At 41.5% G+C, this 72,089-nt stretch overlaps 2 protein-coding genes across 6 annotated transcripts in view; both read right to left on the bottom strand.

Moving 5' to 3' along the window:
• Positions 1-7,111, bottom strand: part of CHD7 (chromodomain helicase DNA binding protein 7) — a 130,755-nt gene extending 123,644 nt beyond the window's left edge. For 3 of the 4 annotated variants that reach the window (XM_017829638.1, XM_017829639.1, XM_017829641.1), the window contains exons 1-2: positions 6,687-7,111; positions 4,535-4,638 (exon numbers count right to left, since the gene is read on the bottom strand). The gene's annotated coding sequence lies outside the window, so the exon portion shown is untranslated. The remainder of the gene's footprint in view (positions 1-4,534; positions 4,639-6,686) is intronic. The other variant, XM_017829640.1, reaches the window with a different exon arrangement.
• A 19,989-nt stretch (positions 7,112-27,100) lies between these two features.
• On the bottom strand, positions 27,101-69,381 carry RAB2A (RAB2A, member RAS oncogene family). Of its 2 annotated transcripts, none has more exons than XM_017829642.1 (8): positions 69,252-69,381; positions 57,538-57,609; positions 54,219-54,286; positions 44,876-44,958; positions 43,433-43,525; positions 39,793-39,904; positions 30,561-30,629; positions 27,101-28,286 (listed from the first exon to the last, which is right to left on the bottom strand). In XM_017829642.1, the coding sequence occupies exons 1-8, from the start codon at positions 69,295-69,297 to the stop codon at positions 28,191-28,193; spliced, it is 639 nt and encodes a 212-aa protein (XP_017685131.1). In that variant the 5' UTR covers positions 69,298-69,381; the 3' UTR covers positions 27,101-28,190. The 2 variants fall into 2 exon arrangements, with proteins under 2 accessions (XP_017685131.1, XP_017685132.1); XM_017829643.1 differs by lacking the exon at positions 69,252-69,381 and adding an exon at positions 57,744-57,776.
• Between the last annotated feature and the right edge of the window lie 2,708 nt (positions 69,382-72,089).

Below are 72,089 nucleotides of genomic sequence, written 5' to 3'. Positions count from 1 at the left end.
CTCCCCACGCACAACTGCTCGGTGCACATAGCAAGAGAAACCATTACAGCTACGTGTCTTAATTGTTAAAAGATGGGATAATGTCATTGTCAAAACCTGAAACGAGAGGCCTTTCCTATTCAAGAGGTCATGAAGAACTTTTGGAAAGCTGTCGGCAGGCTGCAGTAGCCCTCTGCTCTGGTTCTCCACTGCTGACCATCTCCTTGTCAGGACAGCATCCAGTCTAATGCGAGACTTCATCAGGCTTTGGTGCAGCCAGCCAGCCAGCTTTTCCCACATCAACAAAAGCATCCTCCATGCTTTGGGTAGAAAGCAGCATTATTAGGAGTTGAAACGCATGTTTATTTTGTAACATATCCTAATTATCTCGGGCTGGCAAGAAAACACAACTCTGCTAACCAAACAGAGAGCAATATGAATTGGAAAGAAGATGAAAAACTCAACAGGAAAGGCACAATCTAAAGAGGAAAAAAAAAATCTATAGGAAAGCTGGAGGGGGGAGCAGGCAGGAAAGAAAAATAAAAGGTTTAGTTTTTAGAGCAGGACTGGCTTTGCTGCACAAAAGAAATCATATTTTGTACATCTGATGTACACTTCCATAAAATGTTTTAAGAAGTTATGCCTATTTTGTAGACAGCAATCAAAATAAACTGTGGGGTGGTCAATTTCTTTCAAAAATCACAAAGAAAAAATTTTAAAGCCAGCTACCTGTTGAAGTTCTAGCAGTAAACAGAAAGCTCAACTGAATAGCTTAAAAAGTGGCTCAAAGACATTAAAATAAAGTGCTTCCAAAACTAGCCAGCACTGAATTCTCCACATGCCAGCTAATCACAGGCAGGTAAGTTGCTGCGCCGCTCGCCACAATCACCAGCCCATATTTAAATGAGACCTGAACAGAATAACCTCTAGAACCAGGGCCATATATGTTGAATTTAATCTTCCCCTCAGAACCATTAGGAAGACAGCAAACATTTTGGTTGCAATGACTTTTTCCAGACAATTGATTCCCAAAGTTATTTATTCCCCACCATTCCCCTCAAGGCCCTCTCATCACAGTAACTGTCTATGTCAGAGGAAGGTTGGACTCAGCTCCCACAAAAGCCAAGCAAAACCACACCCAAAATAGCTATATAGGTCACTACAAAGCAAAGCAAGCCCTACATCATGCCAGCAAGGGCTTCTGGTTAGTTCCCATATGCCAATAAGCTTTCAAAATAACGTGTTACAAGCTCTACTAATACGGTGTCTTATTTGATAATTAGCATTTTTATTGAATTACAACTTTTAAAAGAAAATGTTTAAATTAAGTTATATCTCTGCTTTCCTTTCCCCCCCCTCTTTTTAAGGAGAATCCATGTAGCGTAACGGCAGCAAAATAACCAGGACGTTTAGAAACTGCTCCTGAGCAGCATCCAGAGAACCCAACTGGCAGCATGAAGATCTTTAGTTTTGGCTTGGCTTCTTCTAGGTGCATGTTTACATCTTTGAAAATGTTGGAAGCTAAGAGCTAATCAGCTTTTGTATACTTAAGAATACCCTTAAGAGCTTTGTTGTCATATTTGGGCTCTTGGAGCATGTTCTTTAGGTCGCAGCCTCCTTTTTATTTTTTGCATCATGCCTTCCAACCAAGGAGTTTTCCAAGGAAGAATTTTAATGTGGAACTACAACGTGGTATTTCCATGACTGCTGATCTTGGGTAAGATACGAAACACTGCAAGTTACAGTTTGATTCTGCAGGCAGAAAAAAATCAGGAGAAAAACTCTTCCATCAGGTTTCAGTATTTTGTCAGAACCCTAATACAAACATGGGATGTTTCTGCATATTGCACCTCACTCCCTCCTCTGAAAGAGTTGTAAAAAATAAATTGTAGTTGGAGTTTCCCTTTGCCTTTTTATCACTGCTACAACGTAGGCAATATTTGAGACTTTCTTCCATTAAAATCTAGTGGTTTGTATTTGTACAAACAAGCTATTCATGGAAACACAAAGTATGAGAAACGATGGATTTGATGTCTGTCTTAATGATGAAGCTAAATTGATGCAGTAAATTAATACAATAACTTTTCTGTTGGAAAAGTGAAATCTAAAGCCTTACCTACACACAAAAGACTCATTTGTCAGAAAGACAGTTTAATTATTTACTAAAATTTGCCATTTTCTCATGTATACAGGGAATATTAAAGTAACATAAAAGTATCACCCATGTTACTTATGGGCATCAGTTAACCAGCTCATAAATCCGAGCAGTTAGTGATTTGTTCACAGCAAATACATAAGGGTTTGGAAGTCAGGATTTAAGGGAACTGGGGGAAGGAAGACAGTCAGATACACACACCTCTTGTCACACGGTTGCCTGTATCCTTGCTAGTCAGACAAATTTCTCTGAATAACACCAGATTCACAAGAGCAAATACTGACCATCAGGTTCTAAAGGCCTTCCCTCTGAAAATTAATGTAAAAATGAGTGGGAAATAAAGGATAGAGGTAAGGTGCAGGATTCAAGGAAACACACATTTATTTCCACCCTCTTTCTTTCTGGTTACTTTTTCCTCCTCCTCCCACCTTTAACAACCTTTACCTATCATGCCATATGCTACAAACAAAATCCCAAACAGCCACCTGTTATAGGATGCCATGAATATGGCAAACCACAGAGCCTCACTGCCACACTTCAGCAGTCTTGGAAAACCTGAGAAGTCCCTATCACTGAGGCCTTTACAGAAAATCACACCTGGGCTGGCTTTGTTTGTTTCTTAAGGTTTTGCTGTATCCTTTTGCTGCAGGTTCTCCTCCAGTGAAGGGCCTAGGCCATGTCCTGCCTGCACAGCTGCACAGCTGCCATCCATGGGGCACAGACCTGCCAGGGCAGCACAGGCCCGCCAACCACAATATCTACCCACCCATGCCAAGCCCGGACCAAGCAGACCATCCCCTTCTTCAGCACACTGCTTGCAGCTTCACCATCAGCCTGTTTCACCTTGACTTGCAAATAACTCATTTTACGTCTTATAAAACTCCTAATATTATTTGAGCGTTAACGGCAAATACGGTGAACATTCATCAAAAGCTTTTCAGTTCAAACCAGCAAATAACTTGTGTGAAAAAAAAGCTACACTCAGGTTAACTGACCCCTCTACATGGATCAGGAAGCCTTTACAGTGTTCTTTTGACCCAAGGCTTCAGGTTTCTACATTAACCATATAAAAAAAAATTTGGTCATAACTCAAATCTCCCACCACTGTACAGTTTTGATTGCAGCAGAGAGTATTCTGCTATACTTCATTTTTACTGATATTCCTTAAAATCTGTTATTTTCCTAAAAGGATGGCGTGATCCTTGCCTATGATCAAAACTTTCCTTCATTACCAAAGAGGCAATAGAATCATTTGGGGTTTCAAATATGAGGTTTTTTCTACTGTTTAAATAACTTAGCCAGGATTTACAAGTAATAACAGAAATATCATTACATTGTTAAATATTTAGTAAGATATTTGGTCAAATACAATTATCCAATTAGTATCAGTGAATCACTAATTCAGTTAAACATGCAATCACAAGCATTTAATGCTCTTCTAAGAGCCTGTGCGACAGCTTTAATAATGATCTTTATAAATTTCTTACTAAAAAAAACAAGTTCAAAAGAGACTGAAAATAAGCAGTTCAGGTTAAAAGAAAGGCAAGACAAGGGGACGTGTCAATCTATGGCATTTTCCAGTGCTTTAGTGGGGAAAATTTTGTTTTGTAAAACTGTTTCAGACTTCAACTTATGTCTCTCAGCAAAAACAATCACTTCTTCCAAGCAGTTGTGGTTTTATCCTAGAGGAAAATAGCACATTATCAAAAGGATCTCCGTGAAACCCTGAGAACATTTACAACACCAAACAAGAAGAAACAAGCAATACTCCTTGCTTTCAGTAGCTGGAGATAGGAAAATATATGGAATGTAATTGTTCTAATCACCTGTTACAAACCTCAGAAACAAATGGTTAATATTCCCCCGGACTGCATCTTATTTTAAAAGGCATTACTAGAATTTTTGCGCTGTTGTTATAAATGCAGCCCTCTTGGAAGGAGCTCTGTCTAACTATCCCCTTACCGGTAAGTTTGTCAGCAACCCGGACGTCTAAAATGTGGTTTATGCTGAGCAATGCAATTTTTTCTTTTTCCTTTTTTTAATGAGGAAACAAAAAAGTATTGGAAACTTTCACGATAGAAACTAGAGAGCTTCTAAGTTCCTCTCTTAGCAGCGCCCAGCAATGGAGAGGAGAGTGTTCTGCAAACGTGCCCCAAGCATCCAGCTACATTTAGCTTTCAGCCTTTTTATTATCATTGTCAATGAATGGGCCCCAGTCAAATTAAAGCTGCCATTTTAGGTTAAAGACTAGAGAGCCTCTGTTGTGCAACAGCGAGACAAAAACACTCCAAGCGACAGATGCAGCACTCTCATTGGAAAACAACGGATTTCAACTTCTACCAGAAAAAAAAAAAAAATTACGGATCATACTTTTTAAATGAATTATATATTGATACTCACACATTACCGCAAACTAACGGGATTTATAATTGGGATAAATCAGCTACCCATGCTGCTAAGGTCATAGTCATTAAGATTTTTTTGCCGTCGTTAGAATGGATGATCTGTGAGGAAATGAACAGAAACATTTTTTGTTCAACTTGCTTGTTTGTATCTCCACTAGTCCCGTATACCACGAGAAAAGAAAAAAGGAAAAGAGGAAAAAAAAGGAAAAAAAAAAAAGGCTAACACATTATCCCGAAAGCCATCTCCCAGGATAAACACAGCCCGCGATCTGCTTTGATGAGAGTAAAAATCGAGACGAACATCGACACAGAAACAAACTTATCGCACCAAGGTTATTCGGATATTCCCGGAGTCAAACACCCGCGGAAGGAACCCCGAGTGGCTGGGGAAATAAAAAAAGGAGGGGGAAAAAAAAAGGGGGAAAAAAAAAAGAAAATAATAAAGCTTCTTGGAAATTAAAAAATCGCCCTTTTCTGTAGTGGGGAGGCACGCTCAGCCCCTTCCCAAACGAAAACAAAGGCAGAAAGTGGGTAAGTGCGGGAGAGTTGCGCGGCGCCGCGCGGCCCCGCAGCGGACAGGGAGCTCCCGGGCATCCATCGCTACTTTCCTTTTGTCCATTGTCTGTTTAAAAAACAACTACTTTAAACCCAGGCGTGAGCGGGGTGTCGGGGGGAGCCGGGGAAACCGGCTCCGTTTCCAGCCCGTGCCCAATGGCCACCCCCTCTCCCGGCACCCCGATCCGCCCCCCCCCGGACACCCACCCGCGAAGGCCGGCACGGGGCGCGCCCGGAGGGGCTCCCCCGGCGTGGGAGCGCGTCCCCTGATTTAGCGCTACCGGGATAAATGAAGGCAACGTAATGATGGCTGCTCATTGCCTGCAGCGCCTTCTCCCTGAGACTCACTAACAACCCTGCCCCCCTCCCCCCGCCACCGCTCTCTCTCACACACACACCCGCGCACACGCACAGGCGCTGCCCGCTCCCCGCCGCCCCGCACGCAGCGCCCGCCGCCGGCCCCGCTCCGCTCCCCCCGCACCCCGCGGACCGAGCGCGGCCGCCCCCCCGCCCCGCGCCCTGACCACTCTGGCCTCAAATCACCTTTTTCCGCTCCCCCTCAAAATGGCCCGGAACGGGGCGGGGGGGAGCGCGGCGAGGGGAGCGCCCCGGCCCCGACCCCATGTGCGCGGTGAGGGCGGCAGCGCCTCCTGCCCGCCCCGGCCCCGCGCCGGCGGAGCGAAGGTGCCCGGCGGGGTGAAGCCCCTATTATGCGACGTCCGCCGGCACCGCTCCGGCTGCCTCGGGTAGCGCTCTCCCTTCCCGTCCCCTCCCTCCTTCCCCCGCTCCCCTTTCTTCTCCGGCCGCCGGGGAGCGCCGGCCGCCCCCTGCCCCCTCCCGCTGCCGCCGGGGCAGGACGATCCCCCCGCCGCGCGCACCGGCGGCCGGAGCGGCACCTCGTGCTCCCGCCTCCCTCCTCCTCCTCCTCCTCCCTCCCCGCCCGCCTTCCTGCCGCCCGCCGCCACCCACCGCCCGGCCTCTGCTGGGGGTGCCCCCGCTGCGGCCCGACCCCGGCGACCCATGTGCCGGCGCGGAGCGAGGAGCGGGGCGGTGCCGGGCCGAGCCGGGCCGGGCCGTGCGCGGCAGGGAAGCGCCCTCACTTTGTTAGCGCTTGTTGTGCCGCCGCGGCCGCCGGGAGCCGTCAGCGTGGTCAGCGGGGGAAGCGCTCCCGCGGCCATCCCGGCCGAAGCTGGGCCCCGCCGCCCCTGCCGCGCAGTTTCGTTCAACTTTTCCCGGATTTTTAGTCACCCTCCAAACTTGCGGAGAGGAGCGGGGGGGAACAAGGGGGAGAAGAAGGGAAGGGGCGCCGGCGCTCTGTTTCCCCAGTGCCCTCCCCTCCCCCGAGGCGAGGCAGGCTGCCGGCCGGCCGCAGCACAACAAAAAGCCATTTACACCCGGGGAAGTGCCCCGCTGAGACACCCCACACACATCCCCCCGCCCTGCCTCGCCCGGAGCACCGCCGGCAGCGAGCACCCCCGCGCCGCTCCGCTCCGCCGGGGACAGAGACCTGCCGCGGGTCCCCTGCTCCATGGCCAGCGTCCGCCCGCCCAGCCTCCCTCCCTCCGCGCCCAGCGAGGTGCGGGGTCACTCACCGAACCGGTGCGTGGCCGTCGGGGACCGGTGTCCCCCGCTCGCTCCCTCGCTGCCCTCCGCCGAAGGGCCGGGGAGGAGGAGGGGACACGCTCCGGAGTTGGTGCCGCCGGCCGGGGGGGGGCGAGGTGGGGTGCGGGTCTCGCACACACACACACGCACACAACACACACGCACGGAGTTGCTCGCTCGCACCGGGGCTGGGCTAAGAGGGGAGGAGGGGGATCCCTGACCGGGGCGGGCGGGCGAAGGAGGGGTGGAAGGGAGGGGAGGGAGAGGAAGGGTCAGCGCGGGTCTCGGGTAGTTTCGGGGTCTCCGCCGGCTCCGCTTCGCTCCTTTGTGTAATTTCACTCGATTCAAGTTTAATCCGATAGTTCCCGAGCGAGCGAGCGCGCCCGCCGGAGCCGAGCCGAGCGCGACACCAGCCAGCCAGGCGGCTGCCGCCCCCTGCGCCCGCCCGCCCCCGCCGCCTCCTTCCCTCCCTCCGCCGCCACAAGGCGCGCCCCCGACACCGCCCCCTCCCCGGGGGCGAGCGCCGCCGCGCGCCCCGCCCCCGCGACGTCACAGCCCCGCCTGGCATAATTTATGCAACGAGGAGAGAAGGGGGGGGAAAGGGGAAAAGAGGGGGGAAAAAAAAAAAAAGAAGAGAAAAAAAATAGGAAACCCCCCCGCCGCCCCGGGTGGAGGAGAGGCGGGGGTCACTAACCTGCCTCCGCCCGGCCCGGCAGCGCCCCGCCAGGTCTCCCGCCCGCCCGCCGAGGCAGCGCTGCCGCGGGGCACGGCGGGGCACGGCGTCTTCCGTGCGCTCCCCCCGCCCCGCTCCGCTCCGCCCGCCGCTCACCGGGGCGAGGGGAGCCGCTCCGCTCCGCTCCGCGGGGTCAGCTCCGCGCCCGCCCGCCCTGGCGCGTCCCGTCCTGGGAAACTCCCAGTGAAGCCAGGGGTGTATGTTGTGTGTGAGGTGTCACTGTGTCACTGCCGCGCTTCAAACTTCCCAACCGCGGCGGCGAAACGAAACCGAGAGGCGCTCCGGGAGGCTGCCCGGCCCCCTGCGGCCCGCCCTGGCCCCGGCCCCTGCCCCCGGCCGGGCAGCGGGCACCGCGCCCCCGCCCGCCCGCGCACTCATCCCGGCCACCGGGGCGGGGCGGGGCCGGGCGGGGGTAGGATTGCCCGAGACCGCGGTTTAGGGTGGACTTTGTCCCGACCGGGTCGGGTTTTCAAAGGGAAGCGGCCATTAAGCGCTGCCCGCCCGCGGCAGCGCTCCCGTCCCGGCGGGGCCGCGCTCCCTCGGCACCGCATCGGCACCGCATCGGCACAGCCGCCGCCGCGTTTGTAAGCGATGCATTCGAATTCTTGATACAAACCGAAACAAACTCATTCTATAAGCAAATGAGATAAATCCCACCTAAAAGTGATTACCAGTAGCGCGCTTAGCGGTCCTCCCCGCATCGCTCTGGAAACTAAATAAGCGTCTTAAAAGTATAAAGAGATTAAAGCGTAAACCCAGTGCAAAGATACTAGGCATTACAGGAATTTTCAGCGAGTCATTTGACGAGATAACTTTTTACCATCGTTGTTTGTGGCAATGCTCCCGAGAAGGGAGACGCTCACCCCCTCCAGCTCCTGCCACTCCTATTAGGGGGCTGTTTGTTGCACTCACATTCGTACCTCTTCCGTGGGAAAGAGAGAAGCTGTCTTCATAGATCTCACACAGCTTTTCCTCTACACTCTTTTAACACACAGTTAGTAAGCTGGGAGCCGGACACGGACAACGTGGATGTCAAAAGCTTTTCTGGCACTTGGGTCATTGGTTCCCTCAGTCCAGGTGTCCGTGTCAATTCCGCAGCCATGGGGGCCACTACAGCTGCAAAAATATTTCAGGCTTCTTCAGAGGAAGTATGACACTCTTCCACATCGTATCATTTGTGTCTGGCCTACTCAATCTCTCTTGGGTTTAGGTGGAAAGCACCTTTTGGGAGAAGGGACGGTTTGTGGTTGGAGAGGCATTGCCTGCTCCAGTGCAGTTGGGCCCGCACAATCACTCAGAAAGGGGCCAGCAGCTGGGGAGGTGTTGCTGTCCCATGCTTTCAACTGAAAAATGTGTTGAAAAGCTGATAGCACGTGATGGTGCAGTAGAATACATTCCCTGTTCTTCACCGAGGTCTTCCGTGAAGTTAAAAATAGCAAGTGGAAATAATATTTAAAAAACCACTTTGAAGCACCACATGCCCCAAGTATACCTTCACCAAATTTGCCCAGTTGATGATTGTTCTATTTTTAATTTGCAAAAAAAAAAGAAAAAAAACAACAAACCTATACAGAGGTATCCTCCTAAGTTACTAAATGTAATCAGTTTCAGTTTTCTCTTGCAGTATGTTGACAGATCAGATAGAAAACAGCCTAGAAACACTTATCCCTAAGTCTGTTTTTCTGCGTGTATCACTTAACTGTACCTCTATTCTGGTAGCCAGGCACCCTGGTGTAGTGTAAACTCACCTGGAACTCCCCTTGCTTTCAAAGATTTAAGTTCTCCAAGATTTAGGGGCAAGAGAAACTCATTCTGAGACCAACTGCCAGCAGCCTCACTGCTCCCTCTAGAACTTGTTTCAGTTTCTTGTTGAGCAGAAATCAGATCGCAAAGCTGCCAAGCATGAGAAGTGTTCAAAGAATATTGTGGTGACAGGGTGAGACAACCAAAGAAATGCAGCATTTCTTTAAGAAAAAGAAGTATATTAGCATGGCAGTAGCAGTGAGGGGGGACATGGGTAGGTACTTAGATAAATGTTTGTCCCAAGGAAAAAAAAATTCCCCAGTCTCTAGTGCATGCCTCTTGCAGATGGCACAGAAACAGCTCCTCAGGTCCCATAGATCACCCTCAGACCATGGCCTGTGAAATCAGCTGGTTTACTACGTGGGTCTTAAAAATGTGCAGGGAGTCTCCCAACGCTTTCAAACATTAGAAGAAACAGCATCTGCAAACAGCACTTTCACAGGATAGGGAGAGTTACGGCTGCTCTCCAACTCCTCAGCAAGAACAGGAAATGGAGAGTAAGGAAAAGTGCTGCAGGGGTTTCACCACTCCAAGGTGGGACACCATCCAGGTGTGGCACAAGTTCACACACATGCACACTCAATGGTAGTACCAGACATGGACAGTATACATCATTGCATAGTGGCTATGGAGGAAAAGTTTTTGAAACTTTAACTTGTGCTTCCGCCAGTCCCCAAAGAGAAAGACGTAACTCCATGAGTTACCATCAAGGCAGCTCCGTAGGAGAGTGAGGAAGCATCAACATGGCAGTCTTCATGATTAACCTTATTGGTAATAGCTTATTAAAATATCCAAGAGATGACAGGGATGAAAATTCACTTGTAGCCAGCCACCCAACCCTTTATGTGCTGGGACGAAGTAATCCATCTGATGTAGGCAGCCATTTGGCTCGCAGATTAGAAAGAATTTGCATTAATGGCTGAGAATTTCAACAGCAGTTGCAGAGCAAGGGTATATGTACCAACAAACCCCCAACGAATTGCTACACTTTACCTAACTAGGTAAACTCTCAAGGTGGGGATAGTTTGTACAAAGCTGAGCCAGTCACTGTGTAAGACAGGCGTAATTGCGTAGAGATAAGTTAATGTACTCCGTAAGAAGTACAGCATTGAGATTACTGTGCAGCATTTAAATCTGTTTTAAAACATCAGTATTACAAAATGCAAATGATTTAGCATCACATGAAAATACAAAGGCAGGTTACTTATTCAGCAGCCTTTGAAGAACTAGCATCTGTTTTAACAGCCAGGTACAGTGAAATGTGATCTTAAGATCCAGACATTGTCACTTCTGCAGGCGGCAGATGACACCTCAGAAGTCGTTAGTCCCCAAACAAGCCATGCACAGGGAAGCCTTCGGGCCACAAGGCACCAGCAGTCTGTGCCTCATTCCTGACAACCCAGTCAAGATATTGAGCTTCTTTGAGAGCTTCTGAGAGCTGTGCACAGGGAGCTCAGAGCAGCCCACCTCGCTGGAGAGCAGCTCTGTTAAGCACATCTGGTTCCTCACCTGCTCAGCACTGTGATGGTCCAAACCACACATCAGTTCCAACAGAAAGTGCTTGTGCTGGTGCCATGCCCTCCAGCTGGCTTCTTCTAAAAGGCTTTTTTGCTCTGGTGAAGGAACTTGAAGCTCCCAAGGAAATTCTGTACAGATGTACCCAAACCTCAACAACAACTTCTCTCACAGCCTTGCTTTTACTTCTGTTTGTGCAAGGAGAGATGTAAAACTGCACTGGGAGCCCGAGCTTGTGCTTGGAGTAGCTGCCCTCTGAGCACTCCAGGCTCAGTATTCAGGATGCCATTTCACGGCTTCAGACAAGCTAAGGCATCGTGTTTTGTCCCATGATTGCTGGGAAGTGGCTTCAAAATCACACGACCCTGACACACACTCATGTTTTATTAATCTCTGAACATTGTTTCAGCCAGATGAAGTGAAAAAGACAAATGGTTTCTTTTTCTTTCACAAGTGAAAGTTTTACTCAAAGTTTCTCAAAATTTACACAGCAATGGAAGCCCACAAGACCGACAGTGTGTAGTGGCCAAAAGGGCACAGATGCTAATGATATGCCACATGCTGAAGGAAAACAATATCTCTTCTTCAGAAGAGATCATTAACCAACCTACAGCACACTGAAATACTGAAAGCACGTGGATTTTGGTAAGTACCAGGAAGCAGCAGACTCATATCAGAAAGAACAACTTTAACGATTTCAGCTGAAGAGCTAAAAGTGTTGGAAATACAAGTGCTACAAGGAGCCACCCTGTGGCACCAGCAAGCTAAGGGAACGGAGGGTGAGCCAGGGTAGACACTTGTGTTGGTTGGTTGGTTTTTGTTTGGAGGTTTTTTTTTGAAACTCAAGGCAGCCAGAGTGACAAAAGCTGGAACTGGCCCAAACAGCCACTTCTGTGGCAGGGAACTCCTTAACTGTGGAACTGAACCAGAAAAGCAGAGGGGCAGCGAGCTCCAGCAGTTCATGTCTAGATTCCACTCGCCTTTGCCAGGCCTTACAGGGGCAAAGCTTTCTGAGGGACATCAGCATTCCCTGTTGCCCCACCTGCAGGAATCCAACAATAACAAGAATTAATACTACTCCCAAAGTTAATTCTTTTATGAGGAAGTGTTCTGATACAACAGCCTCTCTCAGAACAAGGGTAACAACATCTAGCTTTCTCTTGGCTAACTTAAGGACATAACCAAAGACTTTTAGGGGGTAAGAGGTGGAAATGCTGCCTGAAACAGCACACCCTAACTTGTCACTGTGGGTTGTGTGGGTGCACACACAGCTGTAGGCAGCTGCCCCCAACCTGCCTGCACTCTCCCCCTCAAGTGTCCCCAAAATGGAGCCGGGTACTGCCACTTTACCCATGATGATCTTCACAGATGGACATGCCAGCAGCACAGAGGTGATAAACAACTCTCTTTCCCTCCCAAATAGACTCACCACTTAGTTTACTGTTGTATGAGGCAAGATCACTTGGCTTTCCACCTAAATTCTGATTTAACAGGCCAGTGATTGACTGCTCACCTCAGGCCCCTGGTTCCCATTACTACGGGATACAAGACCAGGCAACCCCTTTAATCGGGAACAGTGGTGAGTTCTTATAAAAATGGAGCAATGCTGCAGAACTGACCTACTCCACATCATCACTGCTCCTGAGGATGTTTGCTCTTGGATCATGACATGAACTGACAGCTTCACGGTCGGTTTTGTTTTCAACGTGCACGAGCAGCATTAAGGACTCCCATTTCCATCTTTGACGGCTCAGCAGAACGAGCCTCTTCTTATATGGAGAGACAAAGCTATCGCAGCGCTGACAATTTCTGACCTTTGTCCCTAATAAATGCAAGGCATCATATCTAAGAATGAAGTCACACACCCGCCGAAACTATCAGCTGACATAAAAATACGGCAACTCATCTGCTTAGCAACAGGGGCTGCCACCAACTTCACTTCCTTCTTAAATACAAAGTTCAGTTCACGGGCTCCGCCCTGACTCAGAGCCGCCTGTAAAATTGGATCTGACTTGCCGAGAGGTCACGTCTTCTCGCTGTGAGCAGGACTTTCCACAGCAGCTATATTTCATTGGAACTTCCCAACGCGCAGGCAGGGAAGGCAGGAGGGTGGGAGGGAGACGCCACTGCAGTCACAGAGTTCACCTGCCGAGGAGGCAAGGCACTGACTTTCACGTTCCCATTCAGCTGGCCTTCCAAACAGATTTTTCAGCACAGGTACTGAAAAACTTGTTCCTTCTGTGGACTGGGGAGCAAGAGTGATTTCTCATGTTTATTTCCTGGGCTTGCACATGCAACGACTCAGGTGCAATATTGTTGTATACAGTCAGATATACCTACAGATGTTCTCATTGCTTGTTTTGAAATGGGAGGCAATGTAAAACCCATGGCCAAACACACATTTATATTATGGTTGAAAAATACTTAAAAACTTGCTATTTTTGCTACTTTGCATTTAAAAATTGTTTCTTGAAACTGTCACACCACAAATGCTGTAAGGACTACTTTACATGCGTTCAGTTTTATAACTTTTTAGGTAACTTTTTTTTTTTAATAACCATGTGTTCTTTTAAAAATTCTTTATAAAACTGCAAGTCAACAACAATTAAAAAAAATCCATTTACTTACATAGTTAACTTAAATGCGGTTTCTCTCTGATTCTTTTTCTGTTCTGAAAGAGGATCAACTAATAGGATGATACCGTTTTCTCATTAAACTCAGGTCCATTCCCCTCTCTGCTTGGTAAACTTGCAGGAAGAGGGCTGAGAGGGATCTGAAGAGACCATCTGGTCCCCTCTGGACACACAAAGATGGGATAAAGTAGCCCCAGACAATCCCCAACAGATGTTTGTCTAACCTGTTCTTAGAAACCCTTCATGAAGCAGAGACCCGAACTTCCTAAGCAGCTTGTTCTGGTATTTCACTATAATGATTTAAAAGTTGTTGTGGCATCTCCCCCCACTCTCCTAATATCCAATTTAAATCATCCTGCCGCCCTCCTAACATCCTATCTGAGACATTTTCCCTCTGTACAGATCTGGTTTCTCTCATCTTTCCCCCAGCATTCAAAAACAGTTGATCAAACCTCTTCTAATATTTTACACATTGGAAAATTTATCCGATTTCCTCTAAACATTATATTTCAGGCTAAACATCCTCCCTTCCTTCACCATTTCCTTTTATATTCTACATCTCCTATTCCTTTCTTGCACTGCCCTATACTTTATTTTTCAGCACAGAACACGAAACCAAGGGCAACGTGGCCGTTGGGACCTTACCAGCACTCGGTGGAGTCATCTTTACATTGTTCTGATGACTTACATATGCCACCTATTGATAAATCCTAAGAGAGCATTTCGCAGGAGCATTGCAGTGTCCACTGGTATTTTGTTAGTGATGCTCTACAAACTCCCTCTAACCATCTACCTTGATTTCTCCACAAAACTGATGATTTATTTTTCTTCTGCACTTAGGAAGTTCACTTTGATTTCTGAACTGCTCATCTGTAGTCCTCCCACCTGGCTGTAATTGAGACATTTCATAAACATGCTCTGCATTACGTCAATCCAGATTATTCTTTGTGTTTTCTTACACCGGATTTATAAGGATACTCTATAGTGCCTCACAGAAGAGTAACTGGTGACAGCTCTTCTGTCTCTTTCCCTCTCTGTCTTGTCCTTCCTCTCTTCAGATGGGCATGCATGGAAAATTTGGTTTCAGAAGGATATGGGGACATGCATAAAATCATTGTATGTTTATATAGAGAAAAAAGTAAAATAAATTGTTCCTTCAGACCCAGCCCTGAGAAAACAGTCCCATACATGGTTAGGATGAGGAAACAATTTTGTACATAGTTAAATTTAATGCTCATGGAACACAGTAGCGAAGGTGGCAGCTGTGGTCTTCATTTCACTGGCATAAAACACTTTAAGAGAAGGGCCAAAACTCTGAATACGCATCAATATTCTGTGATGGAAAGAGCATAACTTAGAGGAAAAGGGGAATGCACTCACACTGTAGCCTGCATTGTTGTGGATACTGGGACATTTAAAAAGTGTGAGATACATTCATCAAACATATAAGGACTTAAACTTACTTGCACCATCTTCGCAGTTCCTCACAACCCAGCTGAACCTGTATCCCTTGTGGAGCACTTCACTGCAAGAAAAGAAGCAACTGCCTCGCTAAGTACAGTTTGATCATAGAATCATAGAATAGTTTGGGTTGGAAGGACCCTTTAAAGGACATCTAGTCCAATGGCCCTGCAATGAGCAGGGGTATCTTCAACTCAGTCAAGTTGCTCAGAGCCCTGTCCAAACTGACCTTAGATGTTTACAGGGATTGGACATCTACCACCTCTCAGGACAACCTGTTCCAGTGCTTAACCACTGTATTGGGTTTCTGTGGCCAGGTTTTGGTAGTGGGGGGGCAACAGGCTCCTGTAAGAAGCTGCCAGAAGCTTCCCCCATGTCCTGTAGAGCCAATGCCAGCCAGCTCCAAGACAGACTCGCCGCTGGCCAAGGCTGAGCCAATGAGAATGATAGTAATGTCTCCATGATAACATATTTAAGAAGGAAAATAAGTTGTTGGGCAGATGAAAATTGCAGCCAGAGTGGAGTGAGAACAAGTGAACAGCTCTGCAGACACCAAGGGCAGTAGAGAAGGAAGGGGATGAGGTGCTCCAGGCATTGGAGCTGAGGTTCAGACCGTGGTGCAGACCATGGTGGAGCAGCTGTGCCCCTGCAGCCCATGGAGGACCATGGGGTTTCAGAAATCCACCTGCAGCCTGTGAAGGAGACCCAGGCTAGAGTAGGTGGATGCCCAAAGGAGGCTGTGACCCTGTGGGAGGCCCATGCTGGAGCAGGGTCCTCGCAGGGACCTGCAGCCCATGGACAGAAGAGCCCATGCTGGAGCAGGTTTTCCTGGAAGGACTTCTGGCTCTGTGGGGGACCCACACTGGAGCAGCCTGTGCCTGAAGGACTGCACCCCACGGAAAAGTGACCCATGTGGCAGCAATCTGTGAAGAACTGTTGCCCTTGGGATGTACTCACGCCAGAGAGGTTTGTGAAGGACTGTCTCCTGTGGGAGGAACCCCGCAGTGAGCAGGGGAAGGACTCCCCTTCCTGAGCAGTGGCAGAAACAACCTGTGATGAACAGACCATAACCCCATTCCCTGCGCCACTGAGGGGGAGGAGGTAGAACTTGGAAGGAGGGAGGGGTGGGGGAAAGGTGTTTTTAAGATTTATTTTAGTTATTCTCCCTCTCTGATTCTGTTAGTAATAAATTTAATTAATATCCCCACTCTGAGACAGTGATTGATAAGTGATCTCTCTTGGTCCTTATCTCAACTCATGAATCCTTCATTATATTTTCTCTCATCTGTCCAGTTGCAGAGGGGAGTGAGAGAGAGGCTTTAGCAGGTACCGGGTGTCCAGCCAGGGTCAACCCACTACAACCACCTGCTCTGTAAAAAAACTTCTAATCACCTAAGTATTTACAACAATACACCATTAATTGAACCTTAACAAATATTAAAACCGAGTTTAACAAAATGTACTCTGATAACACCAACTCACAGATAAAGGAACACCTTACTTCATGCTTACATTTCACAGGAGACATATAAGATCTGATTCCATGAGGTGGTGCATACTTGCCACTCATGCCGATGTGATTTGAAAGTAGAGGTGTTCAATAACACTGAGTGCCAAACGTGAAGAAATAAATATAGAGTCACGGGGCAGCGTCCAAAGCACCACCACCACCCAACAAGACCTCATTTTGTATCCTCCATTTTGCACCTTTTCTGCACCTGTCTTATGTAAATATCTAAAATCTGTCTTATCCTTAAAGAGGAACGCCTTGACTCTGCAGCACTGAGGGAAACTCCCTTGAGAACCTGCCAAGAAACTCACCTCTCCTGTGCACAAGACTGTTTATACTTTGGGCATTACAACCAACTTACACAATCATTGTATTTACCTGAACATTCTGGGCAGATGAACAGAACTTGCTTGTTTCAGTTAAGGCAGAAAGACTTTGTGCCTTCATCCTGTGGTTGCCGAGAAGGGAGGGGACATGCACTGCATCTGAAACGCCACAGGTCACACTCCACAGGCTGCACACTTCAGTGGCGCTGCACAGAACGGCACAGCTTTTAAGCAATGGACCAATTGTTTTCTCTCTTAAAAAACACAAGCCAGAACATGCCGTATTTTTCGCACCAAGAGTACAGATTATATCAAGGCTTCCAAGGTGGCAGGCTTTTACCTGAAGCTTGTCTATAACTTAACAGAAAAGCTGTAAAACAGTTGCTAAAACATAAAGACAACTGATGCAGTGCCGGCACTAATAGTCATCTTTGCTGTAGCAGGTTACTAACATGACTTTTGAGTCAGAACACTGCACATGCTGCTAGATTTTTTATTTAGTAAGTAACATACCACACACGATGTCCACCTTGCAATCTGTAGGGAAATAAGAAATGTTGACACGAGAGCTTAAAAGCCCAAACTCGATGGCAGTCACATTGATGCCAACTTCTTGGAACCCAAGTTTAATGATGCATAAAAGCTGCTTGCTTTCTTCAGAGGTAACCTTAAGTTTTTAAGTTACATTTGCTGTTGTACAACCACCAGAAGTAGTACATTATACACAACAAAACTCCTCAGAACATCAATGAATCAACATAAGTAAAGACAGATATTCTAATATATTGGTCAAGTGACTACAACTCTCTTAGTTTTGTAGCTTAGTTTGAAAGGCAGGCAGTTCTCAGGGCCTGGATGAAAGGGAATTGCAGCAGGATGAAGGGAGGAGCAGGAAAAGGCCCACTTCCACCTGCAGTTGCTTTTTATAAGCCTCCCTGCTACTAAACAGGCAATCCCAGTGCTTACAAGGATTGCCCCATGGGAACCTTGCTGACAAAGGCCCAAATACACAGTTTATTCTTGATCCTGAAAAAAACCCAAAATGAGAGCATTCAGAGAAATAAAGAGAGGGATCATCTGTTCAGTTCAACATGCTGGAAGGACGTTTCACTACTCTCCACAGAGATTTAAGGCTAGCCAGGTACAGATTCCCAAATAGATGGAGCAACAGCACTTACCCTAATAAAAGGATCAATGTACCTAGGTCTTGGATTTTTTTTCAAGCAGAAAATATTATTATGCTCAGAAGTTCTCCAAGGCCAAAGACAGCAGCACATCTAACACTATGGTGTCCTAGGTATCTTTTACATGTTTATACAAAGGCACAACAGTATTGTAAGGGTTACCATCAAAGCCAGTAAGTCCTTCAACCCTCCTACAGATCCCTAGAAACAATCTTCTGAAAAACAAAGATACCACTACACACACACACACAACTGAAAAAATTACAGGCAATACGTGTTTTTAAACCCTCACTGATCTTTCCCCTAGTCTAAAAGCCATAAAATCCCAGTAACTTAAACTTCTCTAAGAATTTAAAACCTATAATTCCCTGCAAATCATAAGTTTTACTACGCATTTTTCACCTCCTTTAAAAACGAAAACTTTTAGCAGAAGTGAGACTATTGCTTCACCATGATTAGATATAAGCAAGAGAAAACAAACAAACTGACGCTGGGGCCTAATGCTGTCAGCATTCGTTCCACAGGCGGTGCTTTGCTGGGCACTTCTCAGCATCAGCACACATGGTAGTTTTTGCAAGATCGTGGCCTTGTTTTAGTATAACACAATCAAGATAATTTTTACAAGGTCAGAAAGTTGGAATAAGGGGAAACAAAATCCAGGCCAGTTGTGCCTGGAATCAATTAGGCTTATGTGCTTTTCAGATGCTGCTTGTCTTTCTATTAAATAGTATTTCAACGTATACATTCTATTAGCGCACACCTAAAAGTACACATTCCATACAACGTGTTTCTCCAATTAATTTGAACCCACCTAAACTCGGGATGTCAGGAGGTCAAAAAAAGAGGAGGTGTTCATCTGTGAGTGCTGAAATGGTTTTTCTTTGCATTTATAGTTTAGTTATCTGCCTCCTCAATGACAAACTACTCAGAAGGGCAAAATGTCCAGGCTTGCCTGTGGTGTACTCTCGCTGTCCAAAGAGCAAATTAAAACTGAAGCAGCGGATCAGGTAAATACTGACAGTACCCACTGTCCACTTTTAAGCACATTGTTGAGTTGTAAGATTTAGAGCAAAAAGAAAACGTTATTCCACTTTTTCAAGATGTAACTTTATCATCTAAGCATTACATCTAGTACTGAATCATCTAGAGAAGACTTTAGTTAAGGAAAAGTTGACTTTATAAGGAATTTCTATTTTCTCTAGATGAGGTCAGTCTAATTTATACTGAAATTAAGGCCAGTATCAGTACAGAAGGCATGTGCAGGGGCACACAATCCAGACAGATTCTTGCTGCATTCGCAAGTAAAACAGGTGACAGTAAAAATATTTATCTGTTGCTCATATTGTGAAAAAACATTACAGATATCAAAGTTCGATTGTCTAATCACATAAAGATCAAAATACTTACCTTCATTGCTTTTTTCCTCACCTTCATTTTGACCAATGCAAAAATAAAGTGAAAGAAAGTGTTCTTCCTCCACTGCAGCAACTTTTTAACATAAAAGCTGAAAACGTTTTGGAGATAGCACTGTAAATAATAACGATATGAAGTGAAAGAAGTTAAAACCATCAGTTTTCCTATTTTTTTCTAAGCAGAATAACTATATGGTGTTGTTTACACCCTCAGAGCCGGCTCGGTACCACAACACACGGGTCAGCAACATTCCAGCTGAAGCTGGGCCAGAGGAGGGACTCAGAACGGGCTACGGGCAGATTCTGCAGGGTCAGAGGGGGGCGGCAGGCCGGGATGCCCTTGAAATGACCACAAAACCTCATTCCCTGGTCGCAGGCAATGATTTTCCTGCTGCAGTCACCCCTCCCACAGCGGTTCGGCTCCACACGCGGGCGGCGAGGGGAGGACGCGGCCGCCTGCAAGGGCAGAGGTCGAGCAGGCAAACGCATCCCGGAGGGAAGCCTGGAGTGGGCTGGAGGAGGGGCCTGGCATCCGCACGGCCATTGTGCTTCCCGGGAACAGGATTCCGCGCACTTCGGGCTCCGCGCCCCGTCCCGTGGGGCGGGGCGGGCTCCCCCCGCCTGCCCAGCGCTCCCGCTCCGGGACGGCATCGCTCCTTTGAACGCTCCAGCGGCTCCGAGCTCTGGGCCACGGCGGGGCAGGACCACCGCCTCCCCTCTCTCCCGAGGAGTTCCGCTCGCACAACCTCGCACCCGTCCCCTCCTGCCGCCGTTCCGTGTCCCCACGGACACTCCCAGGAGCCCCGGGCAGATTCGCGCCGGGCGCGGCGGGGCAGCGCCTCAGGCGCCCGGCCGGGATGGGGAGGGGGCCCCGAGTGCGCACCCTCGCAGGGCCGCCGGGAAGAGCGAGTAGCTGGTGCCGGGCGCCTCCCGGGGCGGCGGGGAGAGCCCCGGAGGAATGGCGGGACCGACCCTGCCACCGCTGCCTGCGCCCCTTCCCCCCGCGGGTCGGAGGTTGCCGTGGCGACGAGCCAACACCATCCCTCGGGACGGAGCTGCGAGCCACCGGCACGGAACGATCCCCACCCGCCTCCCAGGGGGAACCCCCTCCCGCCCCCGCCCCCCGACGTCAGCTCGGACGGGCTTTCCTGTCCCCGGCGGCGCCCGCCCGTGGGAGCCGCCGTGTGTGGTGCCCACAGCCATCTCCGCCTCCCCCGTGCAGGCAAAGCTGCACCCGGTTAAGCTGAGCCCCCTGTAGACGTATTTATTTCGGTTTAATAGGTGTTTATGGTATGTTAGCTTGGACCTGTTCCTAATCAATCCGAGCTTCATCAAAATAACGCAGATTTATACCGGCTCCGGTGCCAACCGAGCAGGTGTTACCTCCCACCTGTGGCTAAAGCGGCGGTGGGCACCCGGTCAGGCCTCTTGGCTGGCGGGAGGGTGATGGCTCTGCCCGGACTGACCGCTGCCACAGTGCCCAGAGCCAAAGCACGCGAAGCACAGCAGCCTTCCCCGGCTGAATAGAGAAAGAGGAAGTTACAGCACATGGATTTCGGGGTAGACTTTTTTTCATTTTCTGTCCTGGCTCATGCTAGGAGCACATGGTCGTCGCAACAAGCACAAGCGCTGGGAGGAAGAATTACCTCATGGAATTGCAAGCACTTTCCAAGTAAAGGTGGAGGCTGAAGCAAACAGGAGATCCAGCCGATAGTGGGTAATAAGCCCGGGGAGTATCTCATTGCTGCTTTGCTTACCTCAGAGACGCTTCAGTCCTTGTGGAGCAGGAAGAGGAGCCTCTCTAACACGCTGGCTCCCAGCATCCAGATAATGATTCGTCTCCTCCTTCCTGCAGCAAGCAAGCTTACCCCTTGGCTCACAAAGAAATAGTTTCAGTAGCAGCTTTTCCTCTAATGGATCCTCTTCATGTTTGGTGGGCAACAACAACCCAACAACTTTAGAACTTCAGAGTTCATCTGACATAGAAGGAAAACTGCTTTTTGCCTTGCATAGCAAGGCAAATGAATTAAACTGGAAGGCCAGGATGGAATGAAGTAATGCACACCTTCAAAACAAAGACCAAACCAAACAAAACCCCACCATTTGGAAGGTGCTTGGCCAAAATAATTACTAACTGGCAACTGCATTTTTCGTCTGTGATTGAAGCCTTTACTGCTGGTGGATGGATGATCCAGGAGAGGGGATTTAGCAGAATTAAAGAGGTGGGTCTCTGACCAGCTATGTATGTTAAGTTTATATAACAGCATTGCTATAAGCAAACCACTTCATCCAAAGGCCAAGTGTTTTTTGGGTTTTTTACCAGTGATAGTTAATACAGGTCTTCCAGAAGAACTGAGTACTATAAATATGCCGCAGCTTTTCTTGAATCATTTGCCCTAAACAGACATCAACCTCCAAACTCCAAGCAGGAAAGAAAATGGTGAAAAAAGAGGTACAGAAGATAGGAAGAAACACAGAAGAAACAAGACACGGAGCTCTGAAAACTGGAAATAGAATTTGACTTTGACAGGAATCCAGAGAAAATGATGAAGTATTTAACTGATGATGCAGTGGTGGTCAGTCCTGGACGTAAGGATGCCCTTTTCTCTGGAGTTACAGGGCTTTATAGAAAAACATCCCAAACAGGATTATAACATTGCACACGAGTTCACAAGCCTAATTTCTGCTTCACAGCAGTAACTGTGGGACACACCACAAGTGCTTTTGTTTCTGTGCAGGAATGTTTCACTTCTGAAATGAGAGTTGAACAGCACAGGGCAAGGAGGATCAGCAGAGCCCATCTGCTGGATTTCTGTGCACCCCTGATGGCTGACAGACCTTCACCAGTTAGCTCAGGTCAGTCAGTCACGTTTGCTTAGAAGTGGCTGGATTGACTCTCAAGGGCACCAGACACACAGATTCTTTTGTGGTCTGATATTCTCCATGTTAAATACTTTAGACATGAACCTAACCAACAACCCTCCAGTAAGGTCCAGTCATTTTCAGGAATTAAAATGTGATTAAAAACCCCCAGAATAATCTGCTTCCAAATACATTCAAAACAAAGCTTTGCTGTATTTGTATAAAACAACCGCAGACAGGTGTTGTACATTGATTCAGTTATTTTTTTTTGAGCCGGCACTGACAAGTAAATTTGCCCCATGTCCTCTGCTGTTGTTTCTGTACTCATCTCTCCTCCTAAAAGCCATGCATATGACTCATACAAGTTATGGACACTGCCTCAGCTCCCATCTTAGCGCTACAAATGTGCACCTGGCGGAGTGTCCAAACCTAAAAGTTCCTTCCTCACAGGTGGCCCAGTACTATGGTCCTCCAGCAGCAACACCAGCCCAGGCAGAGGTCTCAGTGCTCAGGTGCTGGGCAATGCCTTTTAAACTGACAGCTTCTCCTGGGAGACAGAAGCAACCCCATGGGTTTTTGTCTTCCCAAGTAAACTTATTATTTAACTGTCTTGTAAGCCACATTCTTTCAGACATTTCCTGCGTCTGAAAATATTTTCCCATGCCATAATCAGAACACACACTGTTTACTTGACTGCTTTAACCCAGACAATGTTAAATTGGCAATTGTTAGAGTGGTACCTCTGTCTCTTTTGAGTTGTCCTTGCACTTAAGGATATTCCTGCCTCCCAGTATTTTATGTCTAAATCTAGGAAAGTAAACAATCAGTTTCCAGTTAGTTTGATACATGGAACTGTGCTTAGCTTAAGAAAGGCTAATTAGATCCTGCTGTAATTTACAGCAAGTGTACCATAGACCCAAACCATCAACAAGAGTCTGCCCAATATAAACATTTATATCTCTGACTCTGTAATGAAGGAATTTTAAAAATCATAACTATGCTGTGGGGGTAAAAAACCCCCAACAAACACTGATGCATTGATTTATCTACATTCGTGCTGCTATGGACAATTTTACAAGAACTGTAATTTGGGACAGGAATTCAAATGCATGTGCAGACTTCTAAAAAAGCTTTGAAGTAGGTTTTCCCTACACCTTATTTCACCTCTATGTCACAGAGCATGGGATGCAGCAGTTAAATTCCATGTCTGCGTATCAGATACATGTTACAGTTTAGTTATCAAATCAAATACTTATCACCACGATATGGAGATTTGCAACCGAACAAGTTTTTAAAACTTATTTTTAAGTGACCAGTATAACTGACGGTATAGAATAGCCATTTCTTTACTCAGCCTTCCCATAACAACAGTGTGTTTTTTTAGGCTGGGGTATAACAGACTATGGAGTACGCTGGTTTTGCCTTCTCCAGCTTGGATTGCCTGCGGTAACATTGCTACAGCAACAATCTCTTTCCTCAAGCCAACGCTAAAGCAGGAACACTTCCCCCTCACCCCCTCTCCTCCAGCTGCTAAGCAAAGAATAAACTTTTAGCTTTGCCCCTCCTTTATTGGAAGGGGAATAGGGTAATATGCTGTAATTGGTTTTCCATGTTTGCCAAGAGTCTGTTTCCTCTTATCATCCACAATATTTAACATAAGTCTTGTAATAGTTCCAAAAATAATAAAATCTGTCCCAAGAATAAAAATGATAGATCCACAACATGCTGCTTTTTTTGTCATGGTCTTGGTTTCGTAACATTCTGTTAGTAGTTTTTATTGCCTAATGTTGTGGTTTCTTTCATATGCAGCAGACCCAGTAAAGACATTTCATCAGCTACTTACACAGCAGCAGCCTGGAGTATTTACAAATGGAGATTTCAGTAGTGTATTACAATAAATCACCACTGCATACTGTTAAAAGTTACATTGCAGCAATGTGGCAGAAAAAAACCCAGAGATTCCAGGGGGCGGAACATTAAGTATATACAAATCATAGGTATGATGTCAGCAAACAAATTTATTAAGATATCCAAATAAAACCTGTTAGTCTTCCTGTCTCCCCTATCTCCTCCCATGCAATAGTAGAAGAGTACTAGGCAAATTATATCACCCCACACATGCAAAACAGCACACACAGTATGTGCAACCCATGCAATACTTCCTTCATGATTTTATATCATGCAGATAGCATATCCCTCTCTCCCTCTGCCCCACCCTTCCATCCCTAAAATAAATGCCCTGTACTGGGCAAATACATAAGCGTAGGAATTACAGATGTGAAGCAGGTAAAGATGTAGAGCAGCACTTTGCTCACAGGACTCAGTTTGAATGAAAGAATATGAAAACAGAAAAGACAAAAAGGAGATAATACAAAAGAGAGACTTGATTTAGAAGGAAAAAAAAAAGACAAAACCAACCAACTAAAAAACCTAAGAAACTTGTAGGACAATCAGTAGTATCAAAAGAACAGTTCATCAAGAGGAACCACTACCTCAGCATCTACAAAAGCAATACCCTACAGGTAGCAACTTTGAGAAAAATGTAGGCACATTGGGGTGCTCTCATTAGGAAAGACTGCTTTAAAAAAAAGAGAAAAAAAATCTTCAATGCCTGAAATTGTCTTCTGATATTTCTAAGTTAGTTTTTTATTCAGATTCAGTTTAACTGTAACTTTGAGTCTAATAAGAGGTTTTCCTTTCTTCCTAAAAACAGATTTAGTGCTCTAACAGTCACAGGTAAACTCTTAAGGCAGAAATAACTTTCCCAATTTAAATGTATGCCATTTAGCCTAAAACCAATGTGTACTCTTCTAACCCCCCCAATATATAAATACTGCAGCTGAAGGCTCTTCAACGAGCTGCCACCATGAACTGTGTCACAAAAAGCATAACATAGCAGAAAGGATACAACCCTGGAGCAGGGAACAAAGCACTCACTGCCTGCTAAGGGCTTCAGTCACTCTTGTTATTTTAGCTTATCAGCAAGTGTTTTTGCAGTCATTTTACCTTAACTCACTGCTGAGTCTGATCTCACATAAGTCAGAATGACCGAAGCCAACAGAAAAACACAGGTGTGTAAGATCAAGGGGGATTGTCAGTCTTTCTTAAATGACTGCCAAAACTCCCGGAGCTTCTCGTTTTAGTAGGAGAGACAAGTCTTAAGTCATGCTTAGAGGACTTATCACTCCAAATTTACTAACTCCAAAGTTAACTATGGCTTGTACCATATGCTAACTGGGAATAAGGGAAACTGCACCTTGGTACGATTTTTTGGTATCGATACTTTTCCATTACATGTAACAGCTGTACAAGTTGCTGGGGAAAAATTAAATGTTTTAGTTCTTTGGTTGTGAAAATGCAACCAATAAAAGCAACTTGAATTCACAAAAAATCTCAACAAGTTATCAGTCACTCATGTTCAAGTAAAACTGAAACCTGTGAAAGAATAACCTTGTTAAAGCACATGTTCTAGAAGTAAACCATCCTGCTAGGTTCTGTGCTATATAATTTTCAAATTCTAATAGGATAAAATAACATCAGGGCTTCTCAAAAAAACCCCAACAAAACAACAAAACCAACCCCACAAAAATACAGAGATCTGTAACTGGCAACAAAAGGATTATGTGCGCACAAAGTTTGTGACAAAAAGCCAGCCACAGTGCATGGAAACTTCAGTTTTGTTCTAGCTCCTCTTTGAAAGTACCAGATTCTTAACATAATGTACAGTGTAAGACTGACATGTGAGCCAGGACCAACCAGCAGGATCAGCAATCAGTTGCATACGTGACATCAGGAAGTCACAGCATTCCCCCTGCCCCTCACCCCCCAGAAAGCAGCCCTGACGGCTCTTTACTGTAGCACCTCTAGATTCCTGGGCAGTTTTATACCTCTTCAATGCTTTCAGAAAATGAGAGGCTGTCAGAAGTTTCAGTTTTGTAAATCATCACCACTTAAAACAGTGTGCATTTTTGTTCTTCTTGGGATAGGGTACAAATCCCCCCTCAGCTCCCTTAATGGGCAGTTTTTATGGCTAAGAGAAATTTATTCCCAGTTGTAATGGAGCTGATGCTGCTACAGAAGAGCACACTTTTTTCACATATTGTCTCAAGCAACTAAGTTCTACAATGTTGCCAGTTGCAAAAAAACTTCAGATAGTTAATTCAAGCAAGTACTCTAGTTTGTGCACTCCTTGTGAACAGTAAGTTACTACATGCCAGTTTTCCCTTGGCATCTACGGAGTCCAATCCTATGGTTTTACTGTTCAGTCCTTTTTTTTTTCCGTCATGCAACACAATTTTCAAACTTCAGCTGAAACAATAAGTGTGCTTTATAAATGCAAACTTCATATAATAAACAGTTAACAGTTGAAAGTATCTAAATTGAGTAACCTCTTAATAAATAGTTGAAAACAATTATATTGCATTGCTGATAATGTTCCTTAGTGTGTAGAAAAGAACTGTAAGTTCAGCAACTAACATAAATCCATACTGATTGCCCTTGCCCGTAGATACCAACAAAAGGTTCCACACATTTTTTCAAATTTTATTTAATCTCAGAACCACTGCTTTGTTACACCTGTCAGGCTGAAGTTATTCACTTTGGATGTAAAGTTCTGACAATCAGAACGGGTAACATGAGGATCCCAGTCCTCCCATTTTGTGCTGTGGTCAGTATTGGTCCAGTAAGACAAAGTTTTGCAGTCACTGCCCCCCACTCTCTTTTTCCCCCCCCAGTACACGAAGCATGGCCTAGCATTAGTGTCACTCTTTTATCTGCAATTATTGAGATAGGATGAGATGGAAACTCAGTTGTCTGCACAGTTGTAGGAAAAGTGACATGAACACTGTATTTTAACAAATAAACGCTTAAACACAGGATTTTGTTTTGCACTGTTGCAACCCTTTCACTTGAGGCAAAACCTGCCCTCCCCAACCACCACCATAATAAGTACCAAAACATTTCTAGTTTTGATTTTCATCAAGATTTCCAAACTGGCAGATTTTATTTTCACACCCTCTTCACAATAGACAAGATGCTTACCATATATTTAGGATTACAAGTTGTCACTAAAAGAAAACTTTACACAACCACTATACATTTAGGTTGAAAAACTGTCCTTGCATGAAAAATATACTTAGAAATCAAGTGGTAAACAAGAAAAAACCATTGAGAAAAGATTAATGTTTTTATAATGTGCCATTTTAAATTTATCAACTCCTCCTCTACTTGTCATTCATACTCTGTTTTTACCTATAGTATTTGTTAAGGCAAACAGCTAATCCATTTCTGAAGAGGTGCTGTGGAAATTGTGGACAAACAGCAAACATTTGGCATTAAAATAGATAGCACGCATGTAGCCTCTAGTAATATACATTAAGCATCTCTCTTGGACTTCAGGATAATGATGGGGAGCATGAACATGCTAACAATGTCAAAAAGGCTTAAAATTTAGCTTCCAAGCAATTTCTATTAATGCTTCTGTAGTTTTCAAGCTCTAAGTAGTATAGAATTTATGCAAATGCATTAAAGAATTCTAGCTTGGCAAGTACACCCAAGCAGGTTATTAAACTATATATACAGAAAGTGATAAATACAGAATTAAAAGAGTCCTTCCGCTTCTCTTCATAGCCTTGAAAATTGACAAAAAACTTGAGGACAGCTCTACAATATTAAACATTAGGTAACCGCAGGAGCTGGGAAACCTAACTACACAAACTGATTAAAATACTCAGATGACTTTGTAGTGTTTAATACAATTCAGTTCGTAGTCAAGGGCACAAGACAACATTTAACAAAAATAATCACATCAATTGACCTAGAAATCAAATGTAAATAGATATGAATACAATCTCCAAAATCTGTCTTTAAGTGAACATTAACCATTTATTCAAAGTTATACAAGAATTTGAAGGATAAAGTCTTCTGCAACAGGAAACCAACTTACAAGTTTCATGTCTCAGTTGAATTGAAGTGGAGGCGAGCGGGGCGGGGGGAGGGAAGGGTGAACAAACAAGTTAGTAGGCCCCATCCAGGCAGCTAGAAAGTAAAAACAGGCTCAACAGCAGCCTCCTCCAGCTTGTTGTCCTCCCTGATTGCCTGCAAGTGTTGCATTAGTAGCAGCATGTTGAGGGCCAATTTTTATGCCATTTGCCTGAAATGAAGTTGAATACACAGTGTAAATATTTTAAAAGACTAATATACTTGAAAAGCTGCTTTTTCTATTTAGAATATAGCAAGTTCTCCTAAGGCATGCAATAAATATGGCAAAGTTTGTAATTTTTTAGTAACGTGTCCTTAGTGATTAAATATAATTTAAAAGAAGATGCCTTCCTTCCTTCTCATTTAAATTTTATCTCCATGTTACACTCTGTAGCTTAAACTCCTAACAAAAAAAACCTCACAAAGCAAGAATTGTATTTGAATACTACTTGGCATAAGGCTTTAAAAATACATAGCATTTGTTAAGAATGTATAACCTCTCCCCTCTTGCCAAAACCTCCACTAGTTTAATAGTTTAATATAAAACTTTTCCTCTCTAGACAGCATTTCTTTCTGTGTTGAATCAGCTGTAGAGGCTAAGGGCATACGAGTGTTCTGTGTCATCAATAATTTCTGTGATCCCAAAAGACATGGCTACTTGCCAAGAACCCACACACAGCGTAGCTCTTTCATTCATCAAAATCACACTTATATCTTAACCCTCACTCCCTCAAGTGGATTTTACCTAAAAATACAGCACTTTGAGAAAAGTAATACAGTAGCTTCAGAAATTAAGCTCTTAAGGAAACTCTGCGTCACAGCAAATCTCAGATTTATAGTGCTTGGCAGTTGTTCTGCAGCAGTGGTAGCCTTCGGGTTTCTGGCACTCGCTCAGTATTGACAGCAGCTGATGTGGTTTCTTTTCGCTCTTTGACTCCTCTTTAATAAAAAGCATGCCCTATGGCTCATTGGTTTTGCCCCCTCTGGGCTGATAGCAACTTCTTGAGGAATCAAGGAGCCAGACTTGGCATAAAGCCAAATAAGTAGCACGGACTGTTGGCTCTTGACAGCATATTGCAATCAAAGCTCCATAAGGCACAGTAAAGCAGTCAGCTACTATATGAGACTCAACAGATACAGCGAGCATGCTTGTTCAGAAACTGATTGCTCTCCAATTTATACTGCACTACCAACTGCATTTTCTTCAGGAAAAACATGAAAGAAAATTTTAAACTTTTCATCAGTGAACGGAGTTTAAGAAATGTTTCCCCGAAACACCACATACACACACACTTTCCAGTCAGAATTAGTGTCTCTGAAGGATTATTATTCAAGTCTTATTTAGCTACAAGTTTCCTAATGCAATACTTTGCATACTACTGAAGTTTCTCATTTTTTCCTCTCTGAAGTCATCAGCAATATTTTTAATAGTCTAAGTTTTCTCATGTTGAAATATATTAAGCAGAAAGAGGTGAAGTTATTTAATGGAGTCCTGCCCATTCCCTCACCACTCTAAGCAACTCTGCAAAGACTGTAATGTTTAAGAGAAGCCTCAGACTGACAGTCCCGGACACCCCCACTCACAGAACAGAAACAGAACACAGTGGTGGTGCAGACTTCCATGTGTGGTTTCCCTGAGCACCTCAGCAACGATACTGAGGGACATGCAAGTTAAAATACCAACCTGGACATCAGGAAAGACCGACCACATTGTCAAATTTAAACTTTATGTGGTGCGACTTTTTATGTGAATGATAACAGAGAGCTTATATGATTTTAACATTTCTATACAACACTAAGATGTCTATTTACCACCACTGAATTTGAATCTGCTTTTTCTATGGCCAAGAACCTCTCCCCAAACTGCTCAAGATTTTCCACAGCACAATAATTTCAAAATTCGAGAGAGACATTACAGGTCTTTCTAAGCTCTGGCATTACAAAAGTGCTCCCTCCTCCACATCTCTACCCCCACTCAAAACAAGCAAAGCGACAGGCCCCAATAATTTGTAATTTCAGTAATGTGCATAGGCAAAATGGCTAATCTTTTATTCCCTACAGTATTCAGCCACCTAAACCAGGAACATTTCAAAAGTCTTTTATGTAACTCTCAAAGCAATCCCTCCCCTACACTGGACAGCTCATGGAGTGCATCTGGCATATCAACATGGTCCCCCATTTACATAGTGGAAAATTATCTTTGAAAACAGATGACACCATATGGAGAAGTGGATGAAAGTGGATTTTCTTCTCTTTTGGGGATTTATATTATTTTGCGATGCTTCATGGATGGATAGGGTCACTTATTTTAATCCATTTTTATCACAATGGCAGACAATTCTATATCCAAATGGAACAGACAAATCTTTTACTGTCCAGCCTTCTAGGGAAGGTGAATTTTGTACCTTTAGAAAGGAAACAGGGTGTTCAAAGTACTAAAAGTTACCTCATTATTAATGTCAAAAACTCCTTCCTGGATTTTCTCGTAGATCTCCTTTGCAGTGTTAATAAATGCCTAAAACAGAGGAAAAAAGACCACAAACACAATGAATGAGATATCCTTTGGTGTAAGATGCACTAATTGGAATTCAATCTCATGTGCAATTGTTTCAGCAAGACTCTCCTTCCTGACCTCTGCAGGAACAGGTATGACAACAGCATCCTATAACCTACCCTGAAGCAGCAATGGATCACCTGCTGTTTACAAAAACAGTGGCACTTTCATAACATCTGTATTCTACAATCTGTTGTCCAGTAATTACAGGGAAAAAGTGGTTTTTAAGATATATAAATTACTTCTAAATTATTTATTTCTGACCCTTATGGATAGATTGTGTGGCAGATGGTTTCCCCTACCCTTAATATCTTTGTAATAGGCCACTCTAGATTAGAGTGCTTAGCAACATAAAACCACAGGGTACTTACCATGATGATGTAAGGATGCTGTCTGCTGGATGAAACCTTATGCTATCATTTAATATTCACCTAATTTTAAGAATGTATTCTCTTTAATTAATCTTGCACACAATAGGTAACAGACATCTTAATAAAAGAAAGGAGATGCCCCAGGTTTTATAACGATTTCTATATAAAGATCTATTGTTTTAATTCAGAGAAAATACTTTGACACTCAGGACTGAAAAGGTGACTGATATAAATGTTTTTGGTTAAAGTTTACAATCAATGATCCCATTCTTCATCTCTCATTTAGCTTTATAGGTCAAGTAATGCCTAAAATAATGTATAATTTAGGAGGTAATTAACAGCACCTAGTAATTACAATAAACATACAGTTCTTTTTGTTTTAAAATACCAACACCATGCAATCATATAGGGCATGCTACTTTCTGCAGAAGCCTATTATAGCAAATACAGATCTAATTCAAATATAAAAATGTAAACAGGGTTCATGGAGAGGAACAAATCATACTTTTCCTCATTTCTACACTGGAAGCATTTGACTGCTGAACTTGCCACCAGAGCTTTGTTTCCTAATTAACAGGACTGATATGTTTTCACCTTTAAAGGCCTTACAGCTCCCCAGAGTAATCAATCTACTGCAGCTCAATTACTGCACCAAGCACACACCACAGTCAGTGAAGGAGACTTGAACGACTGGAGCAGGAGCGGAAAGATATGAATATGCATAAACTCTAAGTGGGTGATCGAATCATCACAGAGGGTCATGAGAATTTGCAGCAAAATAATGAGAAGAATTAATCATTGCAGATTCACAAGGCACTTAGGAAGTGAGTTCGTTTTTCAAACACATGTTAAGAGTTGAGGAGAAAAATTGGCTTTCGGCCAACTATGAATTGATTCAAATTCCTCAGAAACTGAAGTTTTACACATAAGAAAAAAATTCAAACTTATCTTTGTTTCTGATAACACACTAATTATTGTAATGGCATCATACATGGGCCTACTGAAAGGTAAAAGTCAAAAACTTTGGAAACTCACACAGCTGGAATCTGCAAGGATACTTGCTTGCTTCTACTTCAGTGGGACATTAAACAGAACTTGAAGTCTTAAAAATGCATTATGATAACTTCATGTAAACAAGCACTTAACAATTGGCACTTCCAATAATTCTAGAACATGCTGGCTAAGTACGCCTAGGCTCTTAGAATTTATGTCATGAGAATTACATTACATCTACAAAAATTACTTCAGAGCAACAAAACTAGCATTTTAACAGACTAGAAACTCCAAACTAACACAACTGATTACGAATAATCTCCTGGATGCTACATTCAAGAACAGATCACTGTAGGAATGCAAGATGCACTGGAAAACAGCATTGCACAAACACAAACCCCCCCCCCTGTTATTACACGTGTAATGTAAAACACAAAGCAAAAGAGCACTGAGTTCAGTACAGTCTATTTTAATATTAAACATATTGTCTAAGAAACTGTTGACCTGAAAAATCCAATTATTACTTTAATCTGAGTTCTATCATTTAAGTTCTCTCGGAAAGACATATCTGACAGTCACAGTCCTATCAGTGATTCTGGTGCACCACACATTAGTGTTAAAACAGCACGTACTGTTATTCCACGTGGCAAAATGCCAGGCTGCACTGGGTCACAGAAATAATTCCTATTTGAAAACAATGGTTTGACAAGAATATAGCACATAATGAGTCTACCTCATGTTCTCTTCTTGGTATGGATTCTGAAAAATTGTTACTAATCAGCCATGAAAAGAGACTTGAATCCCTTGAGACTTCCATTTGTTTCTTGCATCCATGTATTTTAAGTTCACTTACACTTCAAAGTGTAAGCAGACTCAAAATAACCACCTGAGAACATCACTGAAAACAGCAGTCTACCTGCTTTAAGAATATCATATCAGAGTTTGGTATTGCATGCTAGTGCCCAAATTAGCAAGGACAAGAAGATGAACTTGGTGTAGTTGTCTTCTTCTAAAAATCTCTTTTAATACTGCATGTTCTAACTCTTATCTGGAACATACAGTATACTACAAACTCTTAATTATTTATGGGCAGTTTATCCTATTTGCAGATTAACTGAGTCCTAGATGCAGAAATACAGAGCTGTTTCCCCTCAAATCCAGTTTGGATTTATTAGACCATGTGTAAGGGACTGCAAGAACACAGCTGTAGCACTTCACACGCCAACTTGGATCCAGGTGCAGTTTAGCCATTTCCACACAACACAAGACCTCAACCAGTAAGCCCACACGGACTCAGCTGGCTGCCCAGCAAGCCTACTGCAGTTGCACCGTACATTCCCATAACGTTGCTGCTACTAAAACACTATACAAAGACACTTGAACCCTTCCATCCCACATCAGCTCAGGTTGAGGTTTATTTTCACCACTCCAGGAGAGACAGTACCAGACTCAGCCTGGATTTATACAAAGTCACCTGAAAGATGGCAAGACTCTAGTACACAGTACCTCTATTACTCAGAAAAGAAGTGAGAGACTTTTGCAAAAATAGTGTATTAGATTTGCAAACATAAAAATTCTTGACTACATTTCAGGAAAATTCAAGAAAACAATGTAACTTCAGGAAAATGTCTACATTTAATGTTTAACTCTTGGTTTTAATCTTTCTAAATCACAACTTACTGATCCTTTTATGCACGAAACTACTGAATATACCTGTACCACAGCATTAAAAAAAAAAAAAAAGTTGTATACAAGTTATTCAGTGATTTGTTTTAATATAATGTGTTTTTCAATTGTGTGCTCATTAAAACTAGGTTCTCAAATAATAGTAATATCCCGTTGAGGAAAATTGTGTTGCTGTACAAGTGGGAAAGTGAGCCTTGCAAGACGTGATCTGCCTGTTGTGTCACGCCTGCACCTACTGCAAAGCTAACAAAAGAGGCTTTTGAGTCACAATATACCAGTATAATATCACTTCAGATTATTTGTATAAGGAGTTTCCTAGATTATATTGCAACATGAGAATCAAGAAGTCTCACAGTGCTCACCTCAAAAAACCCCGAACAACCCAAAACACAAAACCCCAACTACCAAAGAGTACAGATGCTGCATTTAAGGTAAATTAATCCTAAAAACACTGAATGTAGAATTATATCAACTTCAACATTCATGTAATCACACAAGTGAACAAGGTAATGTAGGTTTACTTCCCTAAGACAAAACTAGGAAGAATGAATTCTGTAACTGGTAAAAACAATGCAAGAAGTAAGGGAATAAGTTCCTGATACCTCTGTCTTATGGAAGCTGTATGCAGGAGTAATAATAAGCTAAAGGCACCAGAATCCAACTTATAGAACAGCTACAGTTAGTTTTTACTTGTATTGACATATTTACTTATGTCTGTAATGTCGCTTCTCTTTCTTAGAAAGTTAATGCTATGACAAGAATTTGAGGACTTAGATACAAGCTGAGCATAACAGGAAAAACTTGTCAATGAATCACTGATACTTTTCAAAACTCAGATTTTACAAGTTCATCTTTGCCTAAAATCAGATGCGATCAGCTTCGGCACGGCCAGCTCGTGGAACATGCTGCCCTCTGGTGGCAATGTTAAAACTAAACTTAATGCTTGGCAATAAAAATTGGGCAATCATTAATTCTGGATTCTTTCTTACAATTAAATGAGGAATGTTTAAAGATTAAATACCTCACAAATTCTAAAGCATGACCCTCAGCTCTGTAGTCAGCCAACACCAGGAATTTCCTCCTCCTCTCCAACTTCTCATCTTATCTTTTAGCAATATGATATGATATAGTTAGATTACTCTAGTATTTAAGAATGCATTTGAAAACAGTAACAAACATGGACTACAAATGGATTTACCCCTACAACAATTATCACCACAGTGTGTAAGTGGTGCTGGATGGCTACTTAATACAGTGAAATTCCAAGGCTCTGAGCAGCTGTTTTATGCACACACAGTAAGGCAATACTTTTTACAGTTAAAGGATCTTTCAGAAAGAAGCCTAGTACACTAAAAGGGCTGAAGAGGGGTTAATTATCAAGCAGTAGTAAGGTGCTATATAATGAACCCCAACACATTGGTAGCCTTATATTTTCAGTATAGGTACAAAAGCACAAAACAGAACTTGACAGCAATTTCTTTATATGTCCCCACTGAGGCACAATTTCCTGATAAACTTAGTGGGAAGATGTACATTATTTGGGCTCAAATTATCTTGAAAAGTCCTGTAGCTGCTGTTGAACAGTTACAAAGGATAAAATATCTGAGGAAAAAAAAAGATGAAACCCTCAGAACTAAGAATCCATCTCTCCAGAAATCTACAGGTCAGGCAGGCAGTATCATACACTTCATGCTCTTCTATAAAGCCCGAGACTCTCAATTAACTGAGACCTTTTATTCCCATCATATCACAAGATGCCCAGAAGTCCCAAGAACCATGGCAGAGCTACTGTTCCTTACTGTGTAGTTGGGGCACAGCCCAGGAATTTGCCACAAGAAGCTAAAAGCTGTCAATCTTCACTGGAGACAGGTGTCCTGCCCCTTTTCCCTCCCACAGCTGAACTGACACAAGCTACAACCCCATTTTCTCATGGGAGAAACTAGCTGAAGTTTTACACAGCTGAAACGTCACAGAACTTTAATTTCCAGGAACCTGAAGGAATACTGGTTCTGATACAAGTTAAGATAAACCTAACTGTTCGGTTTTCGTTTGCTTAGTTGTTTTTTTTAAAGACTCATGACCTAGAAATCCTGCTCTTTTGCAAGTTCTAGTCAGATTACATCTTGTGTATTACTCTACCTTACTATGAAAAGTATTAACATCTTAGGACTTTCAAGTTTTATTAACTAAACCCCTACGTACTATACTACCAGGTCAAACAACTGTTTGTTTACCAGCAATTAGTTACGTTCAGGGAGGGTGTGGAAGGGCAATAAAACACACTTCTAAAAATCAGTTCAAATTTAGATGCTGCTAAGAATCTCATCTTTCCATGAAATTTTCATTTTTTCCCTTCAGAATATCATAAAAAGCCATCTTCCTTCCCTTATCTGTGCCCAAGCAGTGCCACTGTTGAGGCAATAGGGGCTTTGAATATTCATTACTCATTTAAGTGAAAGTATGAAAGAATCTGCTTGAAGAGAAAACTAAGTCACAGCTGAAACAGAACCACTGAATGACCATCCTGCTCCATGTAGCAGAAGTGCTCCATTGCTCAGTCAAAACCATTAGTCTATTAAGATTTAATCCTAAATAATGAATCCATTATTGCATTCTATTTATGTGCAGGCAACTTGGAATAACACAAACAATGCTCTTAAAAGTTTGGCATAGGGATATATAATCCTCTCCATATAGGAAACAACTTAGTAAAACCGACTCCCACACCAGGAGTCAGTGATACACTGGTACAACTGAAGTGAGATCAGCTTCTGAACAGTGATGGTGTCTGGCACTGCTTTGACCAGCATTCAAAAAACTTTCTGGCTTAAGGTTGGACACATAATTAATAATTATCAATTATTAATTAATCATTAATAACAGTAATAATAATAATATTATTAAGTATTAAATATGGAATGAAAGAATCATGCACAAAGTGCAAATGAAAGAATAATGCTTCCCAAATACAGCTAGGTAACCCTACTCTTGATAATCTGTGCACATACATGGATTCAAACCACTGATATGCTAGGGACAAAAAGATAAGCACTGTGTGGTGTAAGAGATTGCATGATCACCCTGAGTTCTTGCAGGTGATTCTACTCTGCCTCTACAAGTGTTAAGACACTGCCCAAAGCAGAAAGCATTCAGCAAGCTCTGAACTGCAGGTTGCAGATAAGACCAGAATTAACAGTCATATACTACTCTTGAACTATCAAGGAAGAAACAAATGTGCTAAAATTGTTAATGTCTCTTGCAAATGAGAGAAAAAAATCTTGTGTGTTTTGTGTTGATTTAATGCAAGGTCAGAAAGCAATGGATGTTATGATTAAAACAAGTGCAAACCTGCCTATGGTTGGGACTTCAGACTTACACATATACAAGTCCCCCAACAGGCATCACAGTGTTTTCTCAGGCAAAAAAGTAAATAGGCAAGACTGAAGTCTGCAAACAGTACATCAGAGTGCACATCACCCATCCACAATTCAACAAAGTAGAGCAAATATGATAACCAAGATTCTACTGGAAGAAAGCCCTCAGCCGTGCTCGGAGTGTACCAGTATTACCGAAACTCCAATACAGCTTAGAAATCATTAAGAAGAAAAAAAGCCAAAGAACAAAAGAATCACTTATGTTTTGATAGTTGGCTACCTTGACAGCTTTAGACAGAGGCTAAAAGGAAATCAACAACAAACCCCTGTTTAAATAAATATAATACTGCTGAAGAGACTAGCATTAATGTCCTTGTTCTGCAGTCGAATTATCATGGCTGGGCTTCGCGAACGAAGATTTGGGAAGGCTCTAAGTCTAATTATAACCCTGTGCCTAACCTTCCCCCAAAATCCTTCTATCCTCTTGATGATGCAGAAATTCTTTTTGCCTGATACCATTCCACATCCAACATGACGATTTAACTCTGTGGCCACAGTGAATTCTTAGAAGTCTCCAAAGTAACTATGAAGGAAGAGCCTACACCTACTTGTACTCCCTGCCATCAATTACCTATTGTGCAAACAGGGTAGAAACTTCCCCAACAGCCTTGCATAAGATAAAGAACCAATGGGAACTTTTCCACTGCTAAACGTTTCTATCCAAGGTATAGGTTATGAGATAATCCTGAAGAACACAATGAGCATTTTAAACTGTCTTGAGATCCAAGCACCAAACAGGTCAATGCACTGCTACAGCTACAGATTTACTAAGGTATTCCACAGTGTTGGAAATCAGGATTAAAAAAAGGAGACAGCTTAAAAAACATTAATGACAGAAGCCAATTTGTTCATATAAAGAAACTACTAAAGATTACAATTTTGCTCCTGTAGCTGTAACTATTCTAAATCATGCCACCTATTTCAGTGTTGACTGAGAACACCATTTAAGGAATGCACTTGACTGTCACTGAAAAGGAGTATATCCTAAAAGCTTTTCCATCAGAATTAGAAAGTTAGCGCACACACACATCACTCACTCACATAATCAGGAGAGAATTCTATTTGAACTTGCTTGATAAAGAACTTTATGCTCATTTGCCTCCTGATAATCAGAGATGCATTAGGTACTGGACAATTCATTCACTAGGACATATTTTTTGACACAAAGAGAGGTGATAATGCTAGAATCAGGTAGTAACAAACCAGATTGAATTCTGTTAAAGCAATGTGTAACTTACTCTAACTTTTCAAAAAAACTAGAATATTTCAAAAGTAAAAGGCTTTACCTCTAAAAGAATACCTCATTGGTTGCACAACATTTTGCGTTTAGGACAACTCTGGAGAAGAATAACGCAGATCAGGTAGTGTAAGAAGCTGAACTATGTCATGCTATTATAAAAAAGGTCACTGTGGATGTATGAACTGAGTATGGGTTTCAAAGACATGTGAAGCAATCTTCCTGCTTTACATAGCACTAACATCTCAGCTGGAGCTCTCTGTTCACCACTGTACTGCATCTGGCTAGAATGCAGTTAGTTTCCTTTACAGCCTGTATGGTGCTGTGTTTTGGATTTATGATTAAAACAGTATCCATAACTCACTGATGTTTTAGCATTAGCTGAGTGTCAAGGTTTTGTGTTTCTTAATCTGCCCTCCTCCTGCCAGTGATCAGGGTTAGGGTAGGCAAAATCATAAGGGACACAATACAGCTCTAACATGGCCTAAGGGTTATTTCATATAATCTGACATCATGCTCAAGAATAAAAACTAAAGGGTAGTCAAAGTCACTCTTGCTCACAGTTGGGAGTGACTGCCTTTCTGTAACTCTTCTCCCACGTCTTTCCTTCATTTTTTAAACTCTGTATCTCAGACCTTGTGTTTTTCTTGCTTTGATTCTTCTAGTGTTTTCCCCATCCTGCTGGGCAGAGGGACCAAGTGAGCAACTTGGTGGGCATTCAGTTGCTGGCTGAGAGCAGCCCACCACAACCCCTCTTCAAGAAAGGCATGCAGTACATCAAGGTGAGATATGCAAGAACTCACATGTGTCCAGAAATATGAACTATAAGCCAAACTTGAAAAGACTTAAATTCTTTAAAGAAGCAAAAACTGAAAAACTTATTCAAGTACATAGCAGACTACAGAAACCAAGACAATGACCTCTTCAGCAGCTCTGTAGAGGACAGAAAAAAGAAGCTGTGTGTGAATTGAAGCAAAGAAGATTCCTACCATGTAGTGGAAAGATGACAACACAAATACCAAAGCACTGCAATAGATTGCTCCGAAGAGCTTGCAAAATATTAGAGGCTATAAAACAGGTTAGAGTTACATCTGCCAAGAATACCAATAGTTTGGCTTGCTTTGGACCAGCATATCTATTCTAGTCTTAGATTTCAGTGCAGACAGAAATTAGCCATTTCTCTAATGAAATACTTATAAAAACCCCACAAGTACATTAATAAATCCCAACAATATAATCAGTGCTGTGCAATCAGGTACAACATAGACATTGTCTTTCTCGTAATATAAATTAAAAAGTAGTTAATTCAAGTTAAGGAATCAATGTTCTAGAGAAACAATATCTGTACAAAGTGTAATTCAAAGCAACTGTTTTAGTAAAATGCCAGTGTTCAGCAAAGTTACCTCCTCTACATTGGAAGCAGTTTTGGCAGATGTCTCCATAAAGATAAGTCCATGCTCCCGTGCAAATGCTTCACCCTCTTCTTTCTTGACTTCTCGTCTAGATTCTAAATCACTAAGATGGAAGAAAAAAAAAAAGTTATTACATGGTCCAACATGTCCATGCAAATATTATTCTTCACTGGCATGCTTATAAGCCTTATAAACCAAGAGCCCCTTCCAGAACTTAGGTAGATATGGATATCTATTCAAGCCCTTACATAAGGTAGAATTATTGTAAGCCTTGCACTTACAGTATGTGGAATAGCCACAGGCATCACACTTCCTTGAGCTATCAATCCTAGCTGACATAAATCAAAGACTTCATGAAATGGCTTTCAACAGGATGAGTGTATACTTATTCAAGTATTCCTTGAATACTAGCTTTAGACATTATCATTTTCGGTACATATTACTCTCTTCTAGTATAACGTTATCTACCAATCCAATACTGTAAAGCTGAGCTGATAAGGGAGCTTTATAAATTATTTCTTAATATTAAAAATAATTTAAAAAATAAAATTCATTTTTTCTATTCAGTAGCAAAACTTCATACAGTCCATTTCTGTTTTGATAAAAAGATCTAAAAGCAAGAATTAGTTCTTTTAAACTACATCAGCTCTTCTCTCCCAAAAAGCTAGCATTTAGGTTTTGAAAGTCCAGGCCTGACTGTCTAATAGCAAAAGAAATTGAAGTGACTATTAGACAATTTCTTGCTTCCTGCTTTCCAGGCAATTTAGTTGAAAGTTAAATATTACACAAAAGACCAGAAAAAACCCCTCTTGGACTGGACAACTGAAGACAAAACCGTTTCTATAAGTCATATAGACAAGTATATTACTCTTATTTTTTAAATCTTTAGGAACAGTCCTTCTTTGTAAGTATATTACATCTTAAGCAACAATGGTACACATACATAAACACAAAATATATTTTTCAGTAAAGTCTCATCTAAGTTGTGCATGTAAAAATATCTCCTCAGATACACATTTTTAAACTAAACAGCATGCAAACAGATATGTTTAATTTGCAGTAAGAATACAAATAAAAAGTATCGTACTAGGCTTCAGTGTTTGCCAACCTTGTAATCATACACATATTAAAAATAAATAATACTCACTGTGGCATCTATTTTGCAGCAAAGCAGGTTTTTGTTGTTTTTAACAACTAAATGCTAGCTCAGATGAGTTATAGAGTCAATACAATTCAGCAGACCATTTAAACATTAAAAAAATAGTTCGAAGATAAGGATACAAGAAATGTTTTCTCAAAACAATTTTGAAACTGATGTTCATTATATTTAAGCACTCCCAGTATTAGCTATCTGACATTCTCTTTTTGAACCTAAGCAATGTCTTTATTTGCTAAGATCATGCTACCCTCAAAAATACCTTTCTTAAAACCTTGATTCACTTCTGTCATGGAGATAACACTGAACACAAACAACTTTTTACTTGAAATAGTGCAGCTGTATCAAAAACTGCAGTGACAGCCCAATCAAAATTCACCACCGATACCTAAACATATTCTTAAAGAGCTTTAACTGCTTCTACTAACCACAGTTGTCTTCCTCTCTCCATTCGAAGCATTTGGTCTTACTAGATCAATATAGCTATGCTTTGTTCTGGAAAGAAGATTAAGTACAGTATTTGTCATGTTTTAACACTAGTATTTGTCATGTTTTCAACAAACAGCCATTATATTTCAAACTAAATTCTCAACACTCTTAAAATCCAGCCATAAGTCAGTACTACAAACTTATGTCAAATGCACTTCTGGGAGTCATAAGAACAGTATGTATTCCTTCAAAAATATTACACTAGTATACATGTTCTTCCTTCCATCCATCTCTAGTAGTTTGCCCTACAATAAGAACTTTCAGGATAATGCAAGCAAATTGAAGGAGTTTTCTTCCTGTCCTCCTTGAAAAAAAACCTCCCTTAAAAAGCTTCTTGAACTTTAATCCATGTGGCACCTTGATTTGTAACTCAATTTACAGTACAAATTTTAAGAATATTTATTGCTTGAATAAAACCTGGTTTGACTGGGCACTTCTGAGCTAACTGCAAGCAGCATATTATAACGTACAATCGTGGTATAGTCTGCATCAGCAGAATGTAAGACATGAAAATTTGGTTTAACAGCTAAGAATAATCAGGAATAGTTACAGATGTCAATTCAGTATGCAAACAGCGCACTTTAACGTTTCTCTCAGTGCCATATTTTTATTCACAAAGGTATAAATACAGTTGCTCAGGGACATCACGGGCTTACCAAAGCTTCATTTGATAGAACAGATTACATTTTTATATTGTTTTGTGAAGATTATGCTTATTATATTCCTCAATGAAAAAGAAAGTTGTCAGTCATCTTCCAGATTAGGTATAAAAAAAGTTGACAAACTTCACAATTACTTAATGCTTAACATGTGTTTCAGGAGGAGGTAGCAGCACTGGGTAGACAGGGGGAAAATAAAAGGAAGAAGAGGGGGAAGAAGAAGAAAGTACAGAGTTGAACATGCCTGAGTAGCAAAACCAGATTCACTCTATCACAAGGCTGTTTCTCAGCAGCATCTAAGAAATGATCTAGCCATTAATTAAATTTTAAGGAGCAAGCATACACGCCATTATTTCAACTCACATCTTTGCTTTCAAAAATTGCTGAGGCATGGAGACAAGTTCAGGTCAATTAGGTAAAGGCCCATAACTAATGGATTATTAGATTCTGAAGTGATGCTTTTGATATTTTGAAAAAATCCTGCATCCAGCAAAAGAATCTAGACATGATGCTACGATTCACTGCATCGAAAACTAGAAAAATTACAGATGAACTTAATGTATTCACTGATGTGTTTTTATAAAGACCTTCACTACAGATAAAGTCTCAGCATCATAAGGAACCATTTTATAGTTTTGGACAGTGTAGCTGATGAGAAGACCAAGTAAATAATTGTTTACAAATTATGTAACACTTCTGAAACTTTTAGTTGTATTTTCATCACCCAGTGAATTCACTAGGAAATGGTGAAAAAGCATTCTCTGCCTCCAACCCTGGAAAAAAGATACAGAATATGAACAGGCTAATTCAGAAGCATCTCATATAATCATTCAGGTACATACTTTTTACATTTGAGAGAAGTTTCTGAAGTGAATCCTGTGGTATAGGCTTCTGAGTTTTTTTAAATGACATTGTCTCTGCTGTGATTCTTAACCAAAAACTAAAGCACTTTAGAACATCTCAAATTAGGAATCTTATTCTCTTTATAAGGGAGAGATATAGGTCCTTCTAATTGGTGATTCCAGATGAAAAAAACATAATGAGAAAGTAATTCACACAGTCCATGACTTCACGCACTCACAGTCAATCCTTTAAAAATAAAATTATTTCTAAAAGATACTCAGAACATAAGGTAGTTGATCCATGTGCTGCACATTGTATAGTCTAATTAGAATAGGAGAGGTTTTAGATTTACCACAGAACTATGCCCAGTGACTGAAAGGAATTTAAAGGCAACATTTTTCCTACAAATAAGAAAAAACAAAAAACTGAAATACAGAGTCATAAATCTTTCCCTCTTACAAAATAATAGCTGATAAAACTTTACCTTTTGTTTCCAATAAGCATTATAACCATGTTGGAATTGGAATGCTGACGAGCATCTTCTAACCAAGTTGTCAAGTGGTTGAAAGTGTCCCTCCTAAGTTATAAAAGACAAGGAAAATTAAATACAGTATTTCAAGAAATCCTCTGGCTCTCTTTGTCAGCTTCTCTACTTGAGTAATCAAATCATTTATTAGTACACATGCACCAGGGATAAAAGCTAGTAATCCCTTTGTGAGAGGTAGAATAGTTAAACGAAAATTTTGCAAACAAGGAGCGTTAATGAACTCTGCCTAAAAAGTAATTGAAAACATGTTTGCTACAAAGAGTAAAGAGGATTCTTATAGCTGTAAGAATCTATAATTTTATATACATATAAAATCTGCTAAACAGAATTTTAAAAGTCCCCAACAGCTTCAACAATTCAAACAACAGTACAAATACTCAAGAGTAATGCTTTTTCTACTGAACGCAGAAAATGATTGCTAATTTTCTGAGTTTATAAACTGAATAATAACTTTGGCAGTAAAGTCTTTTAAAGTGAGATATACTAATGTGGCATGTTATAGTTTTTACAGAATGTATACATTAAAAATTAAATCTCACACTTGCAGAGTGATTTTAAGATATTAATCAGAGTAAACCCATTTATTTACAAATCAAAGATTCATTTACTGGAAATCCAGTGGAAAGAATATGTTACTTCCTGATATTTAAACATAAACTGGGAACAAAAAGAAAAACATTTCGGAAATCTTTAGTAAAAAGTCATTGCTTAATGCAGCAACAAGAGCCAGGATCCACAAAAGGAGGCATACAACTTCTGAAAATGTTCAGGCTCCAAAATCTTCTTAAGCCAGCCACAGTACCCAAAATTTTACAGATTACAAGCTGTATATAGAGACTTTATTCAATACAGGAGGAAAATCTTTGTAACTTCGGAACAGCTACTAAAAAAAATTAACACATTAAGACCTCATAAACACAGCAACAGTAGAGGTTTCTTGGTATCTTTTGTAACCCAACTTCTATGTTTTACTACTTTACTCCTTTGCAGAATGGCACATCAGTAAAATAATCTGTTATAATTAAAGAAAAATTAATGCTCGTGACAATAAAAACATTAGAAAGGAATTAATGAAATATTTTCAGGTCTTTCTTAATAAAGATAATCCAGAGGTTGATGGTCAAATAGTAAAAAAATATTTTGTTTCATTCTTCCTGAGCCTTTATGTATACTTTTTCTTAACTACTATATAGAGAAAATTGGAAGTATATACGTTACATTGGCTATTTCTTGATTTTGAGCACTTGAGGAAAGTTGACACAATGTTAGACTACAAATATCTATACAAAAAGCCAAATTAAATGAGGCCTTTTAGCACTGCTATATATTATAGGACAATTCTACAAAGACATATCATTGTAATCCAGCTGGCATTCTCACCTTGTAATGTCATACACTAGTAAAGCCCCTGCTGCCCCTCTGTAGTATGATCTTGTAATGGAACGGAAGGACTCTTGTCCTGCCTGTAGAAAACAAGGTGTCGTTATTTCATATCTCATATTTATTTTTTGGTCCTGAACACCACCAACTCAGAATCACAGGGTCATAGAATTTTACTTTTCAGAAGGCAGGGACAAGGAGGAATATGGAGGGGAAATCAGAGAGGGGACAACTGGGGACAAAGTCTCCAACAGTAGCAAGAGAAGGCACATAAGCAGAAGACACAGACCATAGCACAGTGCTGTTAAAAAAAAAAAAAAAAAAATCGGAACAAGACCTCTAAACCTTTTTTGGCAATCCCTGACAACCCAATTTACTGAATGGCTTCACAATACATGAATCATTATTAGAGCACAGAATGGACTCCTAGCAACTAAGCTCTGAAGACAAATTTGAAAGGAAGCAAATAACCCAGAGCTTCACATTTGAATTCAATAACCCGCTCCCTGGGGCAGCTGTTGACACTAGAATAAATAAAGTCCATTGTAAATAAATGATGAATGACATCTTTACGCCCACCATCTGCTGGTGTAAAGGTTGTTGGAAGGCCAAGGATGCAGATTTTATCCGTTATATCATAAACTGCAGCCAGCTTTCAACAGTCTTCAGATGGAATTCTTTCATAATCATTTTATTAAGAAAAAACGGAAAATAGTCATGAATTCAATTTTACACAGTTCTGCTCCACAGTTAATCAATTTCCTCTGTACTTGATAAATAATGCTTGTCAAAGCAGCTACAGGACACAAGAGTCATCTTCATAGGCACTGTGAAAAACTTTAGATTCTACATAAATTAGATAGTTCTCATAGAAAAGTATCCTGTAAAATTCTCAGCACTTCGAAGAACATGCTCAAAAGAACACTGTCCTGAAAAATAAATATTCATAGTTACAGATCTTGAGCTCCTCATGCTCATGTTTTTCAGAAGAGCTATCTAGCACCTGACACTTGTTAGAAGAAATATTTACTTCTAATATTTAGTCATAACAGATGTTTTAGAATAATTCAAAGATAACACAGAACATGTTTAAGAAATACTAATATTAATGCTGAAAAAACTCCTATGTGCAGTAAGCTAGTTATCTGCAAAACTATAGGAAACTGCCCTGATTTAAAATCATGAAAAGTAAGAATGAAATACTTATCAAATAAAAGCTACCCTTCAGCTCTGCCTACAAAATTAGTGTATGCATAACTTTTTCTTCTCACAGTTACCGTACTTTTCTTATATTAATTCAAGAATTCTTGAATTCAAGGAGAACTTGGTCTAGATACTGTTATTGAACAAGAACAGTGGCACAACAAGTTTTGGCATGTTCAGTCTTCAGAAATCATCCTTATCTTCCAGAATAATCAGTTATTTCAGTTTAAGAAAACACTTGATCTTAGCCATTCTGGTGAAAAAAGTTATGAAATACAGACAACACATTTAATAGTTTCAACACGATTAGAGTACGCGAGCACATGCTCCTGGTCGATAGTCCAAGTACATCTTGATGTAAACAGTGATAGTAAAATACAGAAAATCCAGCAGAATACACAGAGAAATAGTAAAAAATCCCAACAGTTTTTTAGTGCAATATTTGGTTTCCTACATAGAAGTTCCACTAAGCTCTACTTTTTCTCAGTATGGTGACTAGTTCAAGTGGATGGTAGATATATGAAACATTTCCCTCCTAACCAGCCAATAGAGTTGTCATTACCCATGTATTCTATCTATTGCCTAAATTCATACATGACCTGGACTTCGTCTACCACATTAAGATTGCCTGTTTCACCTTCATAAATTCCACCTTGACATGTGAAATTGTTCATCTCCCTGAGTGAATTAATCATGGTCAAGCAAGATTGTCAGAGGTTTCTAGTAGATCTTACAAGAATTTATGAATTGTGAGTTCTTAAAAGAATCACTTACTTACAGAAATTCAGTATATAAATCCTGAAAATACTGTAACATTTTTAATTGTGTCTCACTTGCCTATGTTGAAATTTAAATATCACTGCTTCCTTAAGGGTGGAAAATTGTATCTTTGGTGAAAGGAACACATCTTCCATACAGCAATAATGAATTTGTGCTTACCTATACCAATGGACAACACAAACTGAATTCCCTTTCATTCTAAGCAGAATAAAACTGAGTTTTTGTAAATAAGCTTCATTATATCAATTTTTATTTTATATGTAAGAAAGATATTATATAAAAATAAACACCTTTTATATATGTATATATAATTTACTGTCTATTTTAACAGTATAATTGTGAATGAGATCTGGAAGGTCAAATAGCAGGGTTAGGTTTGTAGAAAATACTCCACAGCTTTTTTTTTTTTTAAGTATCATTATTACTTAAAGCATTCTTTCATCTGACATCTTGCTTCCTGTCCCCTCCCTTTCATTTCAAGGGGACGAGCTGTTTCAAAGAAGACAAAACCAAAAGAAAGTATAGGCTATTAGCCAAAACAAACTTAAAAAAAAAATACAAGTGTGTTATAACTGTACTTTACTGGTCTTGCAAAGTAGGACCTACCCAAGTTTAGCTACTTGCTACAAGGAGTAACAGATAGAAGTAGCAGTTTAGAAGCTCAGTATAAATTCAAATCAGCTTTGAGATCAGAGAAAAGCCCTTTATCTTAAGGATAGTTTTGTTATTACTATCCCTTTCATGTTCCTGCAAAATCCAGCACTTGCTTGTTTTTATCTCTTCCATACTAAAAAGTTTTTTTTCACAGAACCACAGAATGATTGAGGTGGGATAGGGACCTCTGGAGGTCACCTGTTGCAACCCCCCTGGCTCAAACAGGACCATCCAAAGCAGGTTGCCCAGATCCATGCCCAGATCATGGGGGAGGTCAGGGGCTGTGATGTGGGGAATAGTGGGGGCAATAGTAACTAAATAAACATTAAACAGGGTATTTCCCGAGGCCACATTACATCCAGTATGGGTGACACAAATCTTTATTCCAAGACAACCCCTGGTTATACCCACTGTCAGAATTACACTGCAGTGGAACTGGGGAGATGGACAATGTTGTCGGTAATAGCCAGACCATGACAGCAATTTCAAATGTAGAAACTCCAGCTCAGACATAGCTGCCTACAGGAACCAAAAACTGCATGCTGAGCCGGCCTGAGCATGCATCCTCTCTCCTCAGAGAAACAGGTCCTAGGTCTGATGCCAGTAGATCACTAATCATGAAAAAACATGGGCCTCTAATAAACAAGCAATATTTAAAGTGTTGGCTATTTTCTGTACTGTAAGCTTTTACAATTCATATCATATTGGTTAACAAACTTTTTGATAAGAAAGCCTTACATAATCATAGTTCTAGAAGTCACAAGTCTTCAAAAGAGTATAAAAATCTTCATCCCCACTTGAACTGCATGAATATATATCCTGTGTGCTTCTGAAAAGATATTTCAGTATAGAGACCAAAACAATTTCAGAATAACGATGTAAGCAAAACATGAAACATTATCAATCACCTTAGGTCACTAAGATACATGGAAATTTAGGATCTGCACTAAAGTTTTCAGGAACATTTAAGCCATGCAAGTGTGTTACCACAGAGTATCTGTGGCACATTTAAGAAAAGACTCCAAGTGTTACTATTCCCAGAGGAAGTCTCAGTGTCATTTCCAAGTGTGTGGTGTAGTCACATGGGTGTCAGTTGCAAAATGGGTTACTTGCAAGTTCTTTACCTGCATATTTTTGAATCTACAAACTAAGGGAAAAAAATAATGAAAAGAGCCATGATGCAGGACAAGAAAGTAGTTAATAAAACAGGATCCACAACAGAGCATCTCCCTAGAAAAAAAGCCAACTTTGCTGAATTCTCTACTCTCAATGCTGAAGAATTTGGAAAGTTTCTTCAAGGACCAAGTTATCTGAGCTCATCCCAGCAGGCCTTTACCATCCAAGCTGACCAACAGTTTTTATTAGGAGAAAACTTTATAGTATACATCTATATGAAATATGAGAAACCAAAATGCACCATAGCTAGTAGCTCTAGACTCCCTCACTTTTAAAACAGGCGTATGTGTGTGTTATGTTAAAACCAGTGACAGAACATCTCATTCACATTGGGAGTTACTCATTTCACTTGTTTACACTTTCCTAAGTTGTATAGCAAACTGAAAAGACATCTAAGAAATAATCAACTCACACAAGTGTCACACCACCTCTGACAGCTGCCATTTGGGAACTACTCCACAAAGCTGATCCCTGGAACAAAATGTTCCAGAAAGAGAAGAGCAATATGTACCTTTATATATAGTTTTGAAAGTTATAAATAAATTAACAGCCTTTTAGTCACATGGTAACTTGTTTATATAAATGCATTACTCTTTTTTGCAATCATGTCTCTAATCCAGAATAAACAGAATTTTAAGGTGATTTACTAGCATGTAGTACAAATAGGCACAGTAGTGTAAAAATAAAAACCAAGCACTGCTGTTTCCAGCAAAGTCATTCCCAAACAAGAACAGAATTAAAGATGTTTCTGAAGAAGAATCCATAATAACATAAGAAGGTGTCAGAAGTTATGTGAAGGATTCGGCTAAGTTACATGTTGCTTCAGAATAACCCCATTGGCACGACGTAAGAACTAAAATTTCAAGTGGACTAAAGATCCTCAAGGGTGAAACTGCACATATGTCTAAATACAGAAAATTTGTACATCTGCCTGTTCTTCTGCCGGTATTGAATAAATGTCATTTAGACATCCAAAGCAATTCCCAACACATCACAGAAATAAAGTTTTAGCCTTCCGTTATTACACGTACACTTATGGTTTATTTCAAGGTATTTGAAACCTTTAGGTTTTAAGTAGCTACCCTCACTAAAATGGGAGTTCTACTATGGAAAAATGTAAGTCACACTCCTCCCATTTAAGGCCTTATCCTAAGCAAGAGTTTGCTCCACTATTGTAGAAAGCCATGGATAAACTGCTAAGAAATCTAAAACCAGTCAGAAAAAACCATGGATATTACAGTAATTCAATAACCAAACACATTTAAGCATGACAGACAAAGGCTTATGAATGCTAAGCTAAAAGGTGTATCAAGTTGCCTCAACTTCTTGAAGTGCCAGCATGGGTGTGAACAATAACTTAGCTACCAGCACTGAAGTTCAGATGATGGTCATATTACACAAACTGCAACAGGACTAACCATCAAATGGACAAGTCTCCCTACCCCACCCTCCAATACATGTATTCAGAAATAAGTTAATCCTTCCACATAGCAGCAAAGGAAATCCATGAACTGATGATCAAACTAGTTTCAGGAACCAAAGTAGATCCTCTAAGTTCTTGATGTTACTTCACAGCAGTGTAACAGAGGGTCATGACATGCAGCCACGTTCATGCAGGTTCCAGGGTTGAAAAGTCAAATTAGTAAAAAAGTGTATAAAAGAATACACCAACTGTCCATGAACTAAGAGTATGCTCTGACTACCAAAGCAAGTAAAAAATATCATGAGGCAGACAGTTGATAACGAACTCTTGGGGGTGAACCTTACATCCTAGCAATTGTCAAAATCACTAAGATGAAATGGATATTCATTTAATGAATGAGGGAACTTAATTTGGTTCTACTAGATCTAAAGCGGTTGCAACTACATGAAAAATACCCTAATTTCCAAGAAGATGTAGTATATTCAGAATATCTGAAAGTGAAATATACTTTCAACAATTATGTCTCCTGTCTTCCATAAACATGCTTTTTTTGTGTGAGCTCTTACACAAAAAAAGAAAACACTGTCAATTCCACCAGAAAGCACACTCATATGGAAACCAAACACTTACTTGCAATTAGCTTATAAAACACAATTATTTCAGATATTTCATCTGTCTGAGCAATGCTAAGGTGGTACATAAACATAATAAAAATGTTTTTTAATCACAGATTTCCATGAAATAAAGCTGAAATAGATATTGAAAAATATAGTATTTAAATACACAGGAAAAATTCTTACTCATATCAATTCAGAGGACAGTAGTATTACTTAGTATCATCTTTGATCTCTCCTGCTGCAGTGTCTGAGAGAACTTAAATACCCTCTTTCAACTACTGCTTACTTTTGCTCACCAACAATGACTTGTTAGTAACAGTCAACACAATAGGGAACATTCCCCTCAACAACAAAATGAAGGCCACTGACTCAGCCTGGTAACAAGCCAGTGTCTACAACAATGACATTTTTCTGAGGAGAAGCAATTTTAGTATTTCTCAGTGTTATGCTGCTGCCACAAGACAATCAACCTCATCTATACAGCTTGTTTAAACTCAGAAAGCTTAGCAGCTTCCAGAACAGTCACTTTAATCCTTACTTGCTGCTGTACACCACTTCTAGTTCCCTCAAAGATATTTGTGCAGCTGACACAAGCTCAAATATCACACTCCCACAAAAGAGTAGCTTAACTTATAATAGGCAATTAACAACTAATCAGTTGGAGAAAAGCATTTCTCAGTCTATCCACCTATTGAAAGATAAAGACACAGGAAAAGAAATAATCTAGAGACTCAAGATAGACAAATGAACAATTTGGTTCAATAACTCCACTCCTCTTGACTGACCTAAAGGCATTAAAAGGAAAAAAGTGGGGTTTTTTTCTCGGGATGAGTGTCTTTCAATCAGACTAGTTTTACTAGACTACCAGTTCACAGGACCATATACTGGACTACTTTCTAATGGGCATACCTGCATTCCTTAGGCATATCTTCCAGTCTGGTCTCATCCAAAAGGAATTCAGTTCGTATACTCCCATGTGAAAAACAGACTGCAGTAAGCAGAACTAACTTCCATAACACAATCCTAATCCAAACTAAGACAAATTTGAAAGATGCTAATGAAAAAGTAAAATATTCTTGAGTTATAATAGAAGAAGGACACACAAATGGATCTCACAGACATACAAGTGTTAGCTGCAGCTGCCCCTGTAAGGTAGAACATACTCCCGCAGTGAGGTATGCTGCAGCTTTCATATGTTCCCTTTACTAAGACACACCTTTCCTTGGAGCTGCAGTGATCTGCTGAAGACAACACAAAATCATCACTGTTGCCTAGAAGAATCGAGTCAGAAAAATCTGAATTTACATTTTTGATTCTCTTAAGAAAGCAAGTTTATTGTTAAACAATCAAAACAAATTTTATCGAGTTCTCCACTTCTTATGTATCTGCTCAGGATGCATCCTGTTCAGTGATTAATTAAAAGCAGGTGTGTAAGGCAAGCACTAAATCACAGAGATGCTGTTGTGTGACTCAGTAAGCACCAAGAGAAACAAAATACTTCACGTGTTTCCTTTGCAATAGGTGTAAAATGAACTTTCTCTTATTAAACAGAAATTGTTCCAGTCTAACAAACATGGAGATAGCACCAGCAACAGTAGCAGTTTTGGCTAACAGAAAATCAGGAAACACTCAATGCAGATACATGATACAGGCATATCCTTGGTCATTATGGACACTTCTGTGTGATTTAAGACTCATAAGTAAAATACCCCTTGAGAATTACCTCATCATATTTGTTATTTTTGCTATTCCTTCAACACCTTTGCATGCAAGATCAAAACTGAGACAGCAGAATTCAGATATGCTTACAAGCCAAGATTAGATTAGAATAGAAATATCCCATGTTTTAAAAATCAGATTATAATTTTTTAATTAAAATAGTTAATCTTTAAATTAAAATAGCGTATTTGCCATAGTTAAAAATTAAACTAAGTCACTCATTGCTTATAACATAAGTATACAGTCTATTCAGTGTATGAAAGTTTTCAATTAATATTTTTAATTTCTGCATGATATACTTAAGAAACTATTCAGGAAAAAATCCCTGCTTGAAAGTTTATAAATTATAGTCAAAAGCAATTACGTTGACATTTTGGCTATTAGATAATTTGCACGCATTCAAGGCAACACACTCCAAAAAACCACTGAGTCAGAGGCACTAAGACAAGCACAATCTACTCAAACACAGTTGTAGTTCATTTGTATTTAAGGAGATTAACAAAATCAGTTCAAAAGCCAATGAAAGACAGTGGCTGTGCTGGTAGTAAAATTAGCACTTTTGGCTACAGAGAATCTGTCCCAATTTTAGAAAACAAGGACCAATCTAGGTATGTTCTCATGTAATCACATGACACACCAGAGGTTTGATTATCAAGGTACTGTTTTTGGAGAGATTTGCTTGTTTATTGAACTTAAAAATGCTCAGACACCTTGGTAATCAGCAATGCACAATTATAATAGTAAAAATGTCCAAGGCAGGAAAAGCCTAACCATACCATTACATATATAAGCTGACTATATCATTCTATACCTTTTCACAGAGAACTTCCAAGGAGACACAGGTCTTAGATGCCACTTCACATCATGAACTGGTAAAATAAGTAAGGTCTTACCTGTGAAGTTCACTAAGTTTACATTTTAATATACACATCCACATATGTAGGCATGCATATATGAATGTATGATCCTTCACTGGCTTGCTGTACCAAAAAGAGCACATAGATGAGGCTATGGCTCATGTACCTGTCACTTTCTAAAGGTGTCCTAAAATGCTTTTGGAAAAGGAAACGGGCAACTCTGCTTTAGGGAACAGTTAAACACATTTGAAAGATATAGCTATCAGTATGAACATCTTAAAGCAGCTTCATGTAGACAGTGAGGCTGACTATAGTAATGTGACAAGAAGAAAATAGCAAATGTATGTTCTTAACCTGAACAACCTCAAAAGTCAAAGTCTGATTTTTGGAAAGCTTTTTGAAACTTTAAGCTTTTATCAATCCCTTCTTGACTGTCTGAAGTATTTACTATCTTCATGATTACAGTGAACTTGTGTTCTTAAGCGTTGTTCTATGAAAAGTGAGCCATACGTTTTCTTCTACCTTGGAAATGCAAACATTTCCTCTAGAGAACTTGATTAAAGCTAGTAGACACATCACAACAGGAAGTTGCATAAATGCACAAAGAAAGATTATTTAGAGAAATCTAAGTTCTTAATAATATAGCAAACTTTCACAAAAAAAGTGAGACAGCATGAATTCCAGTCTTACAAATCTGACAGTGTTGAGGAAATAAGTGTAAATACCAAAAAAATTGCACTAAGAAGACATCACACCAAAAAAGGAAATTTTACAAATTTTTAACTTCATATAAACCAAAGAAAGCTGCAAGACAAAGTGCATAGTATATGAGTGCTGGTGATAGAGCTTAGCCAGAATAAAGGAAAAGTTAGGGGGGCCATAAGTTTAAACAATTTTTATGATTTATTACTTACTGTATCCCATATCTGAAGCTTTATCTGTTTTCCATCAATAGTGATCATTCGAGCACCAAATTCTACACCTGAATAGATTTTACAAAAGATTACATTATTAGCATATATCAGAAAGAGGAACATCAAGTACTACAAAAGCAAGAACCTAAGTTTAAGATCACTCAGCATTGTAGGAAATAATCTCTTTAACAATCTGCTTCCAGTTAATTTTCCAGGTGCCTGAAAGAAACAATGTTTTCAAGGAGAAAGGTAACTGTTACTGTCCAAGTACTTTAAAAATGCATTAATTAAAACAAGTGTCAGGGAGATATTTCCTACAAAGTTTTCCAAAAGATTTAGTAGCTCTAGATCGGAGGGAGAAACACATGCCCCTTTGAATGCAAACAGGAAATTGAAGTCATAGTTATTTTAACACTCTACCAATAACAGACTGCTGAAGCCAGTTTAGAAGAAATTAAACCTACAGTTCTTTATCAATAAAATATTCCATCACGTGAGCATGCAAAATGTTACCTTCAAAAAGATAAATTTTATTACTGTATTAACTAAAACACACCAGTCTATGAAAAAAAAACCCACTTCCAAAATTCTAGCTAAAAATCAAATTTAATAACCAATAAAAAAAATGTTTCAAATAAACTAAAGAAATTTCTTCAGTAGAAAAATTCAGCCTATTATATCATCTTTTAAAGCAATTTAAAGATCATTAACCATAAATCAAGTATAAATTGAGGCTATTACTGCAGTATTTAAAATCTGACAAATGGCTAGAGATAGTAGACAAATTTAAAGGCTATCACATTTCCATTAATCTATCTTTCATATATCCATTATTTCAGAAAATATACAGGTAGCTGAAGTTTGTCTGAAATTGGTCACTGTCTAGACTTGGCCTCAAGTCTTTCAATTACACAGCCCTGATTTGAAGTATTCCAAATGTCTCTTCAAAAGCTTGTCTAGAATATTTGAGGGTGCAGTGTTGCTTTCTGCAGAATGATTTTTGGGGGAGGGGGCAGTCCCACCCCAACAGGATATTGAAGCCAAATAAAAGCCACGGGCCAAAGACCATTGTGCTCTTTAGCAATCAAATAACTTGCAGCAACTGTATGCAAAGAAATCAAAAGAATGGAGGTGGAGAGGCAGCAAGGAGGAAGCAGGTGAATGACAGTACTCTCTCTGAAGTTGACTGCAAAGCCAGGGGAAGGTCCTTGTACCACTACAAGTGTAAACACTGCAGGTTTTACTTGATCTCAAAATGTGGCTATAGAGCTGCTGATTTAAATCCAACGATCTTCCTACATGTTTAGTTTCTACACACACCATCATAAAAAAATGAAAAGGATATTTATCCTGTTCCATCAAAATATCTGCTGAGAAAAAATTCTGAATTTGAAAAAACACAAACCATTTGACGGCAAGCTTGTCCCATTAAATAAGGAATAGAAACTGTTCAGGTTTACAGTAAGGGTATGTCCTAAGGGTAATGGGCAAACCAACTAGAACGTTTGCAAAGGCTTTTATCACCCACATCTACCTACATACTTGGGGGGGCACAATTAGGGTTGTGTGTGTTGTTTTTTTTGCTGTTGTCTTTGGTTTTGTTTGGGTTCTGTTTGCTGTCTCCCACACGTCCAGTTTCAGTTTCCCCTCTCTTGAGCTGCTCACAGCAAGAATAGAATCTGCAGTCTCACAGGTTAAAATCACTGTATTATACTGAAGAAAGTTAGGCTATGCAACACAAGGCTTTTTATTCAATCTGCAGGTTTTCAGGACTTTTAATATAATCAGTTGGGCATTTATTAGTTAACATCAACTCAACCCATCTTGTCCCATAGGGGCCTTCATATGACTTAGAACCCATGTTCTTTATTTATCTCTGTCTTTCTAAATGTGTTCAGGTAACTGGGAGAACCTGGCCAATACACATACACATACACATGCCCTAGCAGTTAAGGAGGCCGTTCCCAGCCTCCCCATCCCCTTTTCAAGCAGCTTCCCATGCTCCATTACTACATCCCTCATTATGTTGCTGTCTAGGTTCACCTCCTCATCTCACTAGCTTCAGTTTCTGTTCTGTTCCCAGATTTCAGTGAGCTGTACACCAGGCAAAGAACTGGCACTACAACCACACTGCTGAGGTGAAGATGTTTCTCACAGCCTATCAGTCTGCTGAGGTGAAAGGACTGCCAAAAGCACAAGTCATACAAAAGGTGCCATATATTTGGCAGGCCTAAAGAGAAAAAGATAACTCATGCCTCCTTAAAGAACTCAGGCTCTTTACTCAGCCAGACTATCTGCTGCCAAGACCTCAAATATCTGAAAACTGACGTTAGCCCAAAAATTTGAACTGTATGAGACAGCCATACACAAGGTGTGGGAGGACTGTCAAGAGAAAGGGAAGCCATAATCAAACCACCTGATACATTCTGTTACACGAAGAATATCTGTTTACATTTCAAGCATCTATTTCAGTACTCCCAAACTCAGGATGCCTACCTATTCCAGGGCACAAACTAAAAATAGAGACTAGGAACACATTTTGTGCTCGTGATTAGAGCCAATAGGTTCCTTGAAATAACATCAACAAGTTCAAAGGTTCTGCAACCTTACTGGAGACTAGCATCTGTTATGCTTAACAGCAAAACTGATCTGCAGACTAAGCTTGCTCACAGAAGAATTTATTCCCACACTATTCCTCATATTTTGCGTGGAAAGATAAACAAAACTTTGTATAATTTACTGTAGTTAGATCAGAAGCAATGTGTTCTGTCAACATGCATTTATTTCCCTTAGTATCAAATCATACCTAATACAAATGGTCCACATCCAACTGAGGAGTTGGGAAGGAAAACCCTTGTCCCTTCCAAAGAGTGAATACATTCACACTTCAATCCTTTTGTATCTAAAAGTTAGTCTTCCCAAATAGTAAATTTTTTTTATTCATCTTTAAGGTTAACTTCGCTTTAGTTTAACTTGTCTTCAGGGTTTTGTGGGTAGGCTAATATTATGTTCCCTAGTGAAAAAATGCCACTTGCATCATCATCAATGCATTTCAAGCTTAGTCAATTCTTCTGTGCCCAGCTTTCAGCTTCTCTGAAGAGACAGTTGAGATACTGCAGTTATGAATTTTTTTAATTGTTTCAGACTGTACCTTCCCAATAAGAAAAAAAAAGCGCCCCCTCACTTGACTTTGAGAGCTAACAAATATTCATCACCTAGAGATTGACTGCTACCTTAACACAGCAGAAATCCTGCATTACCACAGCATGACAAACTCACCACCTAACTACTGGCATTGTGCAGCACAAAAGAGACCTACCAATAGTGAGATCATGGACTGGTTGAAACCGCTTGTCTGTAAACTGTAACAATAAACATGATTTCCCAACACCTAAAAGAAAGAAAAAAAAGAAGTGTTAAGCAAATTTTAAAAAAAAATCTGTAAAGAATCAATAAAAATTAATTTAAGCAAATGGTATATATTGCTTAAAATTCATTACTAGAACTTGACAGATTACATCTCACCTACTCACACCCTCATCCATCTCCCAATTTATCACCTGAGTAACAGCAGTACATCTGTGGCTGCTAAAACCACTATATGTTACTGCCCACTGGTTCCCAATAGCCCAAAAAGCAGTCCAAGAATTAGCAACAACTGAGTTCAGAGTACAGTCAGACAGACAACACAAACACTGTCCCCCTCCAATCTGAGTCAGAAATCAGTGTAACTATTTCACAATACATGGACATTGGTCAGCAAATGGGCAATTTCTTCTCTATGTGAAAGCACAGAAAACTAGAAGTTAATGCAGTCAAGAGTAATACTCAAACTGCTTAGGTTTGTAAACATAATGCTTTTTATGGTTAATTTTTCCTTGTTCTTTTACTTGGAGGAGTTACTCTTCCAGTTCTGTTCAGTCAAACTTCGTATTTTCAGCCTTTTAAAATGTGACTAATATATTTGGTTTACAGGTATTTAAACTCCGAACTATTAGCACATAACAGACAATACTGTAGCATCCAAGTTCCTGCTGTACTTTGCTTTATCTGTCCAGCAAGATAAGGCTATTTTAGCCACATACTAGAGGTCAGCAACAGCTCATCAGAAGAGACATATCTGGTAATAAAAGACAACAAACAAAGGGATATGGAAAAGAACCACACTGCAGACACAAGATAGGCATACTAGAGGTTTGCATAGAGTAACTTATACTAAACTCAGCAGTTTTTTAATGTGGTTTATAGAGGAAACAAAGCCTGCATAAACAATCACCACCCACCTGTAATTTTAGACTTAAAAAGCTTAGATCAATGGCCAGTTTCACCAAATCTAACAGAAATGAGACCTGCATTTAGTTTCGTCACAAATTGAGTTGTGACCAATTGATGACACTCAGATTAACATCCCAAACAATGCAGCAATTCCAACAACCTAGGTCAGTTATTGGTGCTGCTGTCTCTACTCTCTTCCCTACTCTATGCTCATGCCCATTTTCCCATATGGCTTAGAGGAGTTCTGAAGCAATTTCAATTGTCCGCTGGGTTAGCACACTAATCTGACAAGAAGAGTGACAAAGCAAACAGAAATAGCTTAATGCAGGGTCAGACAATCATGAGAGTTCATTCAAATGAGGGAAAAGAAATGCAGCAGCCAGCAGATCAATAACTTAGAGTGGCATGGAACTGTATTCGAAGGCAAAATTTGCACCTGCCTCACTAGATCTCTTTTCTGTACCTATTTGGCTTATGATGGCAAGCTGTCAGAATACAAGCAGCTTGGAAGCAGGTACAGATTTTGTTCAAAAATATTAATAAACACAAGAGAAGTGGAGAAGGAATGGAGGCAAGCAAGAAATAGGGAGAAGGGCAGGCAGAGAGTACTGGAGCTGTAGGGACAGAGAACACAAAACTCTAAGGAATCTTAAAATAGTAATAATTCTACTCACAGCACACTGTTTATATATACAGGTAACTTTTATATTGCCACTGAAATACAAATGCCCTATCACAGAACATAATCACCACCTCACTTATAAAAAAAACAACCTGTAAGTCACACCAGAAACAGCTTTTGACATTAACCTTACAAAGTGATTTCAGTATCATTGGATAAACCAGAACCTCAAACCAATCTAATATTCCTGCATAAATCTTACAAATGTTGGAACAATATTCCATATGCTAATTGACAAAGAGACACTTGACTAGGTGTTCCAGCACTAGTTCTCAAGTGGCAATCTGATATTTCTTCCTCTTGTAAGGCTGCTGACCAGCTTGGCTGGAGCGAACATACAAACACCCTCGTCAGCAGAGGGAAGATGACAGACAAGCACAGCCTCTGTGGTGCAAGCCCTGCCTCAGACTGGCACGGGATGACTGCACCTCTAGTTATACCTCCATAGCAGGCCTTTCAGCAGCAGACTGTAGACTGATGTCTTCACACACAGAAACAGAAGAAACAACTAGTTTCTGTTTAATGCCATTCCTGCTACTTCAGAACCTTCAGCAAAAAGCCATCTGAAAGTTCCTAAGTTTTGTACTGCTGCTGACTGAAACAGAGGTTCAGAAAGTTGCAAACAAGGCTGTTGTGCCTGTTAAGTTTAGGTTATAAATACTTTGTTGTTTATATTTAATAGCTACATTTTATTTTAATTTTATAGTTTTAAGATATTGCAAGTTTGTATCCCAAAAGTTCTTATGAGAATAGCTCCTAGCTCATATGCTTCCAGACCCCGAACAGACTGCACTATCACAGACACAGCCAGGAATGTGTACCAGGAACAGGAGCTGTATATGAACTCCTGAGTAGTTTACCACCTCATGACATAAACAGATGCTGCAAAGATCAACTAACAGTTGCATGGCAGCTAATTCCATGGCACACAGGTGGCTTAAAGTAACTACACAGGTTAAGTCTAAAAGCAGAGTGACTACTTACCAGGTGTCATGGTTTGAGATAGCCCCAAAAATCTAATTCCCTAGTCCTAGCCCCCTTCCCCATCTCAAACTAATGTGGGATGATTTTTTTTCCAGACAAAACACCCCAGACTCCAAATGGGGAAAGGGAATATATTACAATGGCTGTACAAATAAATACTACAATACATTATACACATGATCACAATATCTCTACCATGACATATAGTATTACAATGGACCAGATCTCTTCTCCCCTCCAAATAAAAGTCCAGGAGGGAAAGAAGGACAGATCCCTTCCAGTCCTTAAGCAGCAGCATCTTCTAAGGCAGCAGGTCCTCCTCATCTGTCTTCCATGCAGCAGTTGATAGCTGGATTTCTTTTCAACATACACAAGGGGGTCTCCAAGCCCCTCGGCTCTCCTTCGGTCCAAGCAAAGACCTCACCTGTGGACTGCCAGCAGGGACAAGACTCGTGTCACCACAGGTATATCACGAAATGCAGGGGCATCTTTGTGAAAGTCCCTTCCTCAGGGATTCACCCCTGAGTCAGAACATCTTGGGCAGCATTCAGTTGCAAGCCTTTGCCTCAAGAGTTCTACCAGAGCTCCTGTGCTCCGTCTCAGGCTGCCAGGCTTGTCAGCAGCAGCAGGGGGGCCAAGGTCAACTCCCCCCCCTGCATTCCATCTGGCCGTCCTGGTCCAGCTCCGGGATGCCTTTGAGCTTCTTAGCTCCTCTCTCTCTCCAGTACTGCTGTACTCCAAGGCTCCTCTCAAATAGGAGTCCATTTACTCCTCCTCTCTCTAGGAGGGGTCTCCAAGGGAGTTTTTGGGGGGTCTGGTACAGTTCTTACCCCCAGAACTCTGTAGAACTCAGCTGCTAACTCTCTTTTCTTCAGCTCTCCTTCCAGGAGTCCTTTTTCTGGTGCTGCATGTCTTTGTTGCTCTGTCTTATCTCTTCTGGCTCTCTGCCACCGTTTCTCTGGTCAGTGCCGGCTGCTGCTCTGCGCCCATGGAGAAAACATCTCCCGGCATAACTACAGACACTTAGCCCAGTCTAAGACTGTTCCAAGTCTCTGCAGTCCCCCGCTGGGGGCTGGGGGGCCTCGGAGGCCCCGAGGGGCTCTGAGCCCCTTCCTCGTGGCTCTACAACATGGCCACTTCTCTACCAACGACCAAAACTACAACTCATCTCCTCTGGTGAGCTTGTGGAATGTTGACATTTTTGCAGGAGCGTCCATTGGGCAGAACTTCAAAACTTGCAGGGGTTACCACCCCTTGGGGTCTACCACTTTTCTTAGCCTCTGGGGGAAAACAAGATTCAAACCACCACACCAGGTATCTCACTCACTTAGCACTGTAAATATTACAACATGAAATGAGGCAGACACTCTGTGAAAAAAGTAGGTGAGCATGTCTTATGACAGTCAATTGTAGAACACAAAAGGGATAGATTTGGTTATTTATTAGCTCATTCTCCATTTTACTGCCACAATTATTTTAACATAGCTTCACATAAACCACCCCCAGAGGAAAAAAAAAAATCTAATATTTTAGAGCAAGAGAGCGTGGATACACTTCAACAACCACAGTAAACAAAAGGTCTTGTTTAGGAACAAATGAAAACAATGGATTATGTGCTCAGAGGGGAGGCAGCTTACTTCTTTCCAAGTGCCTGTTTTAGGATCCCTTCACTTCCTAGTACTCAGTGATGGGAAGCGGAACTTGTGCTACAGTAATTTTACCCTCCAGCTCTGAATTCCAAACCAGCAGACTGAGTCCGTTCTCCAAATTCTCTGCCTCCCGTAAAAGCTCCCTATTTATCTGAGTGCCACTCTGCAGTCAATTTGCCTAGGCAAGGCATTGCCAGAGCTTTGCTACTGTCCACTTTGGCCCAGCTTCAACACCTCCCTCCCTTATATCAACACTTGTGTTCATTTCAGGGCTCAGCAAGCCAGGGTAGCTCAGTGGTAAAGCTGCCCTCTCCCTTCTCACTCACAGTTATGCAACGAGCTACACCAAGAAATGGATCCAGCATAGGACTATAGTCACTATGTGACTACACTAGTATGTGCATGACACTAGGGCTATAAAATATATAACAAAGTTAAGGGTAGTTCTTTTGAGCAGCAGGCTGAACTCAAGGTAATTAAAAAAATAAGCAGCTCTGGAACCACAGCACAGGTGATAGCTGAGCCAAGCTTTGGTTTGGCTAAGAGAGCTGACTTGTTTCCTTCTCCCTTCTAGTTCCTATGACTCCCTGTGAATAGGGCAAGGAAACTTCAATTACTGGCTATGAAGCCAGGGGTGCACTACTTAACATGCAGAAAACTTCAGGCTTTTCTTACCACTAGACAAAACTCGTAGTGTTCCTTCCACTGATGTTTGTCTTGAAAAGCTCACATGGCTCAAAACTAAAAATGCCCCAAAATAGGGGGTAAAGGGGCTAAGATATTTTTCTTACTTGCTCACCTGAGCATCTCTATACCCCAAGAAAGGTGACAGAGGAAAAGAAAGGTGACAGAGGAAAAGAAAGGTGACAGAGGAAAAGAAAGGTGACAGAGGAAAAGAAAGGTGACAGAGGAAAAGAACTGTGGTAGTAGTCCTCCCAACCTGGGTTTCAAAACTGAATCCTGAAGACAAATCTCTTCTGTTAATCTGCCTGCTGTCTCTGATGAGTAGACTCACTCCTTTCCACACAGTTCCACCTCCTTACTCAAAAGGGCTCTTGCACTGATCTGACCATATCTACTATTTGTTTGATTTTGTTTTTCAAATCATCAGTGTGAGCTGAGCTGGCTCTCTGAAGGATCACATAAACGATGCTGACAGGTAAGAAGCAACAAAGTTCATAGATGAGACAAAAAGTGGTAACAAGGTCTACTCACTTTGGCAGCAGATAAACACTGGATTAATTCAGCCATCTCACAGAACTATTTTTCTTATGGTTGCCTCACACAACACTGTGATCAATCAGCTCACCACCCACACAGATGAGGACCTACTTCCTCTTTGATATCTTGCTCTCACCAATCCTCCTAAATTCAGTTTCCTCCCCTGAAAGTACTCCAGACCTTGGAAAGCACAGCTCCAAGGCCAAATCAGCTGATTCATTCACTAAGCAAAAACTTAACCTAAAAAGTAGGTAGCTTTCTACTGCATTAGTGGGTTGATCCAGATCATGGCAGACTATCAAAGCCACCACAAAGTAAGAGCAACAACTCCATTCCTGCAGAACCAACTATGTCAGCTTGGATGTCCGTGAAACCAATGCCACAACACCAACTGAGCCGAAACAAGCTTCCCACTTCTCTTACCTTCCTTTAGAAAAACAAACAAAAATAAATCTTTAAATAGGTTAAGGACATTTTAAAACAATGGGCAAGTCTCAAATAACAGATTTTAAAACTCACTTGGATTTAAACCCGGTAATTACATAGTACAAATGTCACAAGATATATACCTCTAACACAGCTTATGAGGTAGTTTTAGTTCTTTCCAGTAGTCTGTAGAGCTTCCAGGTGTTTAATAAACCGTTTTCTTACTGCAGGCTACAGTTCATTCCCTCTCTTTTTCCTTTCCAACCACAGCAGCCTTATGCAAGTCAAGAAAGTGCAGTACTACCCTTTCACAGGACTAGGCATAACAAACACATTAACCTAAAGCAAAAACTTTTCTTAACCTCTTTTCAGCCAGTTATCTGTTAGTCAAAACTCTGTCATCAAATGAGAAAGCTTTATTTAAATCTACAGAAAGGACAAACTAAAAAATTCCAAACCGTCAGTTACAGAGCGAAGAGACTTCACACACAAACGTAAGCATGGATAAGAAGGGAAGAAAAATAACGTCCAAAATCCTTCGCAATGGCTACATAATTTTGGGAAAAGTAATGTAATAAAAATGGCTTTTTTACTCTTTTGAAGATGATTCAGCTTCAGTACTTAAATAAACAAACATTTTCAACAGCATATTTGAAGCCAATGATTTAACTTTTCCTTTCTACATAACAATTAGCACAGGCCTACAAAGTGAAACTCATGTTTCAGTTTCTACAGCACTACTCAACTGTTAACTGCAAGTTTAAAAAAATAAATAAATAAAAATATTTTTAAAAAAATTAAGCTACATGAGTCTATAAAAAAGCCTCTTCATGTTCTGGATGATCACAAAAGACTTAGAAACTGCCAGCCATTCATAATAAAATTGTTTTAGTCAAAATGGGGGGTGGGGTTTTTTTTAGCAGAGAGGTGTTTGGGGTTTCTTTTAAGTAAAGTGTTTGAATTTGTACAAAGGTGAACACTAACAGTCCCATGAAACCATATGTATGGACAAATACTTACTGTTTGTTAATTTTAGTTAACAACTTCTAAGATGCTAAGAAGATGTACTTATACAACACCTAATTGTTCTTTCAGGTATTCACAGAATCACAAAATAGGCTGAGTTGGAATGGACCCACAAGGATCATTAAGTCCAACTCCTGGCCCTGCACCCACTCCCAAGAGTGACATCATGCGCCTGAGATATTGCCTAAACGCTTCTTGAACTCTGTCATGCTTGGTGCTGTGACCACTTCCTTGCAGAGCCTGTTCCAGCATTCAACCACCCTCTGGGTGAAGAACCTCTTTCTAATATCTAACCCAAACCTCCCCTGAGACAACTTCAGGCCATTCCCTCAGGTCCTGTCACTGGTCACCACAGAGAAGAGATCAGTGCCTGGTCTCCTCTCTGTCTCCTCCAGGCTGAACAAACCAAGTGACCTCAGCTACTCCTCACACGGCTTCCCCTCAAGGCCCTTTACCCTTGTTTGAACACTCTCTAACAGCTCAATATCCTTCTGATATTGTGGCTCCCAAAATTGCACACAATATTCAAGGTGAGGCCACACCAGGTCAGAGCAGAGCAGGACAATGCTCTCCCTCGACCGGCTGGCGATGCTTTGCCTGATGCCCCCCAGGACACACTTGAGTCCTCCTGGCTGCCAGGGCACTGCTGACTCATATTCAACTTGCCATCAATTAAAGTATCATTGAAAGGGTCGCAAAGTAAGATATAAGGAGTACAGATCAGTACTCTGGTTTTCAGTACAAACAAGTTCTCAAGCTAACACAGGGTGTTAACACCACCTGTAGTGGGATGAAAACCTGTTTAACCAAGAAGTGCTATTACATACTTGCAGAAATTAAGGGCAAGAGACTCTGGTCATGCACATTGCTAGCTAGTAACAGCTGCTGTTCCAGAACAAAGTGCAAAAACACTAGAAACATTTCACAAGGAGGATTGAAAAATAAATCTAATTCAATTGCTTAATTTCAACATTTGAGTCTCTTAGACAAATGAAATGGTTGACTAGACAGCCTACTTTACTCTAGAGAGTAAGGAGGATTAGATCACCTAGCAATTTTATATTCTTTCATCATCATCATCAGCTCCTACTAAGAGTAACTATGAGATATTGTTGGTCTAGAACCAGCAACTATCTGCTAAAATTGAAAGGCAATGGAAGTCCCTTAGGCAAAAAGCTCAGAGGGTTGCTGAAGTAACACATCCAAGAAAAGCAGAAGACAGACCTGCTCATGGAAGATGCAGCAACACTGATCATAGAAAGACATTCAGATGGACTACAACTGACAAGTTATGTCGGTGGCAAGAAATCTGACATTGCAAAACTAATACTTTAGGTATACTAAAGTTCAGGAGCATTCTCTGATGGAATCTAGTAAATATACTCTAATATAAGAAAATTCTGTTTAATGAGTATTATATATTCTGAAAAAAAATATTCCGGCTCTAGTCCTCACTCAAATCTTGTATCATTCCCAGTTTGCCACGTGCTACACATTGCTGGTAACAAACATTCAAGTAAAAAAGATTTCACCGTTATATAGAAAAACATCTAAAAAGAAAATGACAGACTTTCAGTCACCAACTGCAGAAACTGCCAATACTGGTATGCCCAGAGTATTCATCCTAGCTCAGAACAAAGTCCACCTCAACTTCACCTGATGGCCAAAAGTGGATATGTAGGGAAGAGTGGATGAAGACACCAATTCCTACCAGCAACCAAAATGAAAGATACCACCAACCACAAAGGCAAAGGTCTCAGAGGTACAACCTTAAGCAGAATGAACCACATATGCTTCTAAATGCCTTTGCAAACTCTTATAATGCTTTGGAAATATTCAGATCAAAAGATTTTTCCTGGTAAACTCTCACAGCAGTCAATATTCCAAATACTTGTATTTTTCTCTTATAGATACCAGCTCCATGAAACTCCACAGCCACTGTCCCACTGATATAATGTAAAACCCACACAAATTTACAGCAATATTGTTTGAGTACCTGAAATACAGCCATGCCATTTCAGGTCTCTCCCACAACAAAAAACTAACTAGATTCTAAACCAGTTCCCATTTTACAGAAAATAAAATTTATATATTAAAAAAATAGAGTTAACAACCAGATGAGAATCAATCCCACGTTCCTAAAGCTGCCATGCCTGAAGTACCAGAAAAAAAAGTCAGCGAACATCCATGACCAATGAAGCAGGCAATGCAAAGGGACAAGAGCTGTTGAGCACAAAGCAGTCTTGCTCAGTCAGTTTCTGTGGCTGTCATTTTAAGAGACTGAGATCATACTGAATTCCTGTGTTTAAGCAGATGAAAGCATGTGGAATCACAATTCAGAGAAGACACATGCAGGTGTCTTGTATAACTGCAGGGGGTTTTTGTTGGTTTGCTTATGGTTCACACAACCCACTTCAGGTTTTTTTAGTGCTGAAAAGAAAGAGGAGCTAAATGTTAACATCTGTCCCCAGCTGAGTCTGTCTTACTTTTCTCCTACAGTTTGTTTACAACTAATTGCTGAGTCACCAGGCAGCTGAGCCATTTCCAAAGACTCTAAATCAAGTACCAGAGACAAATTTCTTGATCGCTATGAAATTTCCATGGTCTGCAAGGCCAATGGCATATCTTCACTCCTTATAATGCTGTGGGAGACCACCACTAGAACTGAACAGGACAGTCACCATCCCCTCCTAATTTCCATCATCAGAGCTGTGAGTTCAACTGCCTTCATCTTAGGCAGTTAGGAAGAATGCTAACTCCTAAACCATCACCATCATTTTGGCAACAGACAACCGTGCACAACATAAATTGGCTCTTCAGTACCAGCTCTGGGAGAATACTTAAAAGGCTCATAGGAGATCTAAATGAAAGCAAAACCAACTTACCGCTATTGATATATTTAATTTACTTCAAGAACAATCATTGCAGAAGTTTTAATTAGCTTCCTGTAGCAACTCAGAATAAAAGCCACAGGAATTAAAAAAATTAACCAAAAATCCAACACCAAACCTGTGAGCTGTTTTCCTCTCTGTGTTTCCTTTCTCTACATTACTCGTCCCATATCTGGCTCTTAAACAGCTGCAACAACCTCAGAAGTGACATATATTCATTCCGTATTTCACATTTCAAGCAGGTGAAATGCAAAAGTGCAGCACAGACCACTACACTGAGGCTATTTCATTGTAAAAATTTAATCAGTATACAACTGATGTACCAAAGCAACTGTTTGCTGCTGTCTCTACCACTTCAATGACTATAGTTTTTAGAGATGCACCAGAATTGGCCACACTGTTTCTGAGCTGTGCACTACCATCTTGGATCACCCTGGGCTGACAAACAAACCTCTTCTTACTTCTCCTGAATCTGCTCAGGTAATCTCCTGCCCTCTGGTTTAATGAACTATCATTCAACTAAATACTCAAAAACCCCAACCAAAACCCAGAATTTTCAGTGATCATCTACAGCCTAATGCTTCCAACACAGTCATTATAGCTGAGATATTTCAGAAGATTTACTTGTATTGCAGCTGCTACTGCAGTAGCCTAAAAAAGCTTTCAGAGTTTAAATGCAGGTTTAAAAAAAGGATGAAAATCACATAGTAGTTGCATCCAGTGTATTTAACAACCTCACGTGTAATGCAACTGTAATGTATAATTATACTCCAGCAACAGATAATCTGGTTCACAGGTATGAAGTACAATTATGCAGCTACCCTTTAGAATACCATGTAAAATAACAGGTGTGTCATCAAACTTATTAAAAAAGGCATTTAGACAGGTATGAGGAAAACAACAAAGAAGATGTACAATACACAGGCACAATAGTTAACTATGTTAGTTACCATGTCCTGACAACCGTTTGATCAAAGTATGCTACTCCCATCCACACTAGGCTGAGGAAGCATAAAACATACCGGCAAAGGGGCTTCTAACAGCAATTCCCAGCAGCATATGGCTCTGCCAGCAGCATTCGTAAGCATTAATTGTCACACAGCAGCCAATTACAAACAGAACGCAGTAAATTTTTAAAAAGTGTTCAAGGCCAGGTTAGATGGGGCCTTGAACAACCCGGTCTAGTGGGAGGTGTCCGTGGCTATGGCAAGGGGGGGGCATGGGACTAGGTGGTCATTAAGATCTGTTCCAACCCCTTGACATTTAATGATTCAATATGTTTTAAAAAGTGACAAGAAATATCTGGAAAAGCAGTGGTATTTAAAGAAATTTAAAGAAAAAAATCCTTGTAAATTAAAACTGGAGGAGCTAAGGCTCCTAATTTTCCTTTGACAGCATGTCTTCACAGAGTTTGCTACTGCAACTCCAGCCGAGGCTGGAAAGAGCATCCTTGCGGCCTGAGCTGAAGGTAACTCACAGCAGCGAGGTACAAGCTCACCACGGAACTGCGGGCTGGCGTGTGGCACCTCTCAGCCCTCGCTGTCGCGGGGCTGCAAACCAGGGGCACTGCCCAGGTACAAGTTCCACTGTGACACCTTCTCTCTCCCCGCTGCCCGCCTCGGCCAGGGCCGTGACACAGCCCGAGCCGCCCCGCGGCCCGTCAGCCGGGCCCGGGGGCGGCTGCCAGGGGCCCAAGGCCTTCGGGAGACAAGGCCGAGGCCGCGGGCGGGGCCCGGCGCAAAGGCGGAGGGGAGACACCGCCTCCTCCCCGCGCGGAGGCACCACGTCGGCGGCACTGCCAGCACTGCGGAAATGGGCGCAGGGAGTCGGGCCCGGCCCTCCGCCCCCCACCCCGCCGTGTCGGGCCGCGCTGACCCACCTGTGTCGCCGATGATGATGTACTTGAAGAGGTACGCGTAGGCCATGGCCGCTCCCGGGTGCCGCTCCCGGGCTGTCCCGCGCTCGCTCCGGCGTGACGCGCGCGCTCGCCGCCCGGGCTCGCGCTGCGGAGAGGCGGAAGCGGGTTAACGGCCCCCGGGCGGCGCCTCCGCCCGCTCGCTCCCTCCTACCTCCGCCGGTGGAGCGGCTGCGCTCGCTCGAGTCGCCGCTGCCCGCCCTCCCTCCGTTCCTCCCGCCGCGGCCCCGCGGTGCCGGGCAAGGCAGAATGCAGCGGCGGCGAGAACAATAAACAGGCGCCCAGCGGCCCCCGGACTCTCCGGCGACGTCAGCGCCCGCCCCCTCGCGCCACCCCGCCCCCGACCCGGAAGTGGTGGGGAGCGCGGCCGCCGCCCGCCCCGCCCGCCGCCCTGAGAGGGGTGGCGGCCGGGGGGTTCAAGGGGTTACAGTCAGTGAATCCCGGGGTCAGTTAGGCAGCTTGAGGCCATATCCTCTTGTTCTGTCACTTGTTACCTGGGAGAAGAGACCGACCCCCACCTCACTACACCTGCTTTCAGGCAGTTGTAGAGAGTGATAAGGTCCCCCCTGAGCCTCCTTTTCTCCAGGCTAAACAACCCCAGCTCCCTCAGCTGCTCCTCGTAAGATTTGTGCTCTTCACCAGCCTTTTTGGCCTTCTTTGGACTCGCTCCAGCGCCTCAATGCCCTTCCTGAACTGAGGGGCCCACAGCATAAAACCTCTAAGCATAAACAGTAATGAGCAATTCAGTACGAATTATCTTCGTCACATATAAAAGCTGAGTTCTGGCCTGGAAAAGGTTTTTTCCTTTTTGTTTTTGTCCTTCCTCACTGAGCTGGAAGCAATGAGCCAGGAGGGTACCTAAATTCACAGCTAGTGTTTAGGACTTTCTACTCAGAGTTCACATGGGATGGGTGAGTTTGAAGAAACTTCAAGGCCTTCCATAGTCTAAGCTGCTTCATGAAGTGTCATGTGTACCCAGACCTTTGGACCTGGAGTAGTCGAAGTCAGCTTGGCTCACGGATCGGATCCGCACTGAGGTTGCATCAGATGCCTGGCAGTGGTAAAGGGGGCAGGACACTCCAGTCAGGTCATACTGACGATGCTTTCAGATTCCCTTCAGCTCAGCTCTTTGTTGACCATGGATCGAGGGGACTATTGAAAAGCCATTGGCATGTTCTTCATATAAATTCACATTTTACTCCCATTCTGGCTGGTAGCTTTTAGCTTTATAGAGGTGGTCAACAGCTTGGCCGGCATTGCCCTACATGGCTTCTAACGGGTATGCATCCAACTTACTTGTGAAAACCTTCAATAAAGCTGATTGTGCAAATCTTGTTGTCATGTTTCATGACCTGAAACCCAAAATGAATTTTTTTTTTTTTTTAAATTTTCCTGTCCCCTGTGGATGTGCAAAAAACCCCCAACATTGCTAATAAAGAGGAAGTAACTCTTTTATATATTCTAAACATTATATCTACCTTTTTCACATAAAAAATTCATGTTTTCCATGACCACTTGTCAGACATTTGTCTCCTTCATTTTTTTCTCCTCTGTACTTCTTCCAGTTTCTCAACACTATTTGTGAAGTGTGAGGTCCAAAACACCAGCCTCATCAGCTCAAAACAAGCAAATGAGTATCTGAAGTCTTGCCCCTCTCTGAATGTGATTCTTTTTTCTTTTTTTATCAACAACACCTGAATTTTATTTTTGATACTAGATCCCTATTTTAAACAGTTACTACTCAAATTTGTCTATACATTTGGTATCTCCTTATTAAGTGCTGTTTTCCCCTTTGCTAAATTTCACATCTCTTTGCTAAATTTGATCTCGGCCACTCAGTTTAGCAAAAAAATTTGATTCTTTTCCTTTTCGTATCATCTCGGACATTTTGTTACCCAGATTGTTCACGACAATATTGAACAGGTCTTGCCTGGACAGGACAGAGCGTTGAAAAGTGGCATGCAAAATTTTGTCCTGGTTTAAAAACCCCTTACCCATTGAAGAGAGCCATTTCCCTATTATTTTATGTAACAGTAGTTTTGATATACATTTTTGTTAATTGACAGTTCCTGTACAGAATGAGTTTTCTCAAAGAAACAAGTTTTTGCGTTGTTTCCTGTGAAAGTCAAGCTCCTATTTTCGTATATTGCTGCGTGTCTATGTTCCATGTCCTAATAATGATCATGAAATCTGGCATCTGGATGGAGCAGGGTACCTTGGCTGAAGGAAAAGCTGCAGTTGGGGTCAGCTGTCAAATCCACTCAAGAATTCACACTAAAACAAGTCTTCCCCAGTGCTTCCTCAGCAGCTAAGCCCTTCAGCTGGCATTCATGCTGTTAGCATGGGTTTCTGTGACCTCAACCACTGGAAAAAAAGCTGTAGGAGATAAGGCCATAAGCAGATAAGATCTCATCCAGTATAAGTAAAGGTTGCTGCTGAAAGGGATGGGGCAGCTCTGCCTCCACTAATCCGCTCATGGACCATCCCTTGTTCTGACACTCTCAGGGTCGGCTGTGGAATGAGGGAACAGGAGTGGCTAAGCTTTCATTTTTTCATATTAGCTTTCAGGCAAAATCAACCTGGGTCCCCCAGCCAGAGCAACAAACTAAGATGCTTTTGACAGCCTTGTCAGTTGGATCCCACCTCTGCCCAGCTGTCCCCACTCCTCACAGAGGGTCCTGTGGTTGTGAAGACTAAAGCTTGTTCTGTGAGATCATGCAGGCAGGTATTGAGTCTCAGGATGAGCCCTTTCCTTTAAGTGCTTTTCCTGTGACTGACAGGATGAAGGAGAACTGTGTAAGC

The sequence above is a fragment of the Lepidothrix coronata genome, unplaced genomic scaffold (genome assembly GCF_001604755.1).
Source record: "Lepidothrix coronata isolate B3197 unplaced genomic scaffold, Lepidothrix_coronata-1.0 Scaffold166, whole genome shotgun sequence".
Classification (NCBI taxonomy): domain Eukaryota; kingdom Metazoa; phylum Chordata; class Aves; order Passeriformes; family Pipridae; genus Lepidothrix; species Lepidothrix coronata.
Note: the sequence above shows the minus strand (reverse complement) of the source record. Positions and strands in the feature narration are given on the sequence as shown.

What these genes read in the sequence shown, in the direction of transcription:
- RAB2A (XM_017829642.1), bottom strand. Translation starts at nt 69,297, where the DNA reads ATGGCCTACGCGTACCTCTTCAAGTACATCATCATCGGCGACACAG. An exon ending in AGCTTCAGATATGGGATACA is followed by an intron (nt 44,959 to 54,218) that starts GTAAGTAATAAA and finishes TGTTTTCTACAG; the next exon opens with GCAGGACAAGAGTCCTTCCG. An exon ending in CTGCTTCCAATGTAGAGGAG is followed by an intron (nt 30,630 to 39,792) that starts GTAACTTTGCTG and finishes CCTCTGTTTTAG; the next exon opens with GCATTTATTAACACTGCAAA.